Genomic DNA, 72089 nt, shown 5'->3' with positions numbered 1-72089 from the left:
TTTTATTAAGCTTAATTTTAATTGTCTTACTTCTTTTCAATGTGTGAAATAATTCTTGGATATCTTGTTGTGATTCAAGGATACACTTGATGATTTAAGATAACTTTACATAATTGATTGCTTGGTTTTATTTACTTAAAAATTGGATATCCCTTGTGATTTGTTCTTATGATACATCTGGTGTTTTAATTGAATTTGGATTCCTTTCGTGATTTGTGCAATGAATAGATATATGAGATGGTTTTGATTAATCTTTTGAAGTATAGTAAAACATACATAAGATTTAATTTGTGAGAACTTCGGATTAATATTAATGAACATGAAGTATGTTGTTATGATAGGTGAGTGTGAATTCTCAAACCTTAGTACCTTTATCTTTTGTTTTACTTTATTTAGTTTATGTTGTCTTTTAGTTTTAAAAACCCAAAATCAAAAACCATTTAGAACTATATTAGGATAAAATTAGTTTAGATATAAGTTGTTCTTTCAAAAATACAATTCTCTATGAGTTCGACCTCGTACTTGCAAAACATTATACTGCAAACAATTCGTGCACTTGCGAGTATTAAAATTTGCACAACAAGTTTTTGGTGCTGTTGCCAGGGAATTGTTCAATTTTTTAAACCAACTTATTTCTAAATTAGTTTTATTCTTCTACTAGTTATAATTAGGATTTTATTTTTCTACAATTTTTTTTGTTTTATTCGTGTTACTTATAAAAAAAAAAAAAGATTTTTTTTGTTTTTTTTTTTTTGTTTTTTTGTTTTAGCTTGTTTTACAGTTCTGCCGCAGCACCTTCCGCACAACCCTGCTAGTGAGATCGATCACAGCCCTGCTACAATCGAGCGCATTCGGGGCCAAGACAGCAAGCTCAAGCACACCTACGCTCGTTAGCTGCCGCATCTTCACTCAAGTGTGATCGAGCGCACCTCCAAAGGCAGCACCAACAGACGGGCAGTAGGTAAAAAATTTTGACAAAAATTTATTTTTGGTCCTTTTTGTGAGTTTTTAAATTTTGGTTTTAATTTTTTTTTCTTGTGTTAGTTGTTTTGTTTAGTTTATTTTATTTAAAAATTAAAAAAATGGTTAATGTGTTATGTGGGATATTTGCATGCTAAAGAGTGAGGGTGAAGTATGGATTTTCTGTTTAATAATTTTAATAATTTTTCTGTACAACATGCTTCTCCTAGTTGTAGGACACCAGCTCTTACCAACTACTCTCAAAATTTTTACCCACATTAACCATGTTCATATTGCTCAAATCCTTATCATAGTTCTAGTAATTGTCCATCCTGGGAACAATTTTCTAATTCTTCATATGAGCAGATGAACACTAATTTCTCCAGCCCGAGGTTTACTTCAAATTCCAGTTATTACAACTCGGATTGTAGCAACCATTATGATTTCTCATGGTTAGCTCAGGCAACAAGAAATTATGCTCACCAATTTGATGAATTGCACCATTCAGAATATCCGCAATTTGATTACCAAGCTCAACCACCTGCATATCAATTTATTACTCTAATGCCACAGCCTGCACCACAGTCATCACTAGAAGACATGATGAAAGCATTCATGCAATCAATTGATAAGAACATGCAAGAAATGAAGCAAGATATGAAGAATACTAACAGACTCAACTCACAAACCATACAAGAACTGCATCAATTCAATCAAGAGCTCAAAGATGCTAATACTCATGCTACTGCAAGGATGGAAGAATGGATTGGCGAGAGTGAGAATGAACATCCATCTGAATATCAACTTGACCCAATGACTCAATATTGGGACAATGAGAGCATAGAAGATAACAATAAGGAAGAAGAGTTTCAAAGTCAGTTGATGGCTAAAGGACACTACATGATTGATGAGGATGAGTCCGGAAATTCTTATCATGAGCATGCCCAAGCCACCTCCAACTTTGAAAGAGAAGAAAGTGCTATAAGAAATTATCTTCCTAAAGATGAGGTATTTCAATTTTGTCCAACTGCTTACATTGATGACTTAAAAAGGAGAATAGCTCAACTCCAGAAAGTTAGGTCGGCCTATATTAGAACTATGAATAAGTAGGGACCATCTCTCTTTTGTGAATATTGTTATAATCCTACTCATCACCAAAGTGAAAGTCCATTCATTTTACACTACATGGTTGATAAGAAGGAAATTGTGGATAACAAAGAGGAGGACGCAGAGCAAGTTGAGCATGCTCAAGTCACTACCACACTTGAGAGTGAGAAAATTATTGATAACATTGAGGAGGAAGAAAAAGAAGAAGAAGTTAAGCACCCTGAGCAAGTTGAGCACCAAGAGAACAGTGAGCCACTAACAGATCCTGATCTACCCAGTGACATGGAAGTGAGTACTAAAGCTCTTGCCTGCATCACTGCCCCTCTTGAGACATATCAAGAGCTCAAAGCTTCATCACCTAAATGTCTCAAAGAGCCATCTTATGCCAAGATACTCAAGGACTTGTGCACACAAGCACACAAATCTAGGAACCACTTTCCTAAGAAGATCCTTCGAAGCAAGCAATCCTACATAAGATGGCATTTTGAAGAAGAACGGGTGGAAGGGATTGGTGGGACATCCGCATGATAGGGGGAAGCGCTATAAAGTTTTCTCCTCCAGTTTATTTTTTGCACTTCACTCCACAAATTCTTTCTTCCCTTTTTCATTACATTTTGTTTTTTTTTTTTTTTTTAATTATTTGTTTTTGTTTCTAACAGCAATTAATCTTTTGATGTTTGTTTCTATGAAAATATTGCTATTAGTTTTTGTTGACAGGTGTTTTGGAGTTTAAGTTTGGGGGATGCCCTGGCTTTGTTTACACTAAGATTTCCTTACTTTCGATAATGTATTTATATACTACACATTGAGGGCAATGTGTAATTCAAGTTTGGGGGTATGGAAAAACACTTTGTCTATTTATTTTTGTTCTTTTTTTTTTTATGCTAAAAAAAATTTGAAAAAAAATAAATAAAATTGTGCTATGTTGTTGTCAAGTTTGAGTTAAATTGTAATTGTGATTTGCATTTCATTAGCTTGCTTAAAGGGTTGAACACATCATTATGTCATTAGGAGTCTAAGTCCTTTGACTTATTTTTGGGTAAAAGAGATTTCACTTGTTTTGAGATAAAGTTTTATGAGCACATTACCATATTTTCTGTGAGGTATAATGTTTGAGCTTAAGCTTATTCTCTTGGAGATTTGTTGGATGACCTATTGATGAACAACCATTGGCTTGCAAGATATAAAAATAAATAAATAAGAGAAGGAAAAAGAAAAGAAAGATCATGTTGAGTTTTCCGCTGAGTAATCAGACCTCTTGCCTCATTAAGCATTGAGTATTCGCGTCAAAAAGGTGTGAAGTTCAGTATTGATTTATGATATGGCTAGTCTGGCTTCGTATCCTTTTTGACTTAAGTTAATAAGCCCTTAAAGATGTTCTACATCTAGTGCCTTAAAGCCACTTGGTTTGGAAGTCATTAGCCTAACACTTGTTACATGGGTCAATTAGAAAGCTTAAGAGAGTTAGACATTGTAGAGCCTATAAAAAAAAAAAGAAAAAAAAATGCATATCTTGCCTTGGTTGTTTCATTTGTTAGGGACTCTTACAAATTTTATGGAACTTGTCTTGAGTTTAAACTAAAAGCTTCATGATTGTATACTAATTACACTTTACACTTTTCATAACATATGAGGTCTCAATTGTCCATTTATGAGTGACTTGATTCTGGATTTACTTTTGACAGTGATGGTGTTTGTCTTTTTAAGTTTGCTCATGAAATAAGAACCATAGTTTATGTGAAACTTCTTTCTTGTTAACAACATAATGCTACAATGTTTGTGGGTATCATTCCTGTTAACCCCTCACGAGACTTCATTCGTCCACTAAGGATGCCTAAGGGTTTAAAAGGCTTATAGCATATGCTAAATGCAATCGTCTCTCCCACAAGAGAGGATTTATGTTTCTTGCTTTTATTTTTTGTTTCATTTTGTTTTGCTAAGGGACTAGCAAAATGTAAGTGTGGGGGTGTTTGATGAGTGCCAAATACTACATATTTGGACCCCTTTATTTACATTATTTAATCCTTTAGTTGTGTCGTTATTTAATGTTTTGTGTTTTTAATGTTTTGTACGTCGTTGACGAAAAACTACAACTTTAAATGGAAAAATGCAGAGTTGGAAAGAAAGCATACTTTGAGAAGACCTAAATGATGTGGTTAAGTTTAACCAAATCCAAGAAAAATGTTAAATCGGATTAAAGATCATATTGGATTAAATTTCAGATTGGATAAAATTTTGGATTGGATTCAAATTCAGATTCTGCATATGTCTCAGTATTTTGACCATAACTTTCTGCTCAAATATCGGATTCAAGTGATTCAAGTGGCCTATAAATAGACCTCTTTGCATTCAAGAAGATACACACAATTTTAGAGAGCAAAATTCTACAGTTTTTCTCTTTAGTTTAGTTTAGGTTTAGATTTTAGTTTTATTTATGTGGAGTTAAATTCCCAACTAAGGTTGGGGATGAAGCCTCATCAATGAATAACAATGTTACTTTTATGTAAGTTTTTAGTATTCCGATTTTATTGAGCTTAATTTCAATTGTCTTACTTCTTTTCAATGTGTGGAATAATTCTTGGATATCTTGTTGTGATTCAAGGATACACTTGATGATTTAAGATAACTTCACATAATTGATTGCTTGGTCTTATTTGCTTAAAATTCGATATTCCTTGTGATTTGTTCTTCGGATACATCTGGTGTTTCAATTGAATTTGGATTCCTTTCGTGATTTGTGCAATGAATGGATACATGAGATGGTTTTGATTAATCTTTTAAAGCATAGTAAAACATATATAAGATTTAATTTGTGAGAACTTCGGATTAATATTAATGAACATGAAGTATGTTGTTATGATTCGGTAAGTGTGAATTCCCAAACCTTAGTACCTTTATCTTTTGTTTTACTTTATTTAGTTTATGTTGTCTTTTAGTTTTAAAAACCCAAAATCAAAAACCATTTGGAACTAGGTTAGGTTAAAATTTGTAGCATCCCAAATTTTTAAAGTTTTATTTTAGAGATATTTATTTGATGATATATTATTCATATTTGGTAATGATATTTCTTTTGAGGTGGAGATATTTATTGATGATATTAGGTAATAATATTTATTCTTGAGGAATTTATTAGATCTTATGAATATTATTGGAATGAATATTGATTTGAGGTTATTATATCATGATGTTAATTATTTTATTGGGAGATTTAAGAGTTATGATAATTGATGATTGATTGATTGATATAATTTGGAGTATGATTGTAATAATTGGTGATTAATTTTATGAGTGAGGAATTTGTGGGATTCAGATTTTAAGGGAAATTAGGTGAAAATAGTATTTGAGATTTTATTAGATTTGTTTTTAATAAATTGTAGTGTTTGCCTTGGTGACCGTGTTGTATTGTAGTGGGAAAGAGAGAATTTCTTATTTTTTTGCTCCTCACGTACAACCCCATTTTTTTTTCTTTTCTTTTGTTTTTCTTTCCTCCCTCTTGCCTATTTAAGTCACTCTTTCTTGCCTCAACCGAACCAGAGAAGAGGGAGAGTGAGAGATTGAGATAAGTTAGAGAAAGGAGATTGTGAGCAAGAAAGAAAGAGAGTTGGTCGAGAGAGAGAGAGAGAGAGAGTTAGTGATTGAGAAATTTTAATTAAGGATTAACTGCAGCAGAATGAGTTTCAACAAGTAATTACCTTTGATGATTCATTCCTGTAACCCACTGTAAGTATTCTTACTTACTGAATATGATATTGATATTCAATAATATAGATCTTTATAGTTTTATTAAATATCTAGGCTTTTTTATATAGTTGCTTCAACAGTGATTTATATTATTGTGAATCGATTGACTCATTACTTTACAGTTTTTTGTAGTGCTTGCAGGAATGGAAAATCAAGGTAATTATGCAGTTGTGATTAGAGATTCATACTGAGATGTACAGAGATTCCAAGTTGGTTAAGTTTTGTCTAGAGTTTAGACTGTCGGATAGATTTGTATAAATGCCTTGTACGACATAGTTTTGTGTATTTTTGTATAGAAAAGTATTTTTAACGATATTATTTTGTTTTGATAATTTTAGTTTTTCTGCTGTATGAGATTATTTCAGCGTAACACTCGATTTTATTTACAAAGAAAATAAGAGAAATATCGGGATGTTACCAAATTAGTTTAAATATAAGTTGTTTTTTCAAAAATACAATTCTCTATGGGTTCGACCTCGCACTTGCAAAACATTATATTGCAAACAATTCATGCACTTGCGAGTATTAAAATTTGCACAACAACAGGCAATGGTAAGCAATTTGACTACGAACCATTTAAGAAATGGTGTGCAAAGCTCCACATCAGGAATTACTTCTCTTCACCTGGACATGACTTTAATGAAGACTCTAAAGTAGAAGCTAGAAGAGAGAAAGGGAGCTTGGGTCTAGTCTATGGTCCTACAGAACAACCACTAGAACCCCTACTGAAGAAACCCTTTCGCCCTAACATTCAGAACTGAAGCTGTGATACCAGTGGAGGTAGGGTCTCTCAAATACTGGGTAGAACACTACAACCTAGAACTGAATGAAGGAGGAATGAGGTTGCACCTAGACTTGTTGAAGGAGAACCGGGATGGAGCTCAGATGACTATGGCAGCTTATTAGTAGAAAGTGGCTAAGTACTTCAACAAACAGGTTAGGCACCGGGACTTCAAAATCGAACATTTGGTCTTCAGAAAAGTGACCATCAGATACCAGGATCCCACTGAAGGGAAGCTAGGCCCAACATGGGAAGGCCTTACCAGGTTGTCGAGTGTCATCGACAAGGTGTGTACCACCTCTGGAGAGCAGACGAGAAGCCACTTCCAAAGCCGTGGAATGCAAAGCATCTAAAGAAGTACTATCAGTAGTGCGCCCAGGTGTGGTGCTCGGGTACCATCGTTTGATTTATTTATGCCTTTTATTATGTGATTGTCTTTCAATAATAAATTAGATTTGAATAAAGAGTAATGCTAGAGTGTTCCCGGTCCTCGGGGACCCCTTTGACAATTACTCTTTGGCAAGAAGGACATGGAAAAAACCCTAGGCAAAAACAAGGAGATTCATTCTCGGAGACAGGGAGACAACCCTGGGCAAAAACAAGAAGATTCACCCCTGGAGACAAGGAAAAAATCTTGGACAAAAGCAAGAAGATTTACCCCTAGAGACAAGGAGAAAACCTTGGACAAAAACAAGAAGATTCATCCCAGGAGACAAGGAGAAAACCTTGGGCAAAAACAATGAATAGGGAGACAACCCTCTAAAACAAGGACAATGAGAAAATCTTGGTAAAAAGCAATTAACGGGAGACAACCCGGTCAATAAACAAGAAGACTCATCCCTGGCAACAAGAAGATAATGAGACAACCTTGCGCTAAAAATAAGCAACAGGAAACAACCCGGTCAAAAAACAAGGAGCCACCCTAAGGCAAAAGGAGAGCAAAAGTTAGTATGTTGAAAGACTTATAAAATCATTGTTAGAAGATTATTGTGCAGGTTCAGAGCCTAGTTTGTCGAATGGGCATTGAAGGGAAGGTCGGGCTTCACCCTTGGATTATTTGAAGGGAGGGCGCGAGATTTCACCTTCAGATTACTTGATGAGTTGGAGAGAGGGCCAAGTATGATCCCTGAGTGACTCAAGGGTATGACAGGTTTAACCCCTACGCAAAGGAAAAAGTTGGGGGGTACTCTCGGGAACTCAGACGATGCCATGAACAAAACTGAAGAGCTCCAACTATTGAGCTCAAGGCACACTCACATGGAGACGTAAGTCCCGGACAAAGCCAAACAACGAGTCATCCAAGGACTCTAACTAAAATTCCTATTACCCTAGTATCTCGGCTAAGGGAATTGGGGGGTAACAGTGGAGAATAAAATTACACTACAAGTCCATAAGTTTTTGGGCCTTAGGGCCAATAACAGGCCCACAGAGCTATTAATTAAAAAGCAGGATATACAATCCAAGTATGGCTCTATTGGAATAAAGAAGTTCTACTCCAAGTCTAAATTGGAGTAGGAGCCCAAGTCTAATTCCAGCTCTTAGGAATCCAAATTAAACTTAAATAAGAAAAGCTAGTCCAAGTCTACCTCAACTCTTTAGCCTATAAACAGGCCCCTGCATAAGGTACAGAAACTCATTTTATAATAGTACAGAATACGGAATAGAGCTAAATTAGTACCCATTAAGTAGATTAAATTATTGTGCGTCGAAGCATAATCTTTCTCCCGGAAACTAACTTAGGCATCGGAGTTTCCCTAGCATAGACACCGACGGATCTTTTGACGCTTTTATTCTTTTGTAGCTATTTGGAGTACTCGACGAGGTACTGCAAATCTAGAAGGCCCCGAAGAATGCGCAGCCCACATCGTGTCGAAAACTGTTCTAACATTCTTCAACAGCCATTGTTTCTCTTACTAATCTTCAACATCTTATGCATCTGAACTCTTCTTCTTCATCAATCTCAGATTTCAACATTTTTAACAACAATCTTACTCAAGAATTAGCAGATTCACGTGCTGTGACAAACCAAAGAGGACACACAAGGCCAACCTGAACTACTTGGAAATGGATTGAAGTGGACAAGTTTAAAATATCCCAAGAAAGCAGGAAGAGTTTTCGTGCTGGATGGAGTTGAAAAGAGATGTGAGAAGTTGCATTGTTCATGCTAGCAAAAAACATGGGCTAACAAAGGACTAAACTACTAGTGAGAAACCATATTCATTGGTGTGGTCTTTTGTGTGTAAAAATATCAATACTAGAAATAAACCACTCGCAATAGAATGAATCCTTATGAGATAGGGCTATATTGAGGATGTCAAAACTCAAGTACTGCACAAGCGTTGTTATTAAACTTGTCAAGATTGAAAGTAACTCAATTTAAAGAAGGTTGTTTTGTTATTCTTTTATAAAAGTAAATGCATAAAAGTAAAAGTAAAGATAAATAGTAATGAGAGAAAGAGTAGAGGGTAGATTTCACCGCTAACCACATAACAATGGTCAATCATAAATAAATTAATAAGGAAAATTCATACTGTACATGATATAGCACTCGTCTCACTCGAGTAGTCAAGAAAATATCATAATTAAGAAATAAGTATAATCTATCTTCTATTGCATGGACTGTCTACTTAACCTCTAGATACAGTACGGTCCGTCTTCCCTAAGTATGGACTATGAAATCGCTTAATCAGTTACATGCAATCAACGGATAAACAAAACTCATCTTTGGGTCGTAAATTGTCTACTTAAATTACACTAAGCTAGGGTGTAGAGTAATTCAACTTCCCTAGGCGTAGCCTATCAAACCCTATTGATCATGTGTCAGTTAAAACCATTGTATAACAATCATTCATATAATCACATAAAATATGAAGGATTGAGTTCAATCAAGATAAAAAGCTTTCTAAAACAAGAGAATAATTTCATAATGATTAAATATAAACTTTAAAACCAAATCTCTAAGTTATATAACCATCATGCATATAGAAAATTTCTAAATTAAAATACAATTAAACTACTGTTACTTGGAAAGTGCTACATCAACATCCTATTACAAGTTTAGCCGCTCATGGTGGTGTTAGAATGGCCTCATACCATGTTCATATTCTCTTCAACTCTTCAAGCCTTCAAAAAGATATTTTCGGTCTAAAACTAAATACACCTTCTCTTCAAGAGTTAGAGACCTATTTATAGGGTGTAAAAAAAACCCTAGAAGCCCTATGAATCCAAAAAAAAAAAAAAGACATAATTCAATCTCCTAGTTAAATTGGGAGGCCTAAAAAAGCTTTCCTTATCAATTTCAGCATCTTCCGGACTATTCAGCACAAGTGTGCTCGAGCGCACTTATGCACATGGGTTGTTTTGTGCTCAATCCCATTAGAAGTGAGATCGAGCCCACTTACGCATGTGGGCTGTTTTCTACTCGATCCCATCATAAGTGAGATCGATCCCACTTATGCATGTGGGCTATTTTGTGCTCGATCCTATCAAAAGTGAACTTAAGCCCACTTCTTCAACATCTCAAAAAAATCATGTTTTAACACCGAAATCAATGGAATTTCTTGTATTCTCCCTAAGAACTTGAAAACACGAAAACAACACAAAATCAAAAAGATAACGATGCTAAGGAATTAACATATGCAAGTTAAGGGGCTTGAATGTGCAACATTCTGTGCTTATCGCTCCCCAAACTTCCTTCTTTCTTGAGATGTACGATTGTATTTAGCGTATGCAATAAGCCTTTTAAACCCCTATGCACCTTTAGAGGACGAGTGAAGTCTCGTGAGGGTTTAGTAGGAATGATACCTACAAACATTGTCAACATTATGTTATTAATAAGAATGAAGCATCACAAAAATAGTAGTTCTCATTTATTAACAAGTTTAAAGAAATAAACTACATCTTCAAAATTTCAGGAAATTCAAAATCAAGTTACTAACAAATGGCAGTTTAAGATAACACAAGTTCCAATTGGTGTAATAGTGAACTAGCACAAAGTCATGAAGCTTAAAAAATAATCTCAACATGAATGGTTCAATACTCAAAATTCACTACACTCGTAATTGGATGAAACAACCAAGGCATAATCTCTTTTTTTTTTTTTTTTTTTTTTGGCAACATGTACAATGCTTAGCTCCTTTAAGCTTTCTAATTGACTCATGTAACGAGGGTTAAGCAAATGACTCCCAAACCAAATGATTTTAGGGCATTAGGTGTAAAAACACCCATAAGGGCTTACTAACTCGAGTCAAAAAGGTTACAAAGCTAAACTAGCCATGTTATCAATCAAACCAAACTTCCAACCTTTTGACGCGAACACTCACTACTTAATGAGGCAAGAAGTCCGGTTACTCAGTGGAAAGCTCAAAGTGATCAATATTATTCTTTTTTTTTCTTTTTTTTTTTTTAAATCTTGCCAAGGTTATTCATCCAACAAGTCAACCAATTACATTTAAGTCATTGACAACAAACATAATTGATTTCAGATTTCATACCTTACAGACTATATGCTAGTGTTCTTGTGATAATAAGATTGAAACGAATAGCATCTCATGTTGCCAAAGATAAGTAACAAAATTCAAATTTCCTAGTCACATGATCATGTGTTCATAATTTTAATCTCACCAATAAAATGTAAATAAGAATTTAAGTGCAACCACATGCTTAAGAATGACATAGTACCCAAAACATTGGACAGTGTTGGGCCATGCCCCCAAATAAATCACACATTGTCCCCAATGTGTATAGAACTGAAAAACAATAGTAAGAGGATATGAATACCTACATAGGAAAAATGTGGGGTAGATCATACCCCCAAACTTGAATGCAGCAACATCAGTCCCAAAAAAGAAAGTGATACTCCAATCAAATACTAGTCAAGTGCAGTGTATTGTTTTCAAAATATAATCAAACTATAAAAGAACAGAACAACAATGGAGAAAATAAACCTTGATGGAGATCATGTTCCCCGATGGAGGAGGACTCGAGTGCATAGGGCATGCGCTCCATCCTATGAGTCTGACTCTTCTAGTCAAAATATATAGGATCACCCAAGTTAACGGAACCCACATCCTTGATGCACTCAGTGCCCTCTGCCCCTTGAGTTTAAATTTGAAGCACCAATCTTTTTTTTCTCTTGAACCAAAGAAAATAAATTTTACCTATAGAAAGGTAATTCAAAATGTCCGCATATCGAGGTAGATAACTCTAAGTATTCTCAAACAGTTTCTCATCCGATAAGGAATCATGAATTGGAATAAAATGAGGAGAATACTCAAGAAATTTTTTTACCTCGGTGATTAATAAGCGCCGAATGTTGCACATTCAAACCCCTTAACTCGCATATGTTAATTCTTTAGCACTGTTATCTATATTTGATTTTGTTATTGTTTTAGTGTTTTCAGGTTTTCAATAAAGATGTAATAAATTTCATTAATTTTGGGCTTAAAGCACACTTTGAAAAGACCTAGAATATGTGGTTAAGCATAACCAATCATAATAGATGACCTATATGATATAGTTAAGTTTAATTAAATCAAGGAAATAATTAAATCAAAATTTCTCTAATTAGAGTCAAATTCAAATTGGATTAAATTTCGAACTCTGCACATGTATCAGTATTTTTGGCATAACTTTCCGCTCAAGTATTGGATTGAGGTGAAACTAGCTGCATGGAAAGCTAACTCAAAATAATAAAAATAATTGTGAAATAAGATTTTCCTAATTCTGAATTTGTCTATGCCATATTCTTCCCGTAATATAGAGATGAAAATCTAGACGAATCCTATTCCGATTTGTACTAGGATTTCTTCCTAATTGGACTACGAGACTGAAGCACGATTTCTCGGAGATTTCTAAGGCTTCTAGAGTTTGTTTTACTCCCTATAAATAGGCATCTAAGTCTTGAAGAGAGTGTGTGCTTAGTTTTAAACAGAAAATATCTTCTTTGAAGCTTGAAGAGTTGAAGAGAATATAAACATGGCAGGAGGCCATTCTAGCACCATCATGAGCGGCTAAATTTGTAATAGGATGTTGATGTAACCATTTCCAAGTAATAATTGTTTAATTATATTTTTAATTTAGAAATTTTCTATATGCATGATGATTGTATAACTTAGAGATTTGGTTTTAAAGTTTATATTAAATCATTATGAAATTCTTCTCTGGTCTTAGAAAGCTGTTTATCTTGATTGAACTCAATCTCTCATATTTTCTGTGATTATATGAATGATTGTTATACAGCGGTTTTAAATAACACATGATCAAGAGGGTTTGATAGGTCATGCCTAGAAAAGGCAAATTACTCTACACCCTAGCTTAGTGTAATTTAGGTAGACAATTTGTACGACCCGAAGATGATTTATGTTTATCGCTTGATTACGTGTAACTAATTAAGCGATTTGATAGTCCATACTGTTGTGCAAATTTTAATACTCGCAAGTACACGAATCATTTGCAATATAATATTTTGCAAGTGTGAGGTCGAACCCACAGGAAATTGTGTTTTTGAAAGATCAATTTATATCTAAACTAATTAAATTCTAACCTAGTTCCAAAAGGGTTTTGAATTTTAAGTTTTGAAAATTAAAGGATAAACATAAACTAAATAAAATAAAATAAAGATAAAGACTAAAGTTTGGGAATCCACACTCACCGAATTATAACAACATACTCTATGTTCATCAATATTTATCCGAAGTTCTAACAATTAAAATCTTAGATATGTTTTACTTTGATTCAAACAATTAATCAAAATCATCCCATATATCCATTCATTGCACAAATCACAAAAGGAATCTAATATCAATTAAATCATCAGATGTATCTGTAAATCACAAAAGATATCTAATCTTAATTAAAACACCAAATGTATCCGTAGTACAAATCACAAGGGATATCCAATTATTTAGACAAATAAAATCAAGCAATCAATTATGTGAAATGATCTTAAATCATCAAATGTATCCTTGAATCACAAAAGATATCTAAAAATCACTCCAAACATTGAAAAGAAGTAAAATAATCGAAATATTAAATCCAATAAAATCATATAAATAAAGACTTACATAAAAGTATTGATGTTCTTCATCGGTGATGCTTTATCCTTAACCCTAGTTGATAATTAACTCCACATAAAAATAAAACTTAAACTAAAGAAAAACTAAACTACAGAGAAAAGCTGTAGATTACATTCTATCTCCAGACTTGTCTCCCAAAACTCGTCTATGGAATTTTCCCTTTTTCTTGAATGTAAAGAGGTCTATTTATAGGGTTAGAGAAGTCTTAGAAGCTCTATTAAACCTAGATAATTCGGAGGTCTGTCTCCTAGTCAAAATAGAAGTCTGAAATCGGAATAGGATTCGTCTAGATTTGTGTTCTTTTATTGCGGGGTGATTTTGGCATAGTAACCGTCCGAATTAGGAAAATCATATTTCACAATGAACTATAACATTTTGAGTTCAATTTTCAATGCCACTTGAATCACCTCAATCTGATACTTGAACGGAAAGTTATGGTCAAAATACTGAGACATATACAGAATCTGAATTTGAATCGAATTCGAAATTTTATCCAATTTGAAATTTAATCCAATTTAACCTTTTCTTGAATTTTGTTAAACTTAACAACATCATCTAGGTCTTCTCAAAGTGTGCTTTCTTCCAAACTTTGTATTTTTTCCTTTAAAACTGTAGTTTTTCTTCAACTACCTATAAAACACTAAAAACACAAAATTAACACAAAACATTAAATAGCGACACAGCTAAAAGATTAACTAATGTAAATAAAGGAGTCCAAATATGAAATACTTGGCACTTATCACATACCTAGGGAAGAAGGACCGTACCTCATCTAGAGGTTAGGTAGATAGTTCGTGTCAACCGAAAATGGATTATACTTATTTCTTAATTATGATATTTTCTTGACTACTCGAGTGAGACAAGCCCTACATCATGCATACTATGAATTTCTATTGTTAATTTATAATTGACCATTATTATGCAGTTAGTGGTGAAATCAACCTACTATTCTTTCTCTCATGACTATTTATCTTTACTTTAACTTTTATGCATTTCCTTTTATAAAAGAAAAACAAAACAACCTTCTTTAAATTGAGTTACTTTTGATCTTGACAAACTTAATAATGCCTTTGCAGTCCTTAAGGTTCGACACCTTCAATATAACCCTATCCTATAAGGATTCGTTCTATTGCGAATGATTATTTTTATTATTGATACTTTTGCACACAAAAAGACCACATCAATTATCTTTTTGTGTTCCTCTAGAACACCTAACAGACTATTCTCTTGGCCTCTTGGTAAGTTATAAGCAATAATGACCGAGAGAGTGTCATTTGTCCCTAAAAAAGAAGACTTGAGATTATTTGAAATTGGCTCCAGCTCAAATTCTAGGGAGGGCTCAAGGAAAGGCATGTGAGGAATACTTAGAGGCATAGACTCATCGGGTCCTTTCCAAAGTGGAAGGTCCATATTGGCAATAGTATCGAGCGAGGGGATGATCTCGTCAATTACTGCTCTGTATCACAATCATTTTACGTCGCAGCAAACACCCAAAAATACTGAAAACATTTTCCATTAATCATTTTATGGCGAAACAAACATAGCCTAAAGATGTGTCATTACTAACTAGAAATTTTTATAAATTTCTAATGACCTCAAAGAATTTTGCTCATGCTTATACTTCTGTGCTGAAAGGACCTACCAAGGAAGGGCGCAGGTAGGAGGTCCAATTAGTCAAAGTGGGAATGCAATGCTTATACTTCTAAGCCTTGAGATGCTCATGCTTAGTCAAAGTGACTCTTGGGGGTATTTGGAGGGCATCAAGTTTGAAGTTATCATGAACAACTTATTCCTAGTATGTCAGATGAGATCAAGGACACTGGTCAAACCCTCAAGTTTTAGAGAATCTAAAGACTAGGGGGAGGGTTGCCAAACGAGAGAGGGTATACTGTGAGTGGGAATGCAATGCCAAATCAGCTTCTACGTTAACAATTCTTAATCTTTGGTCCAACTTCAGGTCCAATTTCCTTAACTTCTACTTACTTTGACACTACTCCCTCAAAGTTTAAAAATTCTCAATTAAAGGTATTAAATTTTTAATTTCTTTCAATTACTCTATTTTGTTATGATTTTTCGTTAATTTTTTGTCAAAATACCCTAGTTTTTTTTTTTATTAAAAGAAAAAATTGCAAAGATTTTTTTTATAAAATAATAAAGGCCTAAATCTTTACAATTTTTATTTTTATTTTTTATAATAAAAAAGGGGTATTTTGGGAATTTTGACAAGTTTTAACGAAAAATTCTAACAAAATGAGGTAATTGAAAGTTCGATACCCTTAATTGGGAGTTTTTGAACTTAAGGGGAGTATTTTTAAAATGCGTAATAATTTATAAAGGTTTTGTGAAATTATTTATTTATTTATTTATTCACTTTTGAAAATAAAAGTGATTAGATGGCCGGTGGTAAGGATTGGAGCAATTTGTAGATGGAAAACATGGAGAAGTCTCCATTTTTTGTGGTAAACTAGACCGAATGAGATCCTTCAGATTTTCTAAAATATGAACTCTTCATTTTATCTAACGCTCTAAATAAATGCAGAAGTTTGTGTGTTATAGAAATAATTAATTTTAATTTTCTACATGTCAAATCTACTTCTTTCAGTAACACAAACTTTTACATTTATTTAGATCGTTAAATGAAATAGATGGCTCAAATTTTAAAATATAAAAATCTTATATTTTTAAAAAGTCTGAAACGATCCAAATTCAAATCGAACACGTATTCAAAATGAGGTGGCAGGTTTGGTGTGATTGGGGGAGGTAGATGGTTTTGGATAACCTAGGTTTTGGTGCGGTGGCTATTGGTGATAATTTGGGAGGGAAAATTGGTGTTAAATGCATCTTTTTGGGTGTTATTGGGCGCAGTACTGCTTTGTGGAATGTGGGGGCATGGTAGATGGCATGGATAAAATTAATTGAAACATTTATGAAAAGGTTTCAAATGAAACAATTGAAAAATAATAATTTAATTTGTTATCAACCCTATACTATAGGAAGAATTATGTAACATCCACTTTTTTATTTTTATTTCCAAATTGCATATTGTTTTACATAAACTACAATGTCCCTTCATTTTTTTTTTTTAATTTTTTTTATATTAATAGGTTCCGAGTCATTTTCTTTTAAAAAAAAATAATAATAAAGTTGCAGATGTGTCTTAACTGTTGAGAGACTCCAAAGTTATAGATATATGAACGTGAATTTGGCCTAGATATACTATATAAATAAAATAAAATAAAAATTAGAGTGCATTTCTTGTAGTTTTTTCAACGGCATGTCAAGATTTAATTCCATATTTATAAGAGATAAAATGAAATTAAATTTGAACCATTTTTTTTTTTTTTTGACATGTTCGCACAAGAGGAGAGAGTGTGATTCGAACTAGTGACATCCACTTCATAAGACGTAATCCTAACCGATTAGGCTACCTCTTAAAAATAATTTAAACCATTCTTATAAACATTGTCGACGTGTGTATATATATATATATATATATATAGATAGAGAGAGAGAGAGAGAGAGAGCATTAGCACTATCTAAGAGGGTGGTGGTGGTGGGGTAGGGTAGGCGCAGTTAATATGTGATTATTCTGTGCACAGTAGTGGGCTGGCATGGGGTTGCCATCATGAGCAGAGAGAGGACACAACCTAGGCTACCTAGCTAGGGCAAGAAAGAGGAAGAGGTTAGGCTTTTTGTTGAGCTACAGTGGTCCATCCCAAAAGCCCCGTTTGGATTATTCTTCTCTTATTGGCCTATTTATTGTCCTACACTCACTCGTGATCATCTTAATCTTGAATAATAATTAAACCATTTAATTATTATTGAATCCCCTAAACCCTAATGCCTTCTTTTTTTCTCTCTTTGGGTGACCTAGCAACCGGCCTAAGCCTCTCCTACATGCATATATAGACATCTTTTATCAGTTTATACTTCAACTTTTGTCCTACACGGACCACACTCTTTAAGAGCTCTAAAGATTGCAGTAAAAGTAGAGTCCAGGTTTTGTCTCTGCAACCCCCCGCATGCATGCTTATGTGTGCCAACAACCGTTACAACCCTACAAGCCCTTGCCCTAATCCAATAATCCCACCTCCTTTATTTTCTAATTAACCCCCAACTACCTCGCCGTCTTTGCTTTATAAGCTGCTTTTTCAGATTCATTCAAGTTTTTTTACATATATATATATATATATATATATATATATATATAATTGATGATCAGCCGAAAGTTTGAGCTCGATCTATATATAACTCATTTACCAATTATTAGCAACCAATAATTACACATTTTTCAACCCATTTATATATACTGGTAGCACAAAACAACAAATGCACATGCAGCCTCATCACTTTCGAGGAACCTCCTTCTCCTCTCCAGCCAGCTGCAGGGGTTATTTTTGCTTTTTTAAAGTGTTTTGTTGAGAGCCCTTGATCATGTTTTCTTGCATTGCCTGATTCTAGCTAACACCGGCTGGTTTTCTTTCTTGTCGATGGGAAGGGCCATGAGGAAATCCGTTTGGACATTTCAAATGTTTGTTCGATTTGTCTGTGTAATTGTCTGGTTGTTTGTTTTGTGTAAAGGGCAGGAAGACATGATGAGTAGTTCAATAGGTCCAATGAAGAAACAAGAGCAAGAAGCTCTCTTTTCTGCTATTCAAGGATTTGTGGGAAACTCCTGGAATGGCTCCGATCTCTATCCAGACCCTTGTGGGTGGACGCCAATACAGGTACACTAAAACTCCTAACACCTATATATATATATATATATTTGCTAAAATTCCAGTTTCATTTTTAGTCATTATATTTGAAATGATTACTACCCTTTTTTAAATATATTATTATGATATTATTTTTTACATCAAATGATCAACATCTTTTGTGTTTTGAGTACTATATATTCCATTTATTTATGAAACTTTAATTTGGACGACCACCTTGTACAGGGAGTGTCTTGTGATCTTTACGATGGATTTTGGTATGTTACTGCAATAAAAGTCGGACCAGTTTACGACAACTCTCTCCGGTGTACGAGAAGAGCAGGATTCACACATCACTTGTTCATGCTTAAGCACCTAAGAATACTCTCATTCTTCAATTGTTTCTTTTCACCCCACAAAAACCCAGTAAGAATCCCCACCTCCAACTGGGAAATTTTCACAAACACCTTACAGTCGTTAGAGTTTCGATCAAACCCCGGTCTCATTGGAACAATTCCAAACACTATTGGCTACCTTAAAAACCTTCAATCTTTGGTGATTCTACACAATGGATTGAGAGGTGAACTGCCACCAGAAATAGGCAATTTAGTCAAACTCAGGCGACTAGTCCTCGCCGGAAACCGGTTCGTGGGTCGGATTCCAGAAAGTTTTGGAGACTTGATTGAGCTCTTAATAATTGACTTAAGCAGGAATAAGGTATCTGGGTCGTTGCCTCTGACTTTTGGAAATTTGACTTCACTCCTAAAGCTTGATTTAAGCAACAATATGTTGAAAGGAGAGCTGCCAGCCGAGATCGGAAGGCTAAGGAATCTCACAGTGTTGGACCTTGGGAGCAATAAATTTTCCGGTGGGTTGGCTCCGGCGCTTGAACAAATGGTTTCCTTGAAAGATATGGTGATTTCCAACAACCCAATAGGAGGTGATCTCAATGGAATCCAGTGGCAAAAGCTAAAGGAGTTGGAAGTTTTGGATCTTTCTCATATGGGTTTGAAAGGGGAGATACCGGAGTCCATGACAGAGTTGAAAATGCTGAGATTTTTGGGGCTTAACAACAACAGTCTCTCAGGAAATGTGTCTCCAAGGCTGGGATCTTTACCATGTATTACTTCTCTTTACGTTTATGGAAACAATTTGACAGGGAAACTGGAATTCTCAGAAGGGTTTTATAGGAAAATGGGAAAGCGGTTTGGAGCTTGGGACAATCCGAATCTGTGTCACCTGCAGGGTGCATTGATGTCGGAAACAGGGAATTTTCCGAATGGAGTAAAAGCTTGTAAGCAACAAACTTGTGTTTCTCATAGGCTTAATTCCAAATGCGAAGATGAGTGAGGGAAATTCAGCTTTGATGCATGCCTTCGAGTAGGCTTATATATATATATATATATATATATATATATATATATGCTTCCCTGATATATGAATTAAGATTAATTCTTTTCGGTTCATTCAGTTCTTTATATTTAACAAATATTTTTATTTTTAAAAAATAAAAAGACAAAAATATCCTTTAAAAATAAAAAACTGAAATTCATAAGAGAATCTAAGAAAAAAGTCAGTCAATTGTAGTCCCGTAGATACAACAACTGCATTACCAATAGCTAGCCTATAGATATGTATAAGTAATTATCTAGTTTAAGAAAGAAAATATGACTATGTCAATTAATTTGTACATTCTTTTTTTTTTTATTTGTACATTCTCTTTTGACTATATAGATTGTTCAAGACATAAAATTCATAATCTATTACCTGAAGGAGTAGGACAGCTAGCAGGCTGCAATACTAAAATATGATTTACCTAGCCAATTTTCAAAACCACTAAATATCAAACGCTCTAAATATTTATGTATTATAAATAAGAGAAAATAAAACGTATGAGCAAGAAAGAACATTAAAAAATAAATTTTACTTTTGGGCTCTTTGTATTTGAAGAGCATGAAGTTGAATTTAACACTGAATGAAGAGTTTGTTTAATGGCACCTTTTGTGAGTTTTGTTAATTTTCTTTTCAAAAAAGCCAAAAGTATATATATTTCAATGTGAATGCTCTAAGAATTCCTTGGTACGTTCATATATGTACCTAAGTCAGCCTGCATTACTTGACCAAGAGGCGATGTAGCACAATACAATTTAATTTATTTATAAATTAAAGCCCGGGAGTAGGATCATCATCATTTTAGATAAAATTGATAGTATTTAATTAGTGGTTTTTAGAAGAGTAAAATTATCATTTTAATTTTTTAGACAGTTTTACCCCTCTAAAATACACATTATTCATTTCAAATGAAATTGAGAAAATCATTTTTCCTTTCACAGGAGGCTTTAATTTATTCCATTCCATATCCAGCATTTTATCCGATTCTCATCGATTTCCCTTGAATGATAATTTTGATAGTCTCAAGCAAGCAAGATTCATATTTTGGATAAATATATTATGACATCCATGAGCTGATTTTGCTCAACAGCTTCACCTCTACTCCTCTAAAAAAAAAAAAAAACTGTTGTACACAATTAGAATTTGGATTTTCTCCCGTTCGGGAAGGGATCCCGTAAATTTTATTTGAAGGGTAAAATTGCCCAAAAAAATATAAAAAGACAATTTTATCCTTGTAAATATAAGGAAAAACTTCACTTATCCCTCCCAAACTTTTAGACTTTTTATAGACACTCCCCATTGTTCAAAAATGTCTCACTTTGATGTATCCAATTTTGATTTCTTTTCACTTTCTCCCTTCCGTTAGAATCTTACAGTTAAATCAAACGGTCAAATGAGTAAAAGACCTTTATTCCCCTAAAAATTTTTAAAATTCCAAATTTACCCTTATTTATAAATTAAAAATTAGGAAAAATTTCACTTATCCTCTGAACTTACGCGTCATTTGCAAACACCCCAAATCTTCAAAGTCTCTCACTTTGGTGTATCGAACTTTTGTTTCGTTCCAAATACCCCTTACCATTAGATATTGGAGTTATATCAAATGGTAGAATGAGTAAAAGACCTTTATACCCTAAAATTTTTAAAAATTTCAAATTTACCCTTATTTATAAATAAAAATTTATTATTATAATTATTATATTAAAAAAAAAAAAAAAAGTGACCCACACTTGTGACCCTCCGATGCAAGTGACCCACGGCGGGTCACAAGTTGTGACCCACCGAGGTCTTTCAAACTGTTAGAATGCAGTGCTACTCTAATTCGTGAAAGTGTAAGAAGCGGATAGAACACCGATGAACCCACGGGTCAAGAGTTTTTTTTAATAAAAATAAGAGCACTTTAGGAATTTCACACCCATCCGTTAGGATTTAATAGAAAATCTTAACGGAATGTGGTAACTGAAACGAAACAAAAGTTTGATACACCAAAGTGAGAGACTTTAAACATTGGGGGCGTTTGCAAAAGCTAACGTGCATAAGTTCAGGAAGGGTAAGTAAAGTTTCTCCAAATATTATAATTATTATATTAAAAAAAATAAGGGCAAAATTGAAATTTTACACCCCTCCATTAGGATTTAACAGAAAATTCTAACGGAATAGGCAAAGTAGAAAGAAACAAAAGTTGAATACATTAAAGTGAGAGTTTTTGAACAATAAAATAGTGTCTGCAAAATGCGCAAAAATTTGTGGGGAATAAGTGAAGTTTCCCCCTAAATATAACTAACCACTTCCCCTCCAATTCTCCCACGACCTCCTAATAATCCTCCCTCTCTCTCTCCTTCAATAACAAGCTTCAAATACAAGTCTCTCTCTAATGAGCAACATCTCCAAGCACAATCAAATTTGCTGGAGCTCCCCGAAAAGTCCAAAAATGGCTTCTCTCTTGGTACCCGCCCACAAACTTTTTCTCTTCGCGATTCTCTCTTTCTCTTTCAACCAATCCTTCTTTGCCACGTCCACTGAATTCGAAGTCGGCGGCGATCATGGTTGGGTTGTTCCCAAGGCTAAGCACGACCGCCAAATGTACAACCAGTGGGCTTCCCAGAACAGGTTTAAGGTTGATGACACCGTCCGTAAGTATCACAATATCCATTTCAAAGCAACTTTTCGGTGTTTTGATACACTTGTAACTCTTTTCCTTTTCTTATATATATATAAAAGAAAATAAATGTCGTTGAATTTCAGATTTCAAGTTCAAGAAAGACTCAGTTTTGGTGGTGAGTGAGGAGGAGTACGAGAAGTGCCACTCGGCTCATCCTCTCTTCTTCGCCAACGACGGCGACGGTGTCTTCAAACTTGACAGGCCGGGGTTGTTCTATTTCATCAGTGGGGCTGCCGGCCACTGCGAGAGAGGGCAGAAGATGATCGTCAAAGTTATTGAGCCGGCGGACCCACCAAAATCCGACAACAACACGACAGCAGACTCATCCAACAAGAGTGGTGCAACTGCGATGGCTGTCGTTTCTTCTCCTGCTGTCGTGCTGTTCATGCTGTCTTTCTTTGGGGTTCTTTAATTTTCTTTTGAATGCAATATTGCTATCTTGTTCTTAGTATTTATTTCCAATTTTATTTATTTTGTTTTATTTTTCTGGTTTGGGTTAGAATTTTTTTTTTTTGAAAAGTTGAATTATTATTTTTTATCAGATGAGAAATTGATTTTGCTTCGTGATTATCTTGGTGATAATTTTAAGTGATCATTGAGTTGTGTACTTTAACAATAGTTTTAGGAGGAAACCCTAACTATCAATTTATCAAAGAGAACAAAGTATATAATTATCTGCATTATCGAAAAGTTCCCGAGTTTTCAATTCTATCAAATAAATCTCTATGGGCCGGTTTGAGTTGTTATCAAATAGATCATATTCTGTACCACCAAGGGTGGCAGTTCAATGGTCTCTAGAGAATCTCTATGTAGTTGGACATGTACTAGGACCTAAGTTTGGCTCCCGCAATGTGAATCCCTTAACTTATTAATGTTAGCCACCTTGAGTCCCATTAATGCCTTAGTGGGGCGGGTGTTAAGCTATGGTTCGATTGGTCTTGAAAGAACGCATGCGGTTCCCACCATCTAGGCCCCTCATAAAAAATAAATTTTAAAAAAAAAAAGATCATATTCCATGTCTGTTGTATCAATTTTTTTCAGTTAGGGACATTTTTAAGGGAAAATATATATAGGGACACTCAAATAGTATATATATATATATATATATATTCAAATTGCAAATGTTCCAAATAAAGTGAATAGAATTAAAATTATGAATGTTTAAACAGCAAAAGAAGTCCCTAAAATGTCCCTCAAAAATGTTTAAACATTTTTATTGACACATCTCCTTTTAAAAGGGGACGTGTGAACAGTACAAGTCTCCTTTTAAAAGGGGATGTGGCAATACTGTGCACGTCACATTTTTTAAATGTGATGTTTTGTATTATTTAAATGTCCTTACTCTTTAAAAAAAAAATTTAAAAAAAATAAAAAAAATTCAAATTAATTTTATTTTTTAAAAATAAAATAAATTCAAAAAATAAAATAAAAAATTAGAAGGATGGCTGCTGGGCTGCCGGTTGGCAGCCACCCCTCGTAGGCCACCCCCAACAGCCTCAGAGGTGGCCTGCGGGCCACCAGTGAGATCGAGGGTGGCCGAACCACCCACGACCACCTTTGGGGTGGTTCGCGGACCACCCTTAGGGTCGGGGTGGCCCTCCCGTGACATGGCTACCGGTTTCCAAAATTTGTGTGATTGAAAGCGGATAAATTTTGAAGTTTTTGGCCGTGGATGGTTATTATAAATGCAAACTTCGGGCGCCAATATTTTTAAAATGAGGGATGTTTGAACAGTAATACTATTTACATGTCCCTATTTACGCATGAATAGGGGCATGTGAATAGTCCTTTTTTTTTTTTTTAATATGGACGCTTGAACAGTAAAATACCTCAAATTAGTAACATTTTAAAAAAACATCCATATTCCAAACGTTACTAATTAGGCCTTTTTTTTTTATTTAATTTTTAGTAGTGTAAAAGGCTTCACTCAAATTTTTACTTAGTAATTAAGTTGATGATCTACAACATTGGAAAATGATCCTCTCTATTTCAAATTCCTTCAATTTAGTGCATTTTGAAAGGTAGAAGTTTTAATGACGGTAGTGCATGCACTATCCTTCAAAATACACTAAATAATAATAAAAAAAATAGAGAAGATTTGAAAGAGAGATGATCATTTTCTGACAACATCAGGTGGTGCATTCCTCTTTGACCAGTTTGGTCAATTTAACAAGGCCCAAATAAAAGCTTCAAGAACAAAGATTCAGGAAATATGGGGATGTGAGGCCACAAGATGGAAAATATATATATATATATATATATATATATATATATAGTAGTTGATATACTTGAATAGACCCAAGTCAATTAGCTGAAAAAGTGTGGGAGGTGAATATGGGTTTGAATGAAAGAAGGGATTTAAGCTAAAAAAAAAAAAAAAAAAAAGGGGGATTTGAGGTTAAAGTTGAACATTTCCTCTCTATTTCTTGTAGATTCCATTAATTAACGTGGCCATTTTTTTACCCTATATGTTTTTAAAAAGATTTTAACCATGAGCCGACTCTTCTCCAAATGGAGAGGATACGATTCTAAATTACTATTAAATCTAAAATATAATAATAATTCATATAATATTTAATGGTAATTTTCAGTACCATATCAAGGAGTGTGCACGTAGATCTAGACTTCAAAGTTGATGAACTTTCAAAGATGTTTTGGAGGGTAAATCAATAGATTCAAAAAAGAAAATACTAATTTAAATAGTGATGCTTCTTTTGAGGGAAAGTTGAAAAACAAAACTCATGTCCCGTAAAACTATTTGTTTGTAGTCCAACTTATATGGTAACATGAGAAAAGTAATCCTTGATCTAGACCATCCATTTGGTTTACAAGTTATTTAATAAACCACTTATAACCGATAGATGTATGACTTTTTCTGAACTTTCGAAAACTACTTTTAATTCCTCGATACCATAGGTCCATAGGTGACAGATCAGGTACGGTGACACCTCATCAACGGTGTGAAATTGTAGTACACATTATTGTGCTCATGCAACTGAGCTCCACCATAGTATATACCCATCCTTCTTTCACTTTGAAAAAGATTCTCCCTTTAATTTCTAATTAGAAAAGGGAGAGAGTTTGCCGTGGAATAAGAAATTTTCCAACTAGACCCCACAGTTCTCAACAGCTAGCCGTTTGGATCTGACAACATTTTGACCGTTACGAACAATTCATTCAAAAAGTTTTTCAAAATCATAACGCTACCACCCCGCCACTTCCCCCTCTTTCCATTTCCAACAAGCTTCTCTGCTCTGCTGTTTTTGCTTCTTCCTATTGATTTTCCCAGAAGGCCCTTGGGTTTCTTTTCGGGAAGAGTTTTGAACTTTCTGGCATTTCGAGCAGTTTTACCAACTGGGTCAGCGAGAAAACATTCCAGGAATGTTTGGATAGTGGAAAAAGCCTCATAGAACACCTTCCTATTGATTTTCCCAGAAGGCTCTTGGGTTTCTTTCAGGGAAAAGTTTTGAACTTTCTGGCATTTCGGGCAGTTTTACCAACTGGGTCAGCGAGAAAACCTTCCGGGAATGTTTGGATAGTGGGAAAAACCTCATAGAATGCCTGTGTCAACAAGGTCTCAGATCACAAAACAGGGGCAAAATGAGCCAAACTCAGAGCAGCGAACCAGGCCGAGAGCTAATCAAGAAGACACCCACGTGAATCTTCCTCTGAGAAATCCACACCATGGCCTCAGAGAGAAGATGAAAGCGTTGACCCTCTTGTATGAGCAGCAAAAGCAAGCCTCTGCAGCGCTCAAGAGCCAGTCTTTGAGGCCGCCCGAAGAGCACCGGTTTACGACCCACCCAATCGTCGAGCTCATCGGTAAGGAAGAAAAAGAAGAAGAAGACAAGGAATCGAAGCGAAACAATGTCATGAGAGAGAACGCAATGCCCAAATTGCCTAATTCTACAATCACAAAAACTTATGTTCTGCCTCGGCCGCCGATCGATGACGCCAAGGAGAATGTGGTGGCGGGGTCGGATCGAATTGTCGGGTTTTCATGCCCAAGAAAGGCAACGGTTTCAACCACGGTGGCACGGAAGCTGTCGATGGGGGCATTAGCGGGCATTGGCGTGAGCAAGAATGTGCAAGAATTGGAGAAAGTTTCGGAGAAGCCCGGCACGGGTGGGAGTCGGATTCTTGTGTTTGTGAGGGTCAGGCCCATGGCCAAGAAGGAAAAGGAAGCTGGTTCAAGATGCTGCGTCAAAATTGTGAATCGACGGGACCTTTATCTGACGGAATTTGCGAATGAGAATGATTATCTGAGGCTCAAGAGGCTTCGTGGGCGACATTTTACTTTCAATGCTTCGTTTCCGGACAACGCTACTCAGCAGGAGGTTTATTCGACTACGTGAGTCTGTGAAGTTATGAGCTTTCCTAATTGTTTTTCTATATTTATATTCATTGAAAATTTTAGATCATTCCTGAGAATGCTGCTTGCTATTTTTCCCTTTTAAAGATTCCTTTGATTGTTTGTTGAAACTCTAAAACAATCTAGGTGTTTAAGTTGTTCATATTTGTTCAATAGCTGAGAAAATGAGAGAGAAAGAAAAGGGAAATGAAAATGAATCTTAGATTGTATATGTTTAAAGGAATTGGAAAATTCGACCCAACAAACCTAACGGTACTTTAGACCTAGTAAATTTTAGGGTTTTGTTTCCTGAGGTCAAGAGTGTTGAATAATATAATCAATAAGTTTCTTTCCTTTTTTCTACATTTTCTCAGCAACCAAACAGAAATACAAAAATAGCTCATTTTTCCCAACAAAGCTAACGGTACTTTAGACCTAGTAAATTTTAGGGTTTTGTTTCCTGAGGTCAAGAGTGTTGAATAATATAATCAATAAGTTTCTTTCCTTTTTTCTACATTTTCTCAGCAACAAAACAGAAATACAAAGATAGCTCATTTTTCCCGTTTGATTTTCAGAATAGCGGATCTTGTGGAAGCTGTCCTGCAGGGAAGGAATGGGTCAGTATTCTGCTATGGTGCCACCGGAGCTGGGAAAACATATACAATGCTAGGTACGGTGGAGAATCCTGGAGTGATGGTTTTGGCAATTAAGGATCTCTTCAATAAGATAAGGCAAAGGAGCTCTGATGGGAACCACACTGTTCATCTTTCCTATCTTGAGGTCTATAATGAAACCGTACGGGACTTGCTCTCCCCTGGAAGGCCTCTGGTCCTTAGAGAAGATAAACAGGTGGTATATTCAAATGAATTTCCATTGCTATTAAGAATCATGTGTCCTGTGCTTTTTTTTTTGTAAATTGTAGACTTTGAAATGATTTCCAAACTGCAAATTTCTTTCTGATGCCTTATGTTTGTACAAAATTACAGATTTTATTGCATACATTTATGTGAAAAACTTACTTTTCAAATGTTGGAATAACATTTAATTTATAAGGAAAACTTCACCCTAAACTCCTGAACTACCACGCGTTTTGAGAAACTCTTCCAAAGTTTAAAAACTCTCAATTTGAACCCCTCAACTTTCAATTGCAGTCAATTTAAATCTCTCTGTTAATTTTTAAACGTTAAAAGTGATACAATGACCATTATATTCCTGATTTTTTTTATAAAATTTCAAATTAAAAATTAAAAAAATAAAAAATAAAATCACAAGGTGACCCACGGTTGGGCCACCTTATGACTCCTTTCTTTTCTTTTTCTTTTTCTTTTTTTTTTTTAAAAAAAAAAAAATCGAAGGGTAATTTTGTCTTTTTAGGGGTTTAAATGGCAAAAATTGATGGATGGAGTAATTAAATTGCATCAAATTGAAAGTTCGAAGGGTGAACAAAACGCACTATAATTTAAGGGTCCTAATTTATAAAATGTATCAAGCAAAACTTATACAATTTCTGGTAACTTGTTATATACTTTGGAAACAATTGCATATATCAAATGTTGGATTATAGGCATATATCAAATGTTGCATATATCAAACAACTTCATATATCAAATGTTGAATCATAAATATTTAAGTGATATATGTATAGAAAGTTGATTGTTCAAATCTTTTCATAGGGGATGGTGGCAGCAGGTCTCACACAATACAGAGCTTATTCTACAGATGAAGTAATAGTCCTCCCTCTTGTTCAAGAACATTTGGAAGTTTAGACAACTGATTAGATGGTGACTAAGATTACTCTTTAATTGCTTTTATTTGGGTTGTTCCAGGTGATGGCAATGCTTCAACAAGGAAACCGAAACCGAACCACCGAACCAACTCGTGCCAATGAAACTTCTTCGCGCTCCCATGCTATTCTGCAGGTACTTAGAGAGAGATAAGGCCTGCTAGGTTGTTCAACTTGTCAAGTTTGTGATTTGTTTTCCATGTATATATATGATTTGTTTTCCAGGTTGTGGTTGAATACCGAGTTAAGGATGTTGGCATGAATGTTGTGAAGAGAGTAGGCAAGTTGTCACTGATTGATCTTGCTGGGTCAGAGAGAGCCCTTGCTACAGATCAAAGGACACTTAGATCTCTGGAGGGAGCCAACATAAATCGATCACTCCTTGCACTGAGCAGTTGCATCAACGCCCTTGCGGAGGGCAAGAAACATATACCATTCCGGAATTCAAAGCTCACCCAACTTCTCAAGGACTCACTAGGTGGTGCTTGTAATACTGTAATGATTGCCAACATCAGCCCAAGCAATCTCTCATTTGGTGAAACCCAAAACACCCTTCATTGGGCTGATAGAGCCAAAGAGATCCGGACAAAGGTTCATCCTCTTATCTTCACACTCTTTTACACAAGTGTTCTAAGTTCTAAGCAATGCTTCCTTTGTTTACATTTTAGCTTTAAGAGCACTAGAATCAGCTTCCTTTTGATTTTTCTTAAGTTTAGGGTGCAAAACTATTTTTTGCTTTTATATAAAAATATATTTCATAATACATTCACTTATTTTTCCCTATACCATTAAAATATTATTTCTTTACTAAATAAAAGTTCCCTACCTACCCTCACTTTTTTCAAAAAATTCCAACACAATCCCCAATTAAAGACAAAAAATGAAAGAAGAGAGAGGAAAGAAAAATGTTTATATTAAAACAATGTGTAGAAAAACACTGTAGCTTAAGGGTTAGTTAAATGTAGGATATCTGATGTGAATAGGTTTTTGTGGTATTTTTGAAATTTTTCGTAAACATAAGGAAGAGAATGACATATAGAGCATCTGCTGCTAGTGCTCTTAGAGATTACATGTTAATTATACAGTTTTATCTAATTATTTATAAATGTTGTGCCAATTATTCATGGCTAACAGATTATAGATTAGTCTTCAAGATGATATTTAACAATTTTTTCGTTGTTATCTATCTGCACATGACTTGCAGGCATGTGAGGCAAGTGAAGAATTGCAACAGCAAGTGCCTGAATCTGAAACTGACAAGGCCAAGCTTTTACTTGAATTGCAGAAAGAGAACCGTGACTTGCGAGTACAGATGGTACGCCAACAACATAAACTACTGAACATTCAAGCACAATCCTTGGCTGCACATGCCTCTCCAACCCCTTCTTCAGTTACTTCTTCTCTGTTGACTCCTCCCACTACTACTACTGCCCAACCAAATGAGAAACGAAAACCCAGAGCCTCTTTCTTAGCTGGGAATTGTTTTACACCAGAATCCAAGAAAAAGGGGGCAGAGGAAGAAGTCAGAGAGCTTCGGCAGACTGTAAAGGCTTTGGAGACAGAAATTGAGAAAATGAAAAAAGATCATACTTTGCATCTAAAGCAAAAGGATGATTTGATTCGTGAGCTCTCACAGAAGAGTGAAAAGCAATCATCAGGAGTGAAAAGAGTCGTCACGAGGGCTAGCTTGCGGCCAAAGGAGCCAAGCACTGGTGAGTTGAAGAGCCCTAGTCACCGTTTCCGGTCACCAATCCCTACAGCTAAAAAAAGAAGCTTTTGGGACATAACAACAGCTAACAGCCCCTCAGTTGCTACATTAAATGGAAGAAAAACTAGAAGCCATGTAATTTCTGAACCTGCAGCGGCTCCCTCCATGCTTCTTCAGGTGCTGTGATCATTATATTCCTTCTCGCTACATGTTTCCTCTTTCTATGTATACATACATGCACGCACATATATATACAACTACACACGCATGCATAGGATATATTATATGTATGCATATGAGTTTCTTTCTTCTGCAACTAATGCAGCTTGCATGTCCATGTTTCTGGTTTGTGTTCATGTTCGGACCACACATCATCAATTATACATCATGCAGCCAGGTTTTGCTCGACAAAAGCCCGAGCCACTAAAGTAACATAGAAAGGAGAAGGTGAGAAGACCAGCATGTTCTGCATATAGTGTATCTTCCTAATTAGAACATTCCATCTGCTCAATCGGTAGGTGGTATTTTGTGTTTTCCTCTACTTGTCGTGTGATCAACAAAGCAAGTATCTCAATGCTTCATTTGTACAATCTCCTCATCAAACAATACCACCCTCACTTATTCCTCTAGTTCTTAGCCATGCTTGGAGAATCCAAAAAAATAAATAAATTTATAATTTATTTGTTTTTAAGAATATGATTTGAGTGGTTTTTCTTGTCGAGCATCCTTCTTTCAATTCAAAAGTTTTTTAAGTTTGATTTAGTATTTTAAAAATTATATTTCAATCATGCTCGGATGATGATTTGATAACTCAAGTTAACAAGAGAAAAGTGTATTTAATTGCATATATTGGAATGATGGAAATTGAAATCTAATTTCTGATTCCATTTCATAATAAAGGATTCCATCAATACTTAGTGCATATATAGTTACTAAAAAACATGTGTTATATATATTTAGGTTTTTTGGACATTTAAAAACACTTTCAATTTCTTTTATCAATCGAGTACTTTTTTCTAAACATTTATAATTAGATGGTCCACCATTTTCAGTCACATAACATGCACGTAAGGTTTTAAACTATCACATAACGACCTTCATATGGCTGTCCACCTTCCAAATTATAGAAACTAATGATAGAAAGATGCTTTCATCTGAATAATTGAAAATTTATAATTGTCATTCCATAATAAAAAATGGCAACAGGATTGATAATAACAGAAAAGGTCTAGGACTAGGAGGAGCATAAAGGCACACAGTAATACCAAAAAAGATACTAGGTCTAGGAGGACCATAAAGGCTCACAGTAATGTACTTAACGAGGAATGAACATTCTGGTTGAAAATTATTTTGAAATTCATGCTCTTCAATTGACAGAACGATTGTAAAAGATGAACAAATAGCCTTCTCAAGCTAGAACACGAAACTTAGACCAACAAACTTATAACCTACATATATGTCTCCCCAAATTGAAGCACGCAAGAAGGTATTACGAGAGCTGTCGTGTGCTGTAAAGCATAAGATCAAAGCATATGTTTCCAGTTAAAATCTCTAAAAGAAACAAATATAATATGTCGGTCATGCATGAGAATCAAATAAAGGTCAACCGGCACACGAGTCAAATTATTACTTTTCTGAGTAAAAGTTAATGATTGTCTATGTACATGTTATAGAACAAAGTTTTCATCCAAACTGGGTTGGAAGAATTTTCTTTAATCTAGTCTATAAAAGTGACATGTGTCCATGAACATGTAAGATGCACATGTTTTTTTAATAGCAGGGACCGTTGAAATAAATTTTATTAAAAACTTATGTGCACCTCACATGTTATTAAAAAAATGAACACATGTCACTTTTATAAACGAGATTGAAGGAAATTACTCCAACCCAGTTTGAAGGAAAACTTTGTCCTATGTTATAAAGAGAAGAATATAACTCATCTACAGGGGATGCGAGGAACCTTTCTTCAGTGATAACCTTTCACAAACAGTTGGAGGGCATTTCCTTTTAGTCGCAGACAATGGGATGGGGGTCTGATCTAAGGCAGTGCAGCGATCCCAATTGCCAGACAAACAAATACCAATTCTCAAAATAATGAAAGTGCAATTCACAGCCACAACCTTGGAAGGTAATATTTAACAAAATGGAGGGCAAATAGTTATTTCAAATTGAGTTTGTGACAATTGGGGGTGTATACTCTGACTGGGACGTTGGTGGCAAAAGGCGGTAAGAATCGGTGGTAAATTAGTAAATATGCTATTATTTCAAATTGGGTTTCTGACTGTTGTAGCAAAGCGAGTGAAAACCCACGCATGTGCCCTTATTTCGACCGTTAGCGCCAAACACGGTGAGCACCTGCTGCACCGTAATTATGATTTCAAAATGGGTTTGTGACCATTGCCGGTATAACACGGTTCTCCGAGTTTGTTCCATTGATGGGGGTAAAATAGTAATTGTAATTTCAATTTTTGTTTGTGACCGTTGGCCGATATAAATAAGGGTAATTTCACTTATCCCATGAAGTTACGCGCCTTTTGCAAACATCCCCAATATTCAAAGTCTTTCACTTTGGTGTATCCAAATTTAATTTACTTCCACTTTCCTTATTCCGTTAGGATTTTATAGTTAGGATTTTCTGTAAAATCCTAACATACCTCTTTGCATGTGCCACGCATGTGAGGAAATTTTAACTAAAAGCCCATTTTACCCCTGAACTCATTTGGACAAACCACGTGTCTTTCTTCTTTGCTATGAAAATCGAAACCCATTTCTTCTTCTTCATATACCCATTTCATCCTGCTTCTTCTTATCCTGCATACCCACATACCCATTTCGTCTTTCTTCTTCTTCTTCGGGCTAACCATTTCATCATTCTTTTTCTGCTTCGTCATACCTATTTGATACCCACTATGGATCAATCAGACAGCGAAGTCAGTGAAGTTAGCGACACAAGAGCAGGAACCAACAATCCAGTGTTCAAATGTGGGAGGAGATCATGTATCTTAACAGCATTCACGCTACCTAATTTCGGTAAAAGGTTTTATACATGTGGAAATTATGTGGTAAATTTTTTTTACTTTTTTTCTCACAACCTAGCAATTTTCCTAATTTTTTTCTCGCAACTGTGTTGGTGGGCTATTTTATTTGATTTGGGTATTTTGATTCGGTTGGGTATAGTGCTTAGCTGGGTATTTTTCTGGGTTGCTAGATATAGTGTTGAACTGAGTGTTTTGTTTGAGATTTTTTTGGATGATGTATTTTTTGAGCTGGGTATAGTGATGCTTTGGTGGGGTCTTTGTTTTGTTCTCTCTGTTAAAATTCTGTTAGGTAGCTTGATGTAGGTCTAGTATTGAGTTATAGTTGATATAGAATATTTGTTAACAAGCCAAAGACATTTTGTGTAATGATGCATGGCTGGGATTGTTGGTATGATGTTTTGTTCACTATTGGATCTTTAATGGGTGTATATTGCTGTTAATTTTGTTTTATGTGGATGTGTGCAGCCACAATTATGTGTTGGATAATCTATATTGCATCTAATCTAGTTTAGTTTGCTATTCTTAGAATTGGGTATGCGTATCTAATTTGGGAATTTTGGTTCGGTTGGGTATTTTGTTAATGAGAAATGTAGCTTTGTGTAAGACAAAGCCACATTTTTTTTTTCATGAAATTTTAAGTGCTCCTACTTAGTTGAGTATGGTGTTCCTGCATAATTTAGGATTTAGAAAAATGTTCATGATAGCTGAGTTTGGTGCTACTGCGTAATTTGTTCATGAAATTTTAGGAAACATTTTGATTTGGTTCTCTGTTGTGATCTATTTTGATTCATTTTGAAACTTTAGGAAGCACTTTGAAATTTTAGGAGCATTGTTGAATGAGTTTGATGTAGTTAATCCACAAATAATAGTGTTTTACAATCCTGGAATAGTTGTGTTTGATCTTATTTATGTTCATGTGATTATGTAGAACATAAACAACCATGGATGTGGCTTTTTAAAATGGGTGGATATGGATATTTGTCAGCATGGTAAGCGAGTGGTGTCAAAATTGATTGAGTGGCACGAGAATTTGAAGACTAAATGTGCACAGATTGGCACAACCATCTCGAATGGAATTTTGAAATGCAAGATTGAACTTGCTGAATATAAGTCCAAAATGGAGGTTGCATATGTTAATTTTGAAATGCAATTACAAATGCAAAATAACAAATTTCATGCAAAGGAGATGAAGTACCGGTTTGCCTTCGCATGTTGACTGATTCTTCTTGCTGTATTGATGTTTTATCCCGTGTCTAATAGATATTACTCAAGGTTGATGTTGCCTCGAGCATGTAATGAAATTTGTAATGAAAACTATTACAATGTATCTTGAGTGAAATGTGTAATGAAAACTCTTACAATGTATTTAGTGATGTTGTGGTGTTGCCCACTATTTTTGTGTCAGACAAGTAATTTACTTACTATTTTGTGTAAGACTTGTAACTTACATACATTAACGTCAATCCAAATGTGCACCAATAATGCATGTGATTACTATAAAATAACCATCAAAATAAAAATCAAATTAAAAAAACCATTGACATTTACCATCATCCACAATTACCATCCATCCAAAAAGCCATCACATTGGCTAATATTGTGAACACAAAATATTACAATAACATAGGAGTTACAAAATAATTACATAACATTTAACTGTCTTCATATCACAAAATAATTACATAATATTCATTAAGTCACAAAACAATTTATTGTCACAAACATTCATGGTTGCCATATTTTTTGCTTCCTTTTCCCCTTCCTCTTGTCCTTTGTCTTTGCATTTCCTTCAAAACGAGGTGGATTTGTGTCACTTGCTGCCGTTTGGGATTTGAGTATCTCAAAATCACGGAGGCAACCCCAAAGATAGTACCACCTGCCCGAGGAAGTCCCCAAGAGCATAGTGGTCCACCTCTTAGAATTTTTTGTGGTCCAATAGGATCACCCATGATATCGATCACTAGCTTGCCCTTATGGTTAGGCTCCCTAACACTGCCGGCATTTGCCCTCAAATCACCAGTAGATCTTAATCTTGTGGCGAACCCCAAAAATTTGTTCTTCTACAAGACCTGCTTGCAGATTTTAAATAAAATCATGAAAATCATATGTTAGATAGTCAATTCAAAATCATCACATACAATAAATAACAATGCCTTACATTGGATTGGCTAGTACGAGTTCAGTTGGGGCACTTGGTTGGGATGTGGGAAGTTCAGTTGGGGCAAAAGGTTGTGCACTTGGTTGGGGAGCAACTCTTGATCTTGTGCCTAACTCCAATATTTTATGGCTCCTAGTGCTAACAGCAAGAACTACCTGCAGATTTAAAAAAAAAAAAAAAAAAATCATGAGACTTTTTGTTATTCTTATCAATTCAAAATCAGCACAACCAATAAACAAACAGGACTTATATTGGATTGGCAAGTAGGAATTTCAGTTTGGGCACTTGGTTGTGCATTTGGTTGGTGAGCAGAGGTTGTGCAATCTGGCTTACACTACTTGATTCGGTTGTATCATGTCCAGTACAAACATTGGTTGTTTTACCTCCTCTCTGACTTTTTCTTCCAGTATTGGTTGATTTACCTCCCCTTTGTCTTTTACTTCCACTGACTGATGCGACATTGGATGAGTCATCCAACTACAAAATAACATAATAAAAGATTAACAATGAAGGACTAAGTTTAAAAGAATGAAATTAACACAATTTAACAAAACATTAACAAGGAATAAGTTCCAACTTACCATATTAAGATTCCAATCAATTCCTGCAGTGGATCTATAATACTTTGTACTTGTTCTCTTCTTTCATCTTGCCTCTGCCTTACAGGGCACGTTCTCTTGTTGTGACCCCATTTCTTATATTGCCCACACTGGTTCTTCTTTGCTCCCTTATTCATTATGTTGGGATTTTTCGGCTCCTCAACCCCTCTAATTCTTACCTTTCTATGTCTCCCAAGAGCTACCTTTGTCTTTAGTGGTTCAATAATAGGTTAATTGCTCCTAGGCCATTGCTCTTCACTGGGAACGTGATAGATAATGGGTTGATATGTCTTCATGTACTTCTCCTTGCTATAGTAGTCACTAAGATAGTCTTTGGATTGCCACCATGGTATAAGATGGCTGTTATGGCATGACTACATAGTATACCAGTGACATCTCATTTCCTACACCCACATGTTCTGCCCCCCACACTGATTGCAAATCGTTTGCCAATACATTCGACCAAAAAAATGCCATCGCCAACATATGTGCACCAACAATGGCTGGCACCATCCTCTTCCTTCTCCAACTTGGCCAATATTTTTGGCCCTAAACTACCCTCCATTGCAGAAATCAACTCCCTTTTCCTGACATACCTCCTCATCAATTTATTCCTAATCCCTTCCAACATTGACCAGTATTATCAAGTGATGGTACTTTAAGATCCATGAGTTGAAACACTCAGCGCAGTTGTTGTGTACCAGATCAGACTTCGCCATGGTGTTGAACCATCCCCTACACCAAGTACTGGGATCAATCTTTGCAAGATAATTGTATGCAAGCTCACTTACTTTCTTCATCTCTTCCATCACATTATGGAAATCAGTTTGAGTATAAGATAAGGCAGCATTCCAAAGCATGTCCTTTAGTAGTATCCCCCGGTGACCGGCAGTTCTAAAATTAGCATACAAGTTGTTAAGTGCCAAAATATTCATACTTTAGCCCTTAACTTATATTTGTTAATTTCTTAGTTTTGTTAGTTTGTGCTATTTTATTTCCTTTTTGTATTTTCTTTGTTTTATAGGTCATGGAAGAAAAGAAAGCATTTCTGGAAAAGTTCCAAGCTTAAAGGGCAAATTGGGAAGACCTAGAAGATTTGTTTAAGTTTAACCAAATAAAGGAAAGGATTAAATCGAAATTTCTCAAATTGAAGTCAAAATCGGATTGGATTCAAATTTGGATTCTGCACATGTCTCGGTATTTTGATCATAACTTTCAACTCAAATATCCTATTTAGCTGATTCTAGCGGTATTGGAAAGATAACTCAAAATTCTACAAATCATTGTGAAATAGCATTTTGCTAATTCGGAAAATCACCCCACAAGATAGGAACGCAATTCTGAACGAATCTTATTCCGATTTGGACTTAGGTTTTCTTTATCATAATTGGACTAAGACTTAAATCTCTGAATTTCCTAGGATTATTAGGGCTTCTAGGACTCTCATAAACCCTATAAATAGATCTCTAAACTTCACAATTCAATAGACAATTTCAAGGAGACAACTTTGGAGAGAGGAATTTGAGGCTACTTCTAGGAGCAGTTTTCGGTTCTTTCTTTACCTTTTATTTTAGTTATGTGTAACTAACTCTTAAGGAGGGCTAGATTGAAGCCCTAATTAAGTTTATTTAATATTTCAATATTGGGGCCTTTGTGATAATCATATTGTGTTGCTTAACTTGATTAATTCCTGTTTTCTTGAATTCCTCATATATATGTGATTGGCCATTATATGCATGTGGTATGGACTAGTTAATTAAATCAATTTGGATGATCGAGTCCTGGGTTTAATAAGAGTAACAAAAAAAATCCACACCGAGTTCTTGGGTTAATCAACATGGGGAACCGGGAGTAGACACCCATGTCATAGGCCTCATGTGTTTGTCGATTTCTACAAATTTATGCTTTCTTAAAGAACAACTTAGTAGACACCCATGCTAAATTCTTTAAGAAAGAAAAGAATTAGAGTAGACACTTATGCCTAATTCGTTGCTTAAGGAAATCAATTGATTAAGGAGTAGACACTTATACCTTTAGGTTGACAAACATTAAGTATTCATAATATAATTGGATCATTGGCATATTATTATATTATCTAAGTATGATTAGTGGTGGATATTAAAGCCCTGCATTTACCTTTTTATTTATCTTTATATCTTTTTATTTCTTTTTCACAATACCAATTTAGTGACAATTTGATATTTTTATCAATTCTAAAACAAAATCAACAATCCTCATGGGATCGATCTCGTACTTGTTACACTATACTATCATTTGATCTTGTGCACTTGTGAACAAAACGTACTAAATATTATTTATTAATTTAGGTAGTATTTGGCACAACACAAGTGTCTCACACATGTACAATGCTTAGCCGTAGGACAAACCAGTTCGAGGCTTCGTACTAGGCCCTGCACATATGTTAAGAGAAAATATGTCAGACTTTATTTCATCCAAGTATCCCATATGAAAGTTAGTTAAATGTAAAATAAAAAATAGAAGTATGCTTACCTTTTGACGATCAGATATAAAAGTCCACCCTTGTGCTGGTGCTGGGCCAAGATCAGATACAAGTGCTTCAAAGAACCCAAGTCCAACTATCATTTGTCTCCGCTTCTACAACCGCAATGGATAGTGGATACATATTATTGTTGGCATCTCTCCCAACAGCAGCCATTTATTGGCCCTTGTACATACCCTTCAAAAAGCATGCATCTATACCTATCACAGGCCTACACCCTTATAAGAAACCAGCCTTCATTGCTGCAAATGATACGTACAACCTCTGAAACCTACATGAGACCTTGGGCATTGGTTTATCAACCATAAGAATAAAAAAATTGCCCACATTGGTCTTCCTAACCATTGCACAGTAGTTCGATAATCGATGGTATTACTCATCCAACTTCCCATAAATTTTTTGTTGTGCCTTTTTCCTTGCCTTATACAATGAGCTATGATGGACATCTACATTCCACTTGGCTTTGACCTCTTTCTGTAAAACTTCTATAGGCAGGTTTGACTGGTTTCTAAATGAGTGCATGCACCATTTAGCTATCCAAGCTGAATTAATCATGTGATTCTTGTATCTCCTAGTGCATAAGTGTTTTGGATACAGTGACACTAAGAGAAATGTAGACTCACCCATTAACTTCTTTCTATAAACCCTGTACTTACACTTCTTGTCTTTACCTAATGCTATAACTTTTTTGGTTCCATTCCTCTTAAACTCTAAATCCTTCCCCTTCAAAATATTTGCTTGCTTCACCGCTTTACTAAATTCTGACGCATCAACAAATGTATGACCAAGCTACAGCACTAGATTTTTCATATCTTCTTTGGTAAATTGAACCCTTTTGGTGACATCACGACGACTTGATATCTTTTCACCTTACTATCACTGGGAATGGGATATCTAAGTATGTCACTTGTACAAAGATTATCACTATTAGCATCATCTTCATCAGCTTCCCCCCTATTTCTTCCACATATGCATCCATATCTGGCTCCTAGGGGTGTCAACCCGGTCTGGTTTCCCGATTTTTGGCCAAAACCAGGAACCGAGAACTGGGTCCCGGTTACTGGCCAGTTCCGGTTTTACCCGGTTCGGTAACTGATTTTCTAAGAAAATTTGTTTTTGGGCTTATTTTAGGTATTGGGCCTAAAATAAGCCCCCCTTTTTTTTTTTCATAAGTTGGCCCATTCTAAAAAAATCTATTAGTCTTTTTGTCTAAATTAAAGGGGCTTTGTTGTGATTGTTCCAAATAATTAAAAAATAAACCTTAAAAAGCCCAAAAATCCTAAAAAAATCAATGTTTTTGCCTATTTAGGCCTGAAAAATAAAAATTTAATTTTTTAAAATACCCTAAGCCTAAACCTAAGTGTAAAATATATATATATAATGGAAACCCGGTTTTTGGATTTTTCAAACCAGTTTCCCGGTCCTAGTTCCGATTTCCCGGTAATTTTTGACACCTTTACTAGTTCACCATCATCAACTTCTTACTCATTTGCATCCCTATCTGGCTCCGCCTCCCTATTTTCCTCATCCTCAACAACACTAGAACCCCCCACCCTTTCAAACTCTACGCTCCTCCCCATCAGAGTCACTAGCATCAGTAGACTAAGAACCTCATCCCAGAAAGCATCCTTCTTATATGCTACAATCCTCTCATATTCTTCATCTTCTTTTGCATTGTCATCTTCCGCATCCACTTCAACCGCATCAAATAAAACCAAATACAACTCAACTAGACCATGCCCTACATGGTGTGAAACAATTTCATTTACATTATGGTCAGATAATATAGGCCTTAACCCTTCATCTAAAGACCTATCAGGTATCTTGTAGTGAATGAGGTCACCAGACATATACCCATAATCCTTACATGTTTCCTCTATATCCAAGAAAGACATCTTATGTACGTCATGAACCGAGTGATTATATACAAACTCACCCACATACATGCATCTATTTTCCCTATTGAAAGAACCCTTGTAATGCACCTCAAACATCAATAGGTCACTAGCCATTATGTGCCCTGCCACGTTGAAAACAACAATGACTATTTAATAAATGCAACTTATATGACTATATATTAATAAAGGTAGTGATATATGTAGTAGCATAATGATACATGCAGTAGCTTTTAAATGATACATCCAGTAGCTTTTAAGTGATTACAAATAGACAGCAATAACCACATCTCAATAGGGGACCACATTTACAATAAAAGCTCCAATAATCACCTTAAGTTTAGACAACAATATGCAAAAACCAGTGACTGCAGCAACACGTGTCATCCACAACCAGCAATGGGGCCACAATGGTAAACCCCACTCCACAACATGCCAAAAACAATCACATATAAACAATAAGAAACAAACAAACAAACCCTAACTTAAACAAACAGTCAACATGCCAAAAGCTCTAACTTTTTGCTAAACCCGACAATAGGCAGTGATATATGTGTCATCCACAACATGCCAAAATCTCTAACCTTTTGCTAAACCCAAAAGTAGGCAGTGATATATTTCTAAACCATCCAAAACATGTCAAAAAGCTTAAACAAACAAACCCTAAAAAAAAGTCAACTTTCTTCAAACCCAGCAGTAGCCAATTAAAAACTACCAAAAGCTCTAACCCTTTGTCAGCATCAATACGACCACCAAAAGTGAACCCTTCCTTTATTCAACCCAATAGCAGCATATGACCCACAAAACGCTTTTTTTGACAAACTTTTGACAATACTAGCATATGACACAAATAAACAACAATAAAAATAAAGGGAAATACGACTAATTAGTGCATACCTATAAAATAACCAACTTTATTTAACAAAAGAGACTATACCTAGTGAATGCAGTGACGAAGATGACGGCTCAAGTATGAAGCATCCAAAGCAACTATACTCGACTTCAACTGGGTCTTCAAATGATTCTTGGGCATGCGATTTCAGGGTTGGAATTGGTTTATAAGGCTTCGAATCGCGATTTTAAATGGTTGTGTATTGCGATTTTGGTTGTGATGAATTGGGATTTCAGAGTTCGTCAAATGGGTACGAAGTTAGGGTTCAAGCGACATCTGTAGCAACACTTTTAGGATTTGTGATTTTGCAAAAATAGGTTTAAGGGTGTTTTTACCACGTGGTCTATCCAAATGAGTTTAGGGGTAAAACAAGCTTTTAGTTAAAAATTCCTCACATGCACGGCACGTGCGAAGGGGTCCATTAGGATTTCACAGAAAATCTTAATGGAAGGGGGAAAGTGGAAGGAAATTAAATTTGGATACACCAAAGTGAAAGACTTTGAACATTGGAGGTTTGCAAAAGGTGCATAACTTCATGAGGGTAAATGAAATTACCCTAAATAAGTAATAAGAGGAAAGAAACGCAATACTCACTTTCATCTCCTTTTTGCTATGTTCTGTTCTGAAGACACTGTACTCTGTGTCTCTCGCTCTGTGTTGTGGGTCTGGTTTCTTCTCACCAACTGAACTTTGCTTTTGCTGCCATGTCTTCGGAGACCACCACTACGAAGTACATTTTCTTTTCCCTTTCGTGTGGGTTGGGTTTTTTGAGGTTTTACGGAGGAGTGGTGGGTTAGTTAGTGTTGTTTTTGTGTTGATTTTCTGGGTTTTTATGGAGGAGTGGTAAGTCGGTGAGTGATATTTTTGTGTTGTTTTCTGGGGTTTTGTGGAGTGGTGAGTTTGGGCGTTTTGTGAAGGAATGGTGAGTGTGTGGGTGTTATTTTGGCAGACCCAGGGCATCCTTTGGGGGTGACTATAGCCCCCCAAAATTTTAAAACCCAGCCCTAATTGTTTTTTTTTTTTAAATATACCCTTAAAAATATATATATTTTTTTTATTTATATATTTTTGCCCCCCAAACCTAAAAGTCTAGTTCTGCCCCTTTTTTTGTGAATGTTTTTCTGGGGTTTTGCGGAGGAGTGATGGGTCTATGAGTGTTATATTTATGAATGTTTTTATGGGGGTTTACGGAGGAGTGGTGAGTCTATGAGACTGAGTGCTATCTTTGCGATGTTTTTCTTGGGTTTTGTGAAGGAGTAGTGAATCTGTTAGTGATATTTTGGTGTTGTTTTTCAGGGGTTCCGGGAAATTCTATTTTTGTCTTGTTTATCTCGATGTTGTTGGTTAGGGTTTTCAAAGATGGCTACTTGTGAGTTAAATGTGTTCTTTTGCTTTTCCAGGAAGAGAAAGTCACGGAGTAGAGCTGAAGGATCTATGTTCGTGGATGAGACTCTTGCCAAGTGGAAAGCGAATCAGATTCAGCTTGAGTATAAACTAATTATGAAAATTCTAGGCATTGGGTCAAAGAAAGGATGCATGAATGGCAAGGGAGGGCCTGAGACTTCAAAATGCAATTACAGAGGAGTTAGGCAACGGATGTCGGGCAAATGGGTTGTCGAAATTAGGCGGCCAAATGGGGGAAAGCGGCTCTGGCTTGGTACTTTTGCAAACTTTGCGGAAGCTGCCCTTGATTATGATGAAGCTGCGAGGAGTATGTACGGCTCTCGTGCTCACCTCAACTTTTCAGTAAGGTTAGATTCAAGGACTACATCAACCAACTCTGCGGTCTTTGTTGTTGATGAGAGCAAACCCGTTTCCTCCAACTTGAGGAATGAGGATGTCGAAAGCATTGCATTTGCTGACAATGAAGCTGCATCTATTGAGAACATCGCCCATATTTCTCCGAATGTGAAGAATGTGGCTAGGAAAGGTGAACTGAGAGCCAATACTCAACATTCTGTAGTTGCTGAAACTAACATGGCAAGCAGTACGATACAAGAGGATCTGACATGTCATTTCATGGATGAGGATGCAATATTTGATTTGGATGACATTCCCGAGCTTTCCGGCGATGATTTCTTTAGCAACATTGAATCGCTATTTAAATTCAATTTTGATGCTGGTTATTTGGAATTTCTTGGTGATAACCAATGCGAAATGCCATTAGATCTTACAGACAGCTGCAAAATCCATATGACAAGTTGCTGGGGGTCTGAATCATATGGGTAGGCACCTTCTGGAGTTAACTAATGGAGTAGTATAAGAAGGATGATAGGTCTGAATCATGTCAATTTTGTTTGACATGCTGATTTTTATAGTTGATTCTTTATATTTTTTAAATTTTTGTAAGTGATTCTCTAAAGGTTTTAGATTGGGGAATTTAACATTTTTTTTTCTCTCTCTCTCTGTAAGTGATTCTTTATAGGTTTTAGATTGGGGATTTGTTGGTATATAAATTTAGACGTTGTAAATGAATGACCTTTATGGGTCAGGATAATAAACGAAGTTTTAGTTGTGTATTTTTCTTATTGCTTGTCTTGCATACTACACACTTTGTTCAACTCTCTTCTCTTCCTACATTGTTAATGTTTTGGGTATGAAGTTTAACGATCTCTAAGAAGGAAAAATGAAAAAAGTGTTGCAGTATATCTGTTTGTTCAATGAAATACATAGTTATATTAATAGTCCTCTATTTAATTGCTATCTCTTGGTTTAGAGTAATTTCCATCTAGTACATGCTTAAATATACTTCTGTTTCTCCTCTACCTTGTTTAGATTCTTTAATGTTTGATCCCTTGAACAAAATCACTAATTTGCAACACATAGCAACCATTACACTAGAAAAAATGTCAGTGCCACATAATTTATTGTCTGTACACATAGTTTGTCCTTTAATTTAGTGATTTTTGGGCTTAATTGGTAAACTAATTTTCTCTTCTATAAATGGAGTTCAACAAAGAGCATTTGCATATTACTTCCTTTCGTTACAATACCATAGTGTATTTTAAAACACTTTGCTTCAAGGCATAAAGCTATATATATAATATCATTAGTTTTTTCTACAAAACAAGATTATGAAGTCCCTCATCCACTGTGACATAAGGGTTGTTCTATTCGCCTTCGTTCTTGGAAGTGCTTTCTTAACAAAGGTAGATGCTATAGTATAATCTTAGGAGGTTGTGTGTCAAGAGATCTAATTGCACCGAATTATATACTTCGGGAGGCACGAATCAACCTTTAAGGCCAATGCTCTTGCGTGATTCTATAGCATTGTGAGATCTTTCTATACTATACTTTTCATCTCTTGTAATTTATTTATTCTATTGTTAATTTTCATATTGTATTATTTATTTCAATAAGAATTTTGTGCACCATCCAAGATTATTTCCAACAATTTCCATCTAGTACATGCTTAAATATACTTATGTTTCTCCTCTACCATGTTTAGATTATTTAATGTTTGATCCCTTAAACAAAAATCACTGATTTTCCGCACATAGCAACCATTACACTAGAAAAAACATTGGTGCCATATAATTTACTATCTGTACACATAGTTTGTCCTTTAATTTAGTGACTTAATTATGATGCAGGTTCATTGATTCATGATTTTTGAAAAACGTATATGCAGACTCCAAACACCAATTAATGCGGAATCAACAATTAAGAAGCAACAAGCATTCAAGCACCAAAATATGTAAAGCAGTAAATTATGCAGACACAAATATTTTGGTGATGAAAATGAAACCTTTTAGAAAACGATCTAAAAGTAAAATCTCTCTGGGGCAATCAAACCCAATAAATCACTATCAAAAGATTATCCGAAGATTACAGACACAGGGACACTTACAACCATTTGCAAGACCTTGGCTCTGTAAGATCGACACAAATACCAATTAATGAAACCTTTTAGAAACGTATATGCAGACTCCAAACACCAATTAATGCGGAATTAACAATTAAGAAGCAACAAGCATTCAAGCACCAAAATATGTAAAGCAGTAAATTATGCAGACACAAATATTTTGGTAACGAAAATGAAACATTTTAGAAAACGATCTAAAAGTAAAATCTCTCTGGGCAATCAAACCCAAGAAATCACTATCAAAAGATTATCCGAAGATTACAGACACAGGGACACTTACAACCATTTGCAAGACCTTGGCTCTGTAAGATCAACAAACCTACAACTCGTCTCCTTACTCACAATCTTCTTCAATGTAATTTTCCTTTCCCGGATCCTTCCGATAGACTTCTCAATGAAGTGCACAAATCAAACTAACATATATACTCTAAGAGTAATAGTTTATAGCTCACAACATATGATCACTCTTAACTCAACCTCTGATGAAACCTAGCCTCCAATTTCGTGCCTCTCTCTTCTATAAAGATGTATTTATAACATCTACAAAACCTTAGACCTGGGCCCACATAAAGCAGGCATTTTGGGCATAAAATCTACGGGGTGTCCGAACAAGGTAAGTGCCTGTCTGGACAAGGTCTACGATGGGGAACATTTTCAACTAAATGGAAATGCTATCTGGACAGGCTATTTTGCTGTATGGACAGCCTTGGCAGAATGGGAACATTTTTAGCTTGCTGAAAATGCTGTCCGGACAGGCTATCTTGCTATTCGGACAACCTTGGCAGAACAAGCTTGATGGAATTTAGTCTTGGCTTGTGAATGGATCTTGGTAACTACCGTTTTGAACACCGAATTAGCCAATAACAAAAACTTACAAACCCCCCCTTTGGCAATTTGGTGACAACCAATATGCCAAGCCATCCCATCAACTCCCCATATTTACTCCTCCTTTTTGTTACAGAATGACAAAAGGTCTTCATGTTTCCTGAAACACTTCACAAAATACATCAGGACATATATGGAATAGGAATAACATAAACAAAATTCATGATCATTAAAAAAAAAATGATGTATAATGCAAGATCATGAAGAAACATCAGCAAAACTCCTCCTTAATGAATGACTCAATATCAACAAAGGAAAATTTTTTTGCAAACAAGAGTATTCATAAAAAGAGTATATCCAATAAATGATCAAAAATTGCAGATTAGGATAAGCTCTTGTTGAACGTGCCAAAAATACCCAAAACATGCAAAAGTATCAAAAGATGAATAGACAAAATCATTGTTACAACTCATGTCATGCCATTATGTACCATCACCATTCATGCTATGTGTGTTATGTGTGATAAGCCACAATCAAGAGCCAAGCAATAGAAAAATATATATTGACAAAGAAGGCACATTAAAACTTCCAAACTATATGAAAGAAATTCATTGCTTGTTAGGTTAGAAGTCAAACCTTACTAGGGCCTAGTCATCCTCATCCAATATTTTCCCCCCTAGTCTTATCACAAGGCTCAAAGCTACATCTATAATTTTAATTTTGGACGAGCCAAGCACAAAAAATTGACACAGTGAAAATTTCATTTTTGGAATATTTTGGCATTTTGCACATTTCACTTTACATTTTCTCTTTGAGAACGTGTCTTTCATAATATTGAAGTACAATACATAAGGATTTGAGCTGAAATTTATAGGTTCTAGGTTCAACCAGCATTTGGTCAATTTTAACCCACAAATAAAAATCCATCCTATGCATATGGTTTGTCCAACATAACAAATTTGTCATGGATTGACATTCATTATTGAGGCTTAAGTGCATAGCGATAGCATAAATGAAATGTACCACAATAACACATACTTGAATGGATCAATGAAAGTTCATTATAAAGATAATCAACTCAAGCATAATAAAGTGTATTTAATAGGTACATAAATTAAGAGGATTTCCAAATAAGCAATTAAAGGGCATTTAATGCATATATCCATCTTAACTTTTCAAACATCTTTGCAACAGCAATTTCTTTCTTAAAATTTAATTAACACAAATAAAACACAAAGAATGGCAGCAAAGAAAAACAATATATTTGAATTAAGATTACAACAGATAATATATGAATGTCCTTTAGCATTAAACTTTCATCACATTTTATAGGTCCCACTACAAAATAATGATTTGGTTTAATAACTACTTTTAGGTCTTCACAAGACATTACACATTTATGAGCGTTTGATTAGCATGTAGACAATAATCTTGGTGGTCCGTACACAACATCTCATCTATAAGCCTTACAAAGATCATGGCATATGAATTTCTTGAAAGTCCTGTATGAATTTGCCTTAAAACAAGAATCTCAAAACAACCATGTATCACACAAAAAGTGCAAATATATATATATACAAGAAAACAAAAACAAGGCAAAAAAATGCAAAGCAAAGAAAAATAACATGCTCTAGGATGTTCAAAAATAAGCAAAACAACCAATCCTAAGCATGTTATTGACTCACCTAAATTAAGGTGAGATCACTACTACTCCCCCTCAATGGGTGAATGGTATAATCATTCCTAACCCATTTTTGAACAATCTTAGGACCAAATTTATGACGCACATGAGGTCTCAATTTAAAACAATTTGGTCGAACATGACCAACTTTGCCACAATGATGACAAGTGAGAACAAATCTTTGAAAATATTGTCATTTATGAGGAGGGATATATTTAGACTTTGATCTAGGCAAACACGACTCTATATCACATTTTTCTTTCTTAGGAGAGGCTGAGTTTTTCCAAAGTCTTTGGAATTTAAACTGAAAATGGTTTGGTCTGAAGCGACCAATAATCCCACAATGGTAGCAAGTAGGAACAAACTTAGCTTGACTTTGTTTCTTATAAGAAGTCTTGGATTTGGGCTTCACACAATTATTCACACAAGTAGTTTTGCCATTATCCAAACTGACTATATTAGCCTTGACTTCTTTAACATTCACAGGCTTAACAACCAAGGTTTTTCTTTCAGATTTAGAAGCATGTGAAGTAGAGCTACTAACATTCTCAACAATCATATTATGCTTGTTATCAACACAGAAAAAGCTTTTCAGATTTTCACTAGAGGATTTTTGTGAGAGTTCTTTAGGAACTTTCAAATCATTCTCAAGTGATATATTCTTTACAACAAGCATAGACATCTTAGAATTTAAAGAATCAATCAAGGCATGTGATTCAGACAATTTGATCACTAAGGGTTCTTTTTCCTGTTCTACGGTTTTAAAATTCTTACAAGTCTTTTTATATTTGTAGGACAGTTGACTATACTCATCAGATATAATCTTGTACACATTGTTAAGATCATCAAAACCAAAAGAGTCAGACTGAGATGTATTCATCGTAAAAATGAGTCAAGGATCTCACTCAGGAATTTAAGCCAAACAGAGTGAACCCACTATGATACTAATTGAAAAAATGTATATGCAGACTCCAAACACCAATTAATGCGGAATTAACAATTAAGAAGCAACAAGCATTCAAGCACCAAAATATGTAAAGCAGCAAATTATGCAGACACAAATATTTTGGTGACAAAGAGGAAATCTTTTAGAAAACGATCTAAAAGTAAAACCTCTCCGGGGTAGCTAAACCCAAGAAATCACTATCAAAAGATTATTCAGAGATTACAGACATGGGGACACTTACAACCCTTGTAAGACCTTGGCTCTGTAAGATCAACAAGCCTACAACTCATCTCCTTATTCACAATCTTCTTCAACATGATTCTCCTTTCCCGGATCCTTCCGATAGACTTCTCAATGAAGCGCACAAATCAAAATAACATATATACTCTAAGAGTAACGGTTTATAACTCACAACATATGATTACTCTTAGCTCAGCCTCTGACGAAACCTAGCCTCTAATTTTGTATCTCTCTCTTCTATAAAGATATATTTATAACATCTACAAAACCCTAGACCTGGGCCCACATAAAACAGACGTTTTGGGCATAAAATCTATGGGGTGTTCAGATAGGGTAAGTGCTTGTCCGAACAGGGCCTTCGATGGGGAACATTTTCAGCTTATTGGAAATACTGTTCGGATAGGCTATTTTAATGTCCAAACAAGCTATCTTGCTGTCAGGACAACCTTGGCAAACAAGCTTCCTGGAATTTAGTCTTGGCTTGTGAATGGATCTTGGTGCTTTCGAACTACCGTTTTGAACACCGAATTAGCCAAGAACAAGAACTTACAATTTTAAAATGATTTGTTTCAATCTGAACATGCTTAGGATTACTGCATTTTTGTCATGCATCATACTAGACATAATTTATCTTAAAACTCCTGAATTTCAAACGTAGCTTTGGGCAACATATGAATCATTTCAATTGTAACTTTCATGTGATTGACCACAAAATGTAAAAATCTAGAGTTCATACAAGTTATGTGAACTTGCGGCCATTTTAGAGATATTAAAAAGAAAAATTATGTTTGGACCCTTTGATAGATGAAAATTGATGCTGAAAATAATGATGGAACATATAAGTTGCACTAGTTGGGTTGTTTTGGCATGGGGTTAGCACTTTTAGAAACAATTTAAAATCATATTGTATTGGGTTTCACCTAGTATAGCTTACTCGGATTTCAGCTTTGGTTATGTTTGTTTGGGTTATATTTAGTTTCTATCTTCTAATGGAATGGTTTGTGGAAAAATAAAATAATAAAATAACAAAAAAAAATAACTCTCCATTATTATTATTATTATTGGATGAAAATGAAAAGCACATTAATCTATAGATCATTTCATTTCATTCCCACATACTATTATTATTTTGTTGTCTGTTTTGGTTAAACACAGCTAAGTTTTGCAACATATATATCTTTTCTGTCCATTGCATAGCTCATGAATAATTTAAGTCTTCTTCCAAATTAAAATGTCAATTGTGTAGGCTATTACAGAATATTGAGATGGATACAACTACACATGCATGCATAGGATATATTATATGTATGCATATGAGTTTCTTTCTTCTGCAACTGATGCAGCTTGCATGTCCATGTTTCTGGTTTGTGTTCATGTTTGGACCACACATCATCAATTATAAATCATGCAGCCATGTTTTGCTCGACAAAAGCCAAAGCCACTAAAGTAACATAGAAAGAAGAAGGTCATTATAAGGTGATCAACAAAGCACGTATCTCAATGCTTCATTTTTACAATCTCCTCATCAAACAATACCACCTTATTCCTCTAGTTCTTAGCCATGCTTGGAGAATCCTAAAAAATAAATAAATTTTTTATTTATTTGTTTTTCAGAATATGATTTGAGTGGTTTTTCTTGTCCAGCATCCTTCTTTCAATTCAAAAGCTTCGTAAGTTTGATTTAGTATTTTAGAAATTATATTTCAATCATGCTTGGATGATGATTTGATAACTCAAGTTAACAAGAGAAAAGTGTATTTAATTGAATATATTGGAATGATGGAAATTGAAATCTAATTTCTGAGATTCCATCGATGCTTAATGCGTATAGTTACTAAAAAACATATGTTGTTATATATTTGGAGAGAATTTCCACAAACACTTGGGAGATGTTCATCTTCTATTTTCTTTAATTGTTAATTATTTTTCAATTCTTGTGATGAGCTGTTTTTGAAAAAAAAAAAATCATCTAATAATACCCTTTATCCTCTCTTTCTGGTACAACCATGCTTTATGGAGTTAATTACAAGACAAAAGAAACAGAAACATAACTAATTTAACCAACTTAATGTTCCAACTCATCATAATTGCTCAAGAACACCCATCTTGAATAAGAGATGATTGAAGTAAGTCCAACAAAGATTTTTGTAAAGATGTCAGCAAGTTGGTGTTGAGAACTAATATGCAGAGTTCGTATAACACCCGTTTGAATTTGTTCATGTATAAGATGACAGTCAATTTCAATATGCTTCATTTTTTCATGATAGACGAGATTTGTAGCAATATGTAATGCGGCTTGGTTGTCACAAAACAAAAGAGTTGCCTGAGGATGGGGATATATAGATCACGAAGCAAGCAAGGAGGAGCCACATAATTTCACAACATGTGGCAGCCAATAGACCTATACTCAGCCTCTGATAGACCACATAATGTTGAAATTGGACATTGAAAAAACTCATGACATTGGATACTGCTATAAGATCATTGATTGCAGTTATTATATCATCAACTAAGAGCATATTTGAGATTGTGTTTGGGAAATAGAGTTTTTAAGTCAAAAAGCGTTTTTTGGCAAAAGTTTCATTTTTAAGCTTTTGCCAAAAGTACGTTTTTAGAGGAGCCACATAATTTCCATGTGGCAGCCAATAGACCTATACTCGGCCCCTGATAGACCATATAAATGTCAAAATTGAACATTGAAAAAACTCATGACATTGGATACTGCTATAAGATCATTGCTTGCAGTTACTATATTATCAACTAAGAGCATGTTTGGAATTGTATTTGGGAAATAGAGATTTTAAGTCAAAAAGTGTTTTTTTGGCAAAAACTTTTTTTTTTTTAAGCTTTTGCTAAAAGTGTGTTTTGGCCATTTTTAGGCTTTTTGGACATTTAAAAGCACTTTCAATTTTTTTTATCAAACGAGTATTTTTTTCTTTAAACGGACTTTTTGAATGTTAAACGCATTTTTAAGCCCCTCAAACTCACACCCCAACAGGCCCTAAGGCCAACATGGCTATGTAAGAAGACCCTTGCATACGGATAAACAATAAATAATCTAATTTAGATTGCACAAAGCCATGACTAAGTTTTATGGTAGAAAATTTCGAAAACCATTGTCGAGAAGTTTGCTTTAAACAGTACAAGGACTTAAAGGCTCGAGGTAATTGCATATATACCTCTTCATTTGATTTTGTATCAAGAGAGCCTTATACACTTGAAGAGAAAGCATAACGATATTTTGAAAAGAATAATTAATTCCTACAAGATGACTTAAGAGTAAACCAAACATGAGACTCTCATATTCTCTAAAATCTTATCAGATATCTAATCATTTCCAAACGTGGATTTAGTCACATTTCTAGAAGTCTAGATTTTCAAGTATCACATTCCTAAAATTGTAGATGTCGGATGTTGAAAAGAATATTAGATTCTGTGAACCAAACGTTGCCTTAAATTAAGAAGTGGTACTACTTTATCACATATGTAAGCTTGAGCCCCATGGCAAAGTAGATTCAAACTCAACCCCATTTTACAACATAAGCACATTTCTTTTTTGATTTTTGCTATGAATCAAACAAGCATGATTCAAGTTGCTATTTCAAGTTCACTTTTCCAACTTGGATGGTAGCCGACATAAATAATAATACACAGCTTTAGACACAAGTACCCTTTGTACACATTCTCTCTAAATAAACGAAACACTCAATAGCTTTGGAAGTAGGTGGCAGTTCTACATGTCCTATACGCAAGTATAATTGGAGCACCTTTAATGTAAAGTAGTGCACTGGGTTATTTGTTTTTTTTTTTTTTTTTTTAATCTCTTAGGGTGGTAAAAAGCTAGGGTTGCATTTATTGGAGTAATAATGGTATAAAGAAGGAAGTTGCCTACCCTGAGCTTTATGTACAGCAAGCAACTTTTGAATCCTTTGAAGAATGATAGGTAGATGATCAGAACCTCCTTGGTTTTTGTGAAGGTAATCTAATCAATTTGATTTTTTGTCCCAGCTGTAATCCAAACCCTCCTTATTCTTTTCTTTCTTTTTTGCAGGAAAAAAAGAATAATAATCAATCTACTTAAGCTTGAAAAGCCTTGAAACTAGTACTGGGGTCGACAGAAGATGACCAAAACACCCATCTAAAACATGTAATTCTTAGGCGTTTTCCTGGGGTCCAAGATGTCATATAAAAAATGGGGGCCATACTTTTGGGTACAAAAGGTCACAAAATGAGGAGAATGCAACAGCAGAGTCTTAAATCTGCAGGGAATCAAATGGCATAGGCGGAAAGCAGTCAACAAGAGGGGAAAAAGAGCTCAATTCCATGTCAGGAGGAATTGGATATGGATTTTTCTTTTTGCATTTTGCTTTTGATGACTTCTATGATTAGGCTTTAATAAAATTTTCTTGGGATCATTTCACACACTAACTTGAGCACCAAAAAGCAATGATTGGAACCATCTTACACTTTTAGACCAAGTGCTGAAAAATTTATGGGATGGGTTTGGATAGGTTTAGACTATAAAGAAGTTGCCAAAGGTCTGGCTCGACGGAGGTATTGGGGATCAGGCAGGTAAGGAAGGCGAGGTTCGTTTGCGTCGTTGCTGGACTTTGTTTTGAAGTGATTTGGTTTATCAGTCAATAGAGAAATCACCATTCAAATGAATGAAATTTGCAGGGCAATTATCATTGTTTATATATATATATATATATATATCTTTTACCCAAGTGAACTTTTCCTATTATGGTGTTTGAGAGGAAAGGTTGATAGTGTAACAAGAGCAAGTAAACCTCTCCTTTATCTGTTTGTTGGTCTCTGCTATGAAGAAGAAGATGAAAAAAAAAATCTGAAAGTTTCCAGGGGGTGATGGATCCTAAGAGAATGAGTAGATTCAATAAATACTCGAGTATGCAGATGAAATTAAGAGGGAATTGCCCTGCAAAAGCCATACTAGGAATAAGTTGACCACTTTTTTGTAAAAGAAATTCTACATTGAAGTTGAGTATTACAGGAGAAGAAGATGAAATAAAACAGAATGCCAAGACAATCATGACTGCATTAGCCTCCTTGTCTCATCACTTAATAATAAAAGGAAAAAAAAAAAAAAAACTATAGATATACACCTTAATGACCCCACCTACCATCATCTTGTAATGTATTGCCCACCCCCACCTAAACTAACAAAATACAAACACCCATTTCCCTTCATTTTCTCCACAAAGAAAACAAAAGGGAAAAAAATGAAGAAAAAAAAAGTACTTAATTAGAAGAGAAAAACTAGGCCTCCATCTTCATGATTGAAGAGCTACTAAGCAAGCAAAAAGTATCATTAGCTACTCTTTGATAACCTCAAAGCAAAGGAAAATGAAGAAAGATCTCCTCCAATTGCTGCTCTCTCTTAGACTCTAAGCAAGTAGATACTGAGCTCAGGGGCTCCATTGCTGTCAGGGTTCATCATGTAGAAAGCTTCAGAATCCCTGGACCCCACAATTCTCTCAAACTTGGCCCTCATGTACATGAGTTCTCCATCGGACCCTGCTTCAGCTTCAGCTTCATTCGCAGGCAGAACGCCGGCACCCATTGAAATTGGCTCCACAGCCTTCAAAATCTTCCACTCCTTAGGCCCGCACTCTCTCCTAGTTGCAAATCCACTCTTCTTTCCATTGCAATAAGTCCTCCACACCGGCTCTTCAAGCAGCCTCACAGCTTTCTTTTCTTCTTCTTTCTCTTTATCGCACTCCAGCGCGATTCGAACCAACCCAGATGCCATTTCCCGAACCAGGCCGCTAATTGGGGTAGCCAGCTCGATGAGGAAGGCAGGCTGGGAAGTGGGATCTCTTTGGAAGGCGAAATGTACGTGCCCACGTCGGTATCCAAACAGGGTGCCTACCACTCGGGGACCGAGACCCACCGGCAGGCTCGACCGGTTCTTTCCAAAAGCGGTCAAAACCGATCGGAGCCTGGAAACTGCTATGGCTTGGAGTTGTTTCCTCTTTGGCACGTGCGCTGAAGAAGCCACGGGTACTTGGGGAGCAGCAAGAGCAGCAGCCTTGTGATCGTCTTGTATCTTCTCTTCATGGAGGGTGTTTGAGGAGGATTTGAAGGTTGGAGGAAGTTGTTGTTGTTGTTCGTCGTCTTCGTTTCCAACCTTGTTTGTCCAGTGGAAGTGCCTCTTGGAGGAGGAATCTTGAGTGCTCTTCGCCATGGCTTGATTCATGTGAGAGAGCAAATCAAAGACAGGAGAAAGATAAAATGCAACGCGCAGAGAGAGAGAGAGAGAGAGAGAGAGATTGTGTGAGAGTGGGAGAGAGAGAGATTCTTTTGTATTGTATTTGTATTGATATATGTGGGGCTTCCATTAAAGCTTTGTTTAATTGTTTCTACTTCTTTGTTGTTGTGGTGCCAAAGAATCCTGACAAAAGAAACATAGAGGATGCCCCACCAACTGATTTACGAAATGAGAGAGAGAGAGAGAGAGAGATTTTTTGAAATAGAAAAGAAAGGAATCTAAGGAGACAAGGTGTGTGTTGTTTCACTTTCTTGTGGGGGCAGGGAGAGAAGGGGATTTTGCTTGACTGACTCTTTTGACTTGCTAAATCCCACATAATTAAAAAAAAAAATTAAAAAATTGTGAAACCAAAGCTATCACAATAGTAGTAGTAGACGACATGGTCAATCAACTGCGCAAATCTCAATGATGTCTAAAAATGTCTTCTAGTGGGATAATGTTGGGGGTTCTAAGAGAGAGTTTCTGAATTCTCATGGGACAATGTTGGGTGCAGAGCATACAATTTACGATTTCACCTACCTGCGAACTGACACCCTTATTGCTCTTTCTTTGTGGACCCCCCACCACAAACATTGAAACATCATATTCTCTTTCTGACAACCCAATAGTAAAACAATGCCCCTTTCATTCTCAACTTGCGTCATCCTCATTCCTCCCGGTTGGATTATACAACTCTTTCATTCATATATCAACAACACAAAACAAAATTAAAAATGGACTTCTTTTTCTCAATTTCACAAAAATAGCACCAAAAAAAAAAAAAACTAAGCAACCCCTTCCAAGGATTTACATAAAAGCAAAATAATTACATAATAGTTCCGAAGAGAGGGGAATGAATTGGACAAACAGTGTCTGTTACCACTAATTACATCAACTTATAGACATGGGGTCCCATAGATAGAATACAAATTGAAGTACGCATATCCACATAGGCCAGCAAACTTGTCAATGCTTTTTGTACAAATAACATAAGAGAATATTAGAAGAAGCCCTGATGGATGGATGGATGGAAGGAAGGAAGAGAGTCAAGGACGCTTGCCTATGCCTACAAAATAAAAGGTCCTACAGTAGTTAGCTCTCTATAGTTTGGTCAGGATCAGGTTGCTTCGGTGGAGCCACCCCGCCGTTCATTCTCGCGCGAGCCTCTGCAAACATTCTCTGTTGCTCAGCTAATGCTTCTTCCTCGGTCATCTCAGCTCCATTGCTCCACTTGCCACCTTTTAGAGAGTCCTGCTGGAAAAGCATTCCCAATATATCATTAGTAAATACCCACATCTGCCTATTTCACTTCAATTGCCCAGTTCAACCAACCGGTATTATGAAATTTGCATTAAAAAAAAAAAAAAAGATTTGATTTAAGGGTATGCTCGAGAATTTTATCATGTCAAAAAGAAAGAAAGAAAGAAAAATACAATGCTTGAATCAGAGCTGCACCAGCAGCTAATTCCTAAATCTCACAGTTATTGTTTCATTCCAGTTCTCAAAAGATTAGCCTTGCAACAAGTGAACCTCCATAAGGAGCATAAAGAAATAACCAATTACCATGGTCTCAAGCTTGTGTTGTTCGTAAGCTGCATAGACATCCTCAATGTACTCACCAAACCCCAGAACCTGATAATAAAATTACATCCATGAGTCATCGTGGAAACATTTTACAGATATAAATCACTGTATATAAACTTAGTCTTTCTTAACAATAGTACTGAAAACCAACTGCTTGCAATTTTCAAGCACAAACATAATTGAATCATAATAGAAGAATATTGCCAACTCTGACAAAACGGCATGTAACACACTCTTAGAATGAACAATTTCCAGTGACAATTATCCCATAACGAAGAGAACTCTGTATAGTTTTTTTTTTTTTTTTTTTTGGAATAAGTCACTCTAAATTTTCCAAGAAAAACAACTGAATACTTCCATGCTGTGGGGAGTTCATATAAATTGACAGAGTCAAATCCTGTCTGAAAATGAGGAGAAAATGCATAGATGAACCATTAACAAAACCTAAAAACATACAAGACAAGCAAAGTTCGGTATTCAAAAGCACATATAATCTCTCAAGACAAAGTATAGAGGTCAGGGGCACATGGAGATAGATAGACAGAGAAGAGAGGGGCACCAACACTGCGTGACGGTACCAGGCAGGATTTGATCACAATATGGTGGAAAGCATGATTACATGATCAAGTACGTGAAATCTCAATTCAAAAACAATGACTATATGTAAGAAGAAACAAATGCATACATAAAAGTAAAAGGATACCAAAACATAGAAGTGCAAATGCATCATGGACGGTTAACAACTAAGAAAATATAACACACAACCACAAACAGAACAATCAAGCTAAGATCTATAGGATGAGTCAAAACCTCTAAAGCCTTAAGTACATGCTCAGGCGCAATTGTTCTTTTCTCCTCTCTGCTACAAACGTCATTAGACTCTGATGAGACAAGGTTTATAAATTCTGCAAGAGCATAGAATAAAGAACAAAATCTCCCTTTAGTACAAAAAGAAACATTGACTGAACGTCTACAATAAAAACGAGCAACTATTCAGTAGTAAAAGTATAGTATAGAAAGAAATAATATATTAACCCAATTCACATGAGATAGTATGTCAAAACTGTCGGGGAATACCAGCAGCATAGAAACATCAATAACGCGAGTGCAATACTTTTACCAAAGGATCTAAGTCACTTACAAAAGAAGTGTTAAAGTCATCAATATACAATTCAAAAGAAATTTAAGTCACCTCTATTTATTTTTTTTTTTTTATGAACAAGTCACCTCTAAATATTTTTATTTTTTGATGACAGGGAACCTCGACAAGTCACCTCTAATTATAAACAAGCCAAAGTTTGATTTATTCAGCTTTGAAGCCTAACTTGTCTTTAAAAGGTGTCAAATATCTAAGAGAAAACAACATAAACCATTTTATTCTACACATCAAAATGGTTGGCAGACAGAGCTAATGAAAATTGCAACGATTTTCCGTTCTTTACATTCTATTAAAAAGCCTTTAAGTTGGCTCATCTCAAAAGCAATCTCAGTAGGACTATAAAAAGGTTTGGTTTAAACAAGAAGGGCAGGCGCAGAGACTTCAAAATTGATAATTCAATGAAACATTTTGTATTCATTATCAAACAAAATTTGAGGTTCTTTAAATATGTTTCATCAAATTATTTTCTTTGAATTCTCAAAGAGATTCTCAATAATTCATAAAAAGCAGCAGTATATGACATTCCAGATTTAAGGAGCCTCGGAATTGTCAAACCAACAGTTTTTTATGCACAAGAAATTCTGGTTCCAAAAAATAGGTGAAAGTACTGGGACACAAAATTATCATATGATGCAAATTAATGGAGAGATTTATAAGCTAATCCTAATCCAAAATATGATTTCTGATAGAAACTAATTTTGGCCACATTACCACATCATGCTTCATTATGTAGGAAATACTAGTTACTCAAATAATCGTATTCCCCCATATAGGGGTTTTCAGAAGTAGAAGAGGTCCTTTAAACTTAGTTTTGTTTAAAAATAAAAATATTATACTTTGATTTGCATGAAGAGGCATTATTAGAAAAATAGGATCTCATAGGCAAACCTTGTGGTAATGCATCAAAGCAAGGTATATTTGCCTAAGTTCAATTACAGATCCTAAAGTGGATTGTGTGGATTGTGAAAGCGTCCAGAATATGGAAGAATGGAGTGGTAACTTTACAACTCCCAGGATTAAAAGTTTCTGAGATGCAGCTTTAGTAGCCTCTAACTCTTCAAAACATAATTGAGCTGAACTTTGGTGCTCAAATTAAAACGTAATCCCAATTCATAACTACACTAAATAATGGAAAGTAAGCTCAGGAAATCTAAAACCATATCAAGCTCTACAAATTCACAAGCAGCAGCAGCCCATTTCTTTGTGAGCCTCTTAAGAAAGAAGCCATAGTCTTCAAACTTGGAACCCAAAACTCCTCATGCCTTGAGACAAGTCTTTTCTTCCTTTGTCCCTCTTGTTTATGCGAGTGTCTACAATAAAGACGCCCTTCCATATATGATCTTAACTAGCAAACCCTTTGAGATGTCATAAAAAGCTTAAGATTTATCTTAATGAAAAACCTCTGACATTGCAGTACTTCAGGTGACCAGACAAATCCTATTTCAGTATTCATCATGATTTCTACCAATATGGGAAATATTGGATTCTAATGAAAAATTTAGCTAAAAAACTAAACACCTTTAAGATTTATAGAAACAAAGAGATATATCAATGATGTATCAGAAAATGAAATCTATGTCAATGGTCTTTGGACCAAATGGCAACTCCTCTTCCCAAAAAATGCGATTAAAATTTTATCTACGGGTTCAATACTGCGGGGTGTGAGTTTTATTTACCTATCAAATGGGATTAATGCAATATAAAAGCCAAAAATAAATCATAATTTTTCTCACCTACACAACACTCAATTAAAAGATCTTGAGCATCTCTTGCAACACGTACATCTGGGGGCAACATCTCCTTGATGATTTTGGTCATAGTTGCTGAAAAGAAAACATGGTTTGCATCAATAAAGTAATCAGGTACACCATATCAAGAAGCATAAATTGTGTGAGAATCAATTTACTCATACACATAAGGATGACTCCTCTATTCTCTGTAACTGCTATTGATGATAATTTTTTTCTTAAAAATAATAAAAAAAGATTGTGAACAAGGAACGAGAATCATAAGCCCCAGCACTCCAACTGTTTTAAACTTAAGGCAAAGCACACATGTAAGAAAATGACCCTTTCCCTATCCCTTTCACTTTACTCACCCCCCCGCCCCGGCGGGGGGCGGCAGTACATTGCTTTTTACATTAATCACTTTCCTTGAGAAATTACCAACTTTGTTATTCTTAAGGTAAAGAAAGCTTACTCCAACGTCATAATCTTACATCAAGTTAAAACTTGCAAACCAAACAAAATGAAACACAGCTACTTATCAAAAAAAAAAACAAAATGAAACACAGCTGATAGCAACAGAATTAATTTCACGGAATAAACATGACCACTGCATTAATTTCTTAGAAAAATAATCCCCTGAGCCCAAAACAGAGCACTATTTAATCCTACCACCTATTTTATATCCTAATACATCAAAAATCACCGATTTTCCCTTAGAAACAATAACGAATATACAAAACGAAAAACGAAACCATAAATAAAATAGCTCAAACCAAAACTGAAAGAGCACAGAAAAAACAAAAACCTCAATATTCCATAAAATCAATTTTCATTTTTTTCTATATATATATATATATATATAATCAATTTCACCTTTTGGAAGCGAAGCGTCTTCCTTGGACTTCCCAACGATGTCCATCGGCTCCATCCTTAACCTTCAAACCTAATCCAACCATAAATACGAAAACGAAAAAACTCAGATATATTACAGATCTGAAACTCAGCGATGCGAAAGAGAGAGGGTGTTGAGGCTGTGACTCACCGAGTTACTGAGTCGAATCAGGGAGGCGATCGTGGATCTGCGGGCGTGCAGGGACGAGTCAACCGATTGAAGACCCGAGTTGGAGGAAAATCAGGAGGAGGAGCAGTAGGGGCATGGTTGATATATGGATTTATCGGAGAAGGGCAATTGCGGGAGGTTCTCAGGATAAGAGGGCAAGTTCTCGCTCGCAGACGATTAGGGCAAACCTTCCCTCGCGAAAGCGTGTTCAATCCCAGATTCTCCACGCGTGACTCGGGCGCGTTCGTTCGAGGAACCGACGTGCCACGTGGGGGCCGCGATTGAAGGAGCAGATAGTTGGAGGGTGATTCGCACGCGCCCCTGCTTAGCGTACGAGGTTGTACCTTTGTCGCTTTTATGGTTATTTGTTGATTTTTCTTTTTTTCTTTTTTGACCCTCGCGAGGAGCGTAGAGGAGAGAGATAGTAAGATGCGGTGCAATTTGCAAATGAAAAGTTGCTTCGTGACTCCCCAATAAAGACAAACGCGGGAATGCCTTGGCTCACTTGCGTTGACACGCTGTGTAAGTAATGGGCCGAGGGATTTTGAAGCCCATCGTGAGCAAGTGTCAATTGCCTTTTATTTTTTCTTTTTTTTTTTTTAATGAATAAAACATTTTCAGAATAAAAAATTTAGAAAAAAAAAGTAAATTATTACCTAGGGGTGAAAATAACTACTCGCTAACCACCTTAAAAGCGATTAGTAAAAAACCGCTAACCGCATTTATTATATAATATATTTTTATAATTATTATTATTATATATATAACATGATCAATTGATTATTAAATCACAATTTTTTTGAGATAATTAAATAAAAATTTAAGTATTAATGTATTATCATTATAATTATATGATTATGGAAAATCCCTCTCTCTAGGTTTTCTCTCTGAGAACACGTAGGGGTGAGGGTTTTTTGACTTCTTCTTGCACGGCGGCCGTGGAAGGTAGGAGGACAGGGAGGAGGACAGAATGGCAACTGATTTAAAAAGGCTTTACAGCGAAGTATCATTGACGGAAGGAGAGGGAGAGGAGGTTATTATAGTGACTGAGGGAGAGATTGCCGAAGGAATGGACGCAGTGCCTAGTAGGAAAACTCTGGGCAGAGAAAATAGTTAATAAGGAAGCCTTCAAATCAGTGCTTTCTAGGATATGGCGAATGGCGGGGACAGTGGGGTTCAAAGAATTGTAGGACAATCTGTGGTTTTTCGAGTTTGCGGAGGAGGACAACAAGAAAAGGGTGATGGCAAGGAGGCTGTGGTCTTTTGATCGTCAGATGTTGGTGTTGAATGAGTTTGACGGACAGTGCCTACCATCCCAAATGGTTTTTATGCACTCACAAGTCTGGATACAGGTGCATGACATGGGCGAAGAGACACGAGGCTTGGGCATTAGTGTCACACTTGTAGTACTATACACCAGAACCATGGCTAGTCATTGGTGAATTTAACGAGATTTTGGAGCAGTCGAAAAAAGTGGGTGGGGCTCCAAGGCGGGATGCACAGATGGATCTTTTTCGTAAAACATTGGAAGGTTGCCAACTCAGTGACTTGGGGTTTTTGGGTCCCAAATTCACTTGGGCAAATCACAGAACTGATGGTACATGCATTAAGGAGAGGTTGGACCATGGGGTAGCCAACAAACAGTGGTGCGGGTTATATAGACAGGCAATGGTGAATGTTTTGGCAGCATGTTCGTCAGATCATAATCCTTTGCTGTTGAAAATCAATAATAAGCAAGACGTTCGGGTAAGCTATCAAAGGGGTTTTAAGGTGGAGGCAAGTTGGATGCTCAATGAGGAGTACAATGAAGTGGTACAGGAAGCGTGGGAGGAAGGAGAAACGAGCTATACATCAATTCATACCGCTAGATTAAAACTGGCTAGCTGTCAATCGGGTCTAAAGCGGTGGAGTGGAAATAAGTTTGGCAATGCCAACCGCCAATTAAAAAAGAAGAGGAAGTAGCTTGCAGATTTACAAAGTGTGTCTAGCTCAGACAATATGGAAGCTATAAAAAAGCTTCAAGAGGAGATAAATTTTATTCTGGAGCAAGAGGACATTCAATGGAAGCAGCGGGCCAAGCAAAACTAGTATCAATATGGGGACCAAAATACGCCTTTTTTTCATGTCGGGGCAAGCCATAAAAAGAAAATGAACCAGATTCAGGCGATCAAAGATGAAGATGGGAGGGAGTGGAAAAAACAAGAGGAAATTGGGGTGGCTTTTTGCAATTTCTATCAGAAACTGTTTTCCGCAGGAGAGACAAGGGGAGTCGAGGAGAGCCTACAATGTGTGGAGACTAGAGTGACAGACGAGATGAATGCTATGCTACTAAGGGAGTACACTATGGAGAAGGTGAAGGCGGCACTCTCACAAATGCATCCGCTCAAATTCCCGGGCCTGGACGGTTTTGCTGCTTGTTTCTACCAAAAGTCTTGGGTTACAGTGAAGTCTGAGGTATGTTTGGCTATCTTGGACTTTCTAAATAAGGGCATATTTGATAATGATTTAAATGCTACTCATATTGCACTTATACCCAAAAAGAAAAGCGCCTCTTGTATTACTGATTACCATCCAATTAGTTTATGTAATGTTTTATATAAGCTTATTGCCAAAGTGATTGCTAACCGGTTGAAGAAAGTTCTGCCCAAAATTATATCCCCCAATCAGAGTGCTTTCATCCCGGGGCGGTTGATTACGGATAATGTCCTGTTGCCCTTGAAGCACTTCATATAATGGATAGAAGACTAAAGGGAAGAGAAGGTTTTATGGTTTTAAAGCTCGATATGAGCAGGGCCTATGACAGGATTGAGTGAAATTTTTTGGGGGCCATTATGCGGCAGCTTGGTTTTGTAAATCGATGGGTCCGTATGGCAATGACGTGTGTCCGTACTGTCTCATGGATAAGTTGGGAACGAATGGGGCGGTCAAAAGATAGGGGAGGATTGGGCTATTGGGACTTGGAATGTTTCAACATGGCCTTACTTGCCAAGCAGGGTTGGCGCATTCTCCAGAATCCGGATTCTTTGGTGGCACGAGTTTTCAAAGAAAAATATTTTCGTCATGATAATTTTCTTGATTCTAGTATAGGGTCCAACCCATCCTATGTATGGAGAAGCATCTGGAACTCATAGAAATTACTGCAGATGGGTCTTTTTTGGAAAGTAGGAGATGGCCAATCCATTAAAATCTGGAAAGATTGGTGGATCCCATCCCCAATATCCTATGGGATTCAGTCTCCAGTTAGGCTGCTTGATCAAGAAGCAAATGTTTCCTCCCTTATAAACAATAACACACGATAGTGGAATATCCCACTTATTCAAGAAGTTTTTAATAGAGAGGAGGCAAACATTATTTGTAGTATGGCCATATGTTCGGGAAGGCAGGAAGATCGGCTAATCTGGTTGGGCACAAAGAATGGGGACTTCTCAGTACAAAGTGTGTACCATATGGCGAAGGAAAACGAAGAGGCTGCTAAAGGGAACTGTTCTACTAGTGAGCATATAACGGCACTCTGGCGAGCTGTCTGGAGTATCAAGGGACCAAGGTTGGTGCAAAATTTCCTTTGGAAGGCATGTAACAACATATTGCCAACCAAGGAAAATTTACACAGAAAGGGAATCACATCAGGTTCGTTGTGTCCAATCTGCGAAGGAGATACAGAAACAGTGAGCCACATCCTCTGGAGTTGCGAGTTTGCCAAAGATGTGTGGTAAGAATGCCTTAGATCAATCCAAAAATGTTCCAACGATGAGGATGGTTTTCCAAGCATCTTTGAAAGATTGACCGGTAAATTGAATGAGGAAGAAATGCAGTTGGTGGCAAGGGTTGCAAGATAGATTTGGTTGCGGCGAAATAGGGTGGTTTTTGGAGGGGATATTCTTTCCCTAGCCACTTTGGTTTATCAGACAACTAAACAGCTGGAAGCTTTTCTCAAAGCTGAACATAGTCGATGGTACAACAATACTCCAGTTAATAGGCCAAGGTGCGTGAGATGGTAGAGACCGAAGGAGAGCTTTATAAAACTTAATTGGGATGCAGCAATAAATCAGGCGACTAGATAGATGGGAGTGGGGATCATTGCATGGGATCACGGTGGTGCGGTGGTTGCTGTTATGTGCACAAGTAGACCATACATAACGGACCTCGCTATTGCTGAGGCTTTAGCGGTTTGGACGCTGGCTGGCTTAAGCAGCAGGCTTGGCTTCACTCAAATCATAGCTGAAGGGGATGTACTGAAGTAGTGCTTGCCTTACAGCGTGAAGGTGTGTGCAGGGGACGCTATGGCCACTTTGTGGATGAAGCTAAGCATCTACTCAACCAAACCCTGTCCTGGACTGTCCAACACGTAGGGAGAGAGGCCAACACTACAACTCATCATCTTGCACAGCATGCTGCTCTAAGGGAGGAGCAACGATTATGGATTTCTAGCTATCCTGATTTTATTCGGCCTATTGTAATCTCTGAACAAGAAACTATTTGATTCTGGATATTATGAATACCCTTTCAAAATAATAATAATAATAATAATTATATGATTATATCACATGATTGATTAATAATTAAATCATATGATCATATAATAACAAACTATACATATATAATATGACATAAGTCATAAGTATACAAATTCACATTAATACAACAATTAAGTACATAGAGACTTAGTTCCAATGTATGTTTTAAATTTATAAGTTCATATATGTTATAAATTATAATTATACATATATGCATATTGAATAATATGAATGTATAAAATCAATATTTAATCATATGATTCAAATTAAATTCAAATAATTGATCATAATATTCATGTACAATGATAGTATGATTCGTATAATATCAAATTAAGTAATTAACATTGGATTAAACAATGTGTTACTTATAACCACAATTGAAGATAACTTGTATTCTTAACAAGTTATGATTTATATTTAATGACTTTTTTTTTTTGAAGTACAAGTAGATGTAAATTAATGTAAATTTGTAGTTAAATATTTTAGATTTTCAATATGGGCTCCTTTTTGAGCAATTTGGCCCAATGTGGTATATAAAAAGAAAAGGCCACAAACTGAAAATTGGCACAAATGTCAAACTTTGAAAAAAGCGGTTTTAGCGGGCGATTATATGTTTACTAACCGCTAACCGCTAACCACCGGTTAACCGCCTAGCGGATGGCGGTTAGTGAAATTTAGTAACCGCCTAGGCGGTTACTATTACCTCATTGTCAATGTCTACTAAACTTTCATGAATTACCATTCGTTTTGAGAAAAACCCTCCAAATTTCAAAAACTTTCAATTTCACCCTTTGAACTTTCAATTTAATGTAATCTACCCCTGCGTCAATTTTTGACGTTAAACCCTAATGGAAACCCCAAAAAAGACTAAATTACCCCTCACTTTTTTATTTTTTTAATTTTTAATATGAAATTAAGGGTAAATTGAGAATTTTATAAAAATCTCAGGAGTAGAAATGTCATTTTATCATTTTTAACGTCCGGCAACTGACAGAGGGGGTGTATTGCATCAAATTAAAAGTTCAGGGGGGTGAAATTGTGAGTTTTTAAAATTTAAGGATTCTTCTCAAAACATGTTGTAGTTTAGGGATCTTAAGTGAAATTATCTCAAACTTGTTTATATATATATATATATATATATATATATATATATATATATATATATATATAGAATTAGAATTTTTTATTTTTATTAAGGGTATTTTTGTTATTATGGCAGACATTGACATTTTTTTTTTTTTTTTTGGAAGAAAGGACATTGACATTTTGTTAGTAGTTTATCGGCGACATTGACAATAGGGGGTATGTGTATTTTATCTAAAAAATTATTATTAAAAACATAAAACAAACAGATTTAGTCCTATCAGTTAGGAATGGATCCTCGAAACAGAAAGATGAAATAAATGTTGAACGTCAAACATTAACCTCTTCCATCCAAACCCAAATTTCCCTCTTCCATCCCAAGCTTGCTTGTTCACCGCAGCCAAGCACCACCACCTCAGCTTTCTCGCCCCTGCCAAATCTCATTAATTCTACAAGCACCACCAAGTACCAAAAAGCTACTTATAGACTGTAATACCCCAAAAATAAATTCAGATTAAATACACTCTAATTATAATTTTAAAATGCTATATTTAGTTCTCATTTAGTAAAATGTAAGACCTTATCGAAATTTTCATTAGCCACACATTGATCACACTTATAAGAGAATTAATGTGTTGTATAATTTTCTTCAGTGAAGTTTGATAAAGAATCTCATAAACATTTAATGAGCAAAAAGATATTTGGTAGTTGAAAAGTCAAAATGAGTTGAAACTTTTCAATTGGGAAATGCTAAATGCTCTCCTAGCGTTCTTCTTGTGTCCTCCCGATCCTAGATAACTATTATTTTATAAAAAAACAAAAAAGAAAGATTTGGGCAAAGTCTATAGAAGGAAGATTTAACAAAAGTCTGTTAACGGGTGTGATTTTTATTTTTTTAGAATTTAATGGGAAGTGTGGTGTTCAGAGGCTGTGTGGCACAAATAGAGTGTGGAGGCCCTAATCTCGAAAATGGCAAATGCCTAATTTCAGTTGCTTTGTGAAATTACGAGAAGGTGGGATTAACACAAGCTAGAGATTTTGGAAGATTAAAGGAAGCTGATGTGTCCGAGCTGACATTGGCAGAATTCATATGTATAGAGAAGGTAGAATTAATGCAAGCTAGAGACTTTAGAAGCTTAAAGGAGGTTGACGTGTCCAAGCTGATGTGGCAGAATTCATATGTGACGAGCTGCGTTTCATGATGCTTGGTGTGGCATTTTATTTGTTGGCAATGGGCTTTTTCCTTTAAAATCAAATCTTGCGGACAAGGTGCTTTAAGGGGTGAGGAATGTAATGGGCATATGATATAGTAGGCTTTTAATGGGCTTATTCGATAGTGGGCCTTTTATGGGTCTATTATGTTAGCGAATCCCTTGGTTCACTTACAACTGTCCAAAACTCATAGAACTACTAATAAAATGCAATACTGCAAAAATGACTTAATAACCTAAATAATCCATTACAACTAACTTAGCAATAGCACAATCATACAATGCATTTAATGCTATTAAATTAAATATAATGATATTGAATTAATTATTATGTAATGCTATCAACTTTCAATAAGTTTTGAGTCTATTAAAGAAAATCATAATTAAATATATCAACCCCTATTTATGATAGTGAGGACAAATGTTTTGTGTATATTATTAATATCATATTATAATTGGAGGTCTTAATTAAGAAGATTAATTATAATTAAAAATTGGGTAAATATATTATAAATCCCTGAATCAACTTGCCAAAATTGTAAAATCCCTTGAGTTTTTTTTTTTTTTTTTTTTAGATTTTTTACTCCCTAGGTTAATCGAAATGCCAAATAAATCTCCACCATTAAATTTTTGCAACACCCATTAGTCCCAATCAAAACGCACCATTTTGCCACGTCAACATAATAATTTTTTGGGAAAACTTCACTTACCCCCCACAAACTTACGCGCTTTTTGCAAACACCCCACAACGTTTAAAAACTCTCACTTTGGTATATCAAAGTTTAATTTACTTCCACTTTCTTCCATTCGTTAGGATTTTCTATGAAATCCTAACAGACCCCTTCACATGTGCCGCGCATATAGGAAAAATTTATTGAAAACCCGGTTTTACCTTTGAAAATTTATTGAAAGCCTCTTCTTTCTTTCTCTGCCTCCATTTCATCATCTGCTTCTTTTTTCGTTCGTTCATATCCACATTCCGAAAGCCCCTTTTTCAAGTTCTTCTTCTTTGGGCTAATCATTCCATCCTTCTGCTTCATTATACCCATTTGATACCTACTATGTATCAAGTCGATAGTGAAGTCAGTGAAGTCATCGATGCAAGAACAGGAACCAACAATCCAATGTGCAAATGTGGGAGGAGATCAGGCATCCTAACAACATTCATGCTACCGAATTTCGGTAAAATGATATATCTGAAAATTATGGGGTAAGATTTTTTTGCATTTTTTCTCTCAACCCAGCTCTTGATCTTATTTTTTCTCGCAACTGTGGGCTATTTTATCTGATTTGGGTATTTTGATTTGGTTGGGTATGGTATGGTTTTTAGCTGGGTATTTGCTGAAATTTGTTTGCTTAGTTGGGTATTTACTGAACTTTGTTTCCTTAGTAGAAAATCTGAGTTGGGTATTTACTGAAATTTGCATGCTTAGCTGGGTATTTGAGCTAGGTATTAGCTGAAATTTGTTTTCTTAACTGGTATTTGCTGAAATTTTTTTGCTTAACTAGGTATTTGAGCTGGGTATTTTGGTTCGATATAGTTTATAACTTAATAGTTTAGCTAAGTATGGTGCTTTGGTTTGATGTTTTTGGTTAAATGGTCATGATAGCTGAATATGGTGCTACTGCATAATTTGTTCATAAAATTTGTTGTGAGTTATTTTTATTCATTTTGAAACTCTATGAAGGATTTTGAAACTTTATGAAGCATTTTTGGTTGAAATCAGTGAAGTATTTGGTTGTGTTCTTCATATCAGATACACTATTTTGTCCACAAATAGTGTTTGTATCATAATAGTTGTGTGAGAACTTATTTATGTTGATCTAATTATGTAGAATTCAGACAACTGTGGATGTGGCTTTTTCAAATGGGTAAATTTAGATATTTGTCAACATGGTAAGCGAGTGGTGTCAAAACTGCTTGAGTGACACGAGAATTTGAAGACTGAACGTGCACAAATTGGAACAACAATATCGAATGAAATTTTGAAATGCAAGATTGAAGTTGCTGAATAAGGCCAAAATGGAGGTTGCATCTATTAATTTTGAAATACAATTACAAATGCAGAAAAACAAATTTCATGCAAAGGAGATTAAGTACTGGTTTGCCTTAACATGTTCATTGCTTCTTCTTGTTGTATTGATGTTTTTTCTCGTGTCTAATAGATATTCTTCAAGGTTGATGTTGCCCTGAGCATGTAATGAAATGTGTAATAGAAACTATTGCAATGTATCTTGAGTGAAATGTATAATGAAAACCTTATGAAGCAATGTATTTTGTGATGTTGTGGAGTTGCCCGCTATAAGATAAGTAATTTACCTACTGTTTTTGTGTAAGACAAATAATTTACCTACTATTTTGTGTAAGACTTGTAACTTACATACATTAACATCAATCGAAATAGTTATAATGCACAATTACCATTGCACACTTTATAGTAATTTACCTACTATATTGTGATGAACAGAAACATTATCATTGACATTTACCATCATCTAGAATTACCATCCAAAAAGCCACAACATTGACTAATATGGTGGACACAAAATATTACAAATAAAGAAGTCACACAACTGTCTTAAAGTCACAAAATAATTACAAAACATAGGCCTGTCTTTATGTCACAAAATAACTACATAATATTCATTAAGTCACAAAATACTCAAAGTCACAAACATTCATGGTTGCCATATTTTCGTCTTCACTTTCCACTTCCCCTTGTACGTCTTTGCATTTCGTTCACCTTCAGGTGGAATTGTGTCACTTGCTGCCACTTGGGATTTGTGTATGCCAAAATTAGGGGGGCAACCCTAAAGGTAATATCACTTGCCCGCGGAAGTCCCCAAGAGCATAGTGGTCCACCTCCTGGAATTTTTGGTGGTTCAGCAAGCTCACCCGTGATATCGATCACTAGCTTACCCTTACATTTGTGCTCCCTAATACTGCCAGCATCTACCCTCAAACCACCACCAGCTCTTGATCTTGTGGCTAACCCCAACCAGATATAAGTGCCTCCAAGAACCAAGTCCAACTGTCATTTGTCTCTGCTTCTACAACCGCAATGGACAGTAGATACATACTATGTTAGCATCCTTCCCAACAGTAGCCATTAACTGGCCCTTGTACATGCCCTTCAAGAAGCATGCATCTAGACCTATCACAGGTCTACACCGTTGTAAGAAACCAGTCTTCATTGCTGCAAATAATATGTATAACTTTTGAAATCTACATAGGACCTCAGGTATTAGTCTCTCAACTCTAAGAATCAAACAGCTGCCCGCATTGGTCTTCCTAACCATTGCACAGTAGTCTTATAACCGATGGTATTGCTCATCTAACTTCTCCTAAATTTTTTGTTGCACCTTTTTTCCTTGCCCTGTACAACGAGCTAACATGGGCATCTTCATTCCACTTTACTTTGACCTCTTTCTGCAAAACGTCTATAGGTTGATTTGGATAGTTTTTAAATGAGTCTATGCACCATTCAGCTATCCAAGCTGAATTAATCATATGATTCTTGTATTTCCTAGTGCATGAGTGTTTTGGATACAGTGACACTAAGAGAAATGTGTACTCATCCTTTAACTTCTTCCCATAAACCATGTACTTACACTTCTTGTCTTTGCAACGAACTATAACTTTCTTGGTTTCTTTTCTTGGGAACTCTAAATCCTTATCCTTCAAAATATTTGCTTGCTTCACCGCTCTTCTAAACTCCATCGCATCACCAAATGTATTGTAACAATCTAATCTCATATAGCGGAAAAAACTGTAATTATCAATACAAAAAAATACTGTTAAAATACTTTTCTTTATACAAAAATACCCAAAACTATGTCGTACAAGGCATTTATACAAATCTATCCGACAGTCTAAACTCTAGACAAAACTTAACCAACTTGGAATCTCTGTACATCTCAATATGAATCTCTAATCACAACTGCATAAGTACCTTGATTTTCCATTCCTGCAAGCACTACAAAAAACTGTGAAGTAGTGAGTCAATTGATTTCCGACAATATAAATCATTGTTGAATCATATATAGCAAAATGCTAGACAAGTTATAAAACCACAAAAATCCGTATTATTGGATATCAATATCATACTCAGTAAGGAAGAATACTTACAGTGGATTACATGAATGGATCATCAAAGGTAATTACTTGAAACCCGTTCTGCTGCAGTTGGTCCATACCCATAACAATCCCTTCACTGACTTTCTCTCTCTCTCTCTCTCTCTCTCTCGCCTAAACTCTCTTTCTTCCTTTTCAGCTCTCTGTCTTAAATTTCATCTCACTCTCGGTTTCTCTCCTCTCTTTTGTATGAATGAGGCATTTAAATAAGGAAGAGAAAGAAGAAAAATGGGAGCAGGTGAGAGCTGTCGGCAGAAGGAGAAAAGAAAGAAAATAATATAATAAGAATAAAATAATAGGAATAAGAAAGAAAGAGTGGGAGTAGGTGAGAGTTGTCGGGGGAGAAAAGGAGAAAAGAAAAAAATAATATAAAATAAGAATATAAAAAGGAATAAGAAAGAAGTTTAGGTTTGAATTCAAAGTTTAGGTT

At 35.5% G+C, this 72089-nt stretch overlaps 4 protein-coding genes across 5 annotated transcripts; 2 read left to right on the top strand and 2 right to left on the bottom strand.

The window, feature by feature from the left end:
- The first annotated feature begins 17933 nt into the window (after window positions 1-17933).
- Window positions 17934-22863, top strand: LOC132184354 (piriformospora indica-insensitive protein 2-like). Its single transcript, XM_059597965.1, has 4 exons — window positions 17934-18392; window positions 18609-19645; window positions 22278-22387; window positions 22500-22863. The coding sequence occupies exons 1-4, from the start codon at window positions 18156-18158 to the stop codon at window positions 22826-22828; spliced, it is 1713 nt and encodes a 570-aa protein (XP_059453948.1). The 5' UTR covers window positions 17934-18155; the 3' UTR covers window positions 22829-22863.
- A 2771-nt stretch (window positions 22864-25634) lies between these two features.
- LOC132184417 (kinesin-like protein KIN-8A) lies at window positions 25635-30954 on the top strand. Its single transcript, XM_059598044.1, has 7 exons — window positions 25635-26767; window positions 27343-27616; window positions 28441-28491; window positions 28594-28686; window positions 28776-29141; window positions 29755-30435; window positions 30652-30954. Exons 1-7 carry the CDS (start codon window positions 25974-25976, stop codon window positions 30688-30690), a joined length of 2298 nt encoding a protein of 765 aa, XP_059454027.1. The 5' UTR covers window positions 25635-25973; the 3' UTR covers window positions 30691-30954.
- A 22955-nt stretch (window positions 30955-53909) lies between these two features.
- On the bottom strand, window positions 53910-55211 carry LOC132184600 (protein MIZU-KUSSEI 1). Its single transcript, XM_059598290.1, has one exon. The coding sequence runs from the start codon at window positions 55133-55135 to the stop codon at window positions 54317-54319; it is 819 nt and encodes a 272-aa protein (XP_059454273.1). The 5' UTR covers window positions 55136-55211; the 3' UTR covers window positions 53910-54316.
- A 761-nt stretch (window positions 55212-55972) lies between these two features.
- On the bottom strand, window positions 55973-61085 carry LOC132184905 (protein Dr1 homolog). 2 transcript variants are annotated; one of them, XM_059598697.1, is made up of 6 exons: window positions 60699-61085; window positions 60530-60599; window positions 59663-59752; window positions 57581-57675; window positions 56750-56818; window positions 55973-56437 (listed from the first exon to the last, which is right to left on the bottom strand). In XM_059598697.1, exons 2-6 carry the CDS (start codon window positions 60582-60584, stop codon window positions 56279-56281), a joined length of 468 nt encoding a protein of 155 aa, XP_059454680.1. In that variant the 5' UTR covers window positions 60585-60599; window positions 60699-61085; the 3' UTR covers window positions 55973-56278. The 2 variants fall into 2 exon arrangements, with proteins under 2 accessions (XP_059454680.1, XP_059454679.1); XM_059598696.1 differs by having other exon boundaries at window positions 55973-56440; window positions 60699-61081.
- Between the last annotated feature and the right edge of the window lie 11004 nt (window positions 61086-72089).

This window comes from Corylus avellana, chromosome ca6 (genome assembly GCF_901000735.1).
Source record: "Corylus avellana chromosome ca6, CavTom2PMs-1.0".
Classification (NCBI taxonomy): domain Eukaryota; kingdom Viridiplantae; phylum Streptophyta; class Magnoliopsida; order Fagales; family Betulaceae; genus Corylus; species Corylus avellana.
The sequence above is the reverse complement of the archived record's forward strand: the minus strand, read 5'-3'. Positions and strand labels throughout refer to the sequence as shown.

What these genes read in the sequence shown, in the direction of transcription:
- LOC132184354 (XM_059597965.1), top strand. Translation starts at nt 18,156, where the DNA reads ATGGGAAGGGCCATGAGGAAATCCGTTTGGACATTTCAAATGTTTGTT. An exon ending in ACAGGGAATTTTCCGAATGG is followed by an intron (nt 19,646 to 22,277) that starts AGTAAAAGCTTG and finishes CACGTCCACTGA; the next exon opens with ATTCGAAGTCGGCGGCGATC. An exon ending in TAAGGTTGATGACACCGTCC is followed by an intron (nt 22,388 to 22,499) that starts GTAAGTATCACA and finishes GTTGAATTTCAG; the next exon opens with ATTTCAAGTTCAAGAAAGAC.
- LOC132184600 (XM_059598290.1), bottom strand. Translation starts at nt 55,135, where the DNA reads ATGAATCAAGCCATGGCGAAGAGCACTCAAGATTCCTCCTCCAAGAGG.
- LOC132184417 (XM_059598044.1), top strand. Translation starts at nt 25,974, where the DNA reads ATGCCTGTGTCAACAAGGTCTCAGATCACAAAACAGGGGCAAAATGAG. An exon ending in TCCTTAGAGAAGATAAACAG is followed by an intron (nt 27,617 to 28,440) that starts GTGGTATATTCA and finishes ATCTTTTCATAG; the next exon opens with GGGATGGTGGCAGCAGGTCT. An exon ending in CTCCCTCCATGCTTCTTCAG is followed by an intron (nt 30,436 to 30,651) that starts GTGCTGTGATCA and finishes TACATCATGCAG; the next exon opens with CCAGGTTTTGCTCGACAAAA.
- LOC132184905 (XM_059598696.1), bottom strand. Translation starts at nt 60,584, where the DNA reads ATGGAGCCGATGGACATCGTTGGGAAGTCCAAGGAAGACGCTTCGCTT. An exon ending in AGACGCTTCGCTTCCAAAAG is followed by an intron (nt 59,753 to 60,529) that starts GTGAAATTGATT and finishes TTTTCTTTTCAG; the next exon opens with CAACTATGACCAAAATCATC. An exon ending in AACACAAGCTTGAGACCATG is followed by an intron (nt 56,441 to 56,749) that starts GTAATTGGTTAT and finishes ATGCTTTTCCAG; the next exon opens with CAGGACTCTCTAAAAGGTGG.